The following is a 70,426-nucleotide window of genomic DNA, read 5'->3' as shown; positions in this document are numbered from 1 at the left end:
TCTGTCTCTCCCCGCCAAAGAGAAAGTGCACAAGGGCAGAGATTCCGTCTCTGTTGTTCACTGAGGAGTCCCCCCAAAGCCTAGAACAGTGCCTGGTGCACAGTGGACTGTCAATAAATATTTGTTTATTGATTGACCGATTGATTAAAAGGTTGTCTCTTAGGCAGGTCCACCGCACTCAGAATCAGATTCCACGGTTTAAGTTCTAATTCTCCCTTATGTCCTTTGTCAAATACTCCCTCTCTCAAAAAGCCTCAGTCTTCACATTTATAAAGTGGGTGTTATGTCAGCTGCTCGGTTCCCATAGCCAAAGGAGACTTTGAACACTTCTTTAATATAGTAAATTATTTTTATATTATTATTTAAATAATGTTATTAAATATGTAAAGGGGGAGCGAGGAGAGAAAGAGAGAGAGAGAGAGAAGGCAGTAGGAGACTAAGTTGGGGAGGGCTTCCTGGGAACTCCCGGAGGGCTGTCTGATTCATCTCTGAGGCCCCAGCGGCCACACCAGGGAGGTCCCTCACTGGGCCTGAGCCCGCTCTGAACACAGTACGCTCAAGCAGGCTTGAGTCATCTTCCTGGAGGGGCCCCTCCGTTTCCTGAAGGGGGGACTTCCTAGGGAGCTGGGAGAACCCAGACGCCACACCCACATGGCCCAGGTACCTTGAAGAAGAGGAGGGCCTCCAGGGAGTGGTCAGCATTCCGAATCCGGGACAGAGCTGTCAGCCCCCTGCACCAAGACAGTGACAGGGTTAAGCAGGAGCCTCTGCTCCAGATCTGCCCACTTGCCCTCACCATGCCTGACAAACACTCACTGATCTTTAAGACCTGGATCCAACCTCACCTCCTTTGAGAAGCCTTCCCCACCTCACTGCACCCTGGGTAGAACCGATCACTGCCTCATTTGCACCCACTGTGTCCTGTTCAGTCATTCATCCCCCCCACACACAAAATAATTTGTGGAAGTCCACTATGCACCAGGACATCCACTGCCCAAGGACTGGGGCTATGACAGCAGAGGGGACAGATGATGGCAATGGCCTGCCCTCACAGAGTTTATAAATGCTACCACAGTGTTCTCTCAGCCTTGTGGATTCATGTCTGCTCTCCCACCACACTGTGAGCTCATCAAGGCCAGAAGCCCTGCCCGACTCTTCTGTTGCTGTATAATAGACCAGGGGGCTCCTACATAACTGGTAGTGAATAGTGAGAGGTTTCTGAGCCCCCCTGAAAACCCCTGAGCCCCTTGCCTGCCCATACTCCTCCCTGAGACCCTCTGGACCTGCCTCCCTCCATCACGAAAGCGTGAAAGGCCAGTGCCATGGCTGGTGAGCTGCTGGTCGGAGGGCGCACTGTTTGTGGTGTGGCTTGGTGTTTTTACTGTCACTCAGTCCTGCACCTAGAACCACAGCGAGCGCAAAGCAAGTACTTGGTTGGTATTTGTTGAAAGAAGAAAGAAAAAGAGGAAGGAAGAAGAAAGGAATCAAGTCAGGCTCTCACATCATTCATCTGTTTGAGTTCCTGATTCTCATGACTCAAGTGTGGCCCATGGAAGTACAGCATCAGCATCGCCTGGGATCTTGTTAGAAATGCAGAATCCCAGGCCCACCCAGGCCTCCTGACTCAGGCTCTGCCATGTGACAAGGTCCCCAGGTGATCTATATGCGCATTCATGTTTGAGAAACAGTTCAAAGCTACAAGGAAGACAATGTGGGCCCTACCATCATCCCAGGAGAGTGAAGGGTGTCGAAGGGGATGACTAATGTGAAAATGTTTGGATTTTGGGGCCATGCTGGGAAATGAGAAGGACTGCTAGGATGAGTCCTGTGATTAATAATAGTCCTTGAAGAAAAGCCACTTTAGAGTTCTGTTCTTCAAACCTTAAATGCTGTTCAAATGTGCTATTAAAAGTTAGGTTCTAGTCCACTTAGTTTTGTAAACCCCAAGCCTTTTAAACAGAATGGAGTCTGGGCTCCAGGACAGGAACATAGGCCCTGCTTATGATGGTTGCCATGGGCATGACTGAATGCAAATTTCTTTCCCTCAGCACCGCGCCAACTGATTGATCCCGGGGAAGGAGGAGATGTTGGGAACCCAGTTCCTCAGAGAAAGGAAAAACTAAGTAGAGGCAGAGGGTGGAAAAAGACAACCATGGGGTTTCACGCTGGTTTGTGGGGTTGTACTGCATGCCTATAATCTTCTGCCTTTCAGCCTCTGCCAAACCACGTGGAAGGAAAAGCAGGGCCCTGGAGAGAAGGGAGCAGACTCGGGTGGAGAATTACCTCAGCCACAGGCCGGGGCAGTGGGCTGTGCAGAGCCACTGTTCCCCCAGGAGTGACCACAGCCACAGCTACGGGGGGCCGCCAGGGCTCTCGGTGCAAGACTGGCCCGAAGCCAAGGCCGGCCAACAGCCCCTGCAGCTTTTGGTCCCCAGATAAGGGGCAAGAGGGAGTTAGGAAGATGCATCTTGGAGTACCGTTTGGGCAAGGGGCAAGAGAAAGTAAGAACTGTAATGAGATTGGGTAGCAATGGGTCAGCGGTCAGGACCGGTGAGAAAAGCCATAAAGAGCAGGTGCGAGAGGAACGGGTCATCCCCCTGCCCCACCCCAGCCACCACCGTTACTTTGGCACATTCAGCCTAGGCTGGCCCCCCAGGGTTGGCCTCTGCAATGACCGACAGCAAATGAACACTCCAAAGTTGAGGAACTTGCCAGCTGGGTCTCGAGCCTATGGCTCAGCCAACGAACTCTGAACCTAGTTTTACAGTCTCTTCTGCTTCTCCCTCCTCTTTCCAGCTATACATGTCCCAGCCCTCTGCCTGCCTCACCCTGCCCCCTCCCTGCGTGACCTCTCAACCCTTCAAAACCACAGCACAGACTCCCTCAGTCGGTCAGTCAGTCATCAAGCACTCCCCAGCATTTTCACTGGACCAGGCCCCGGGCCAGGTGCCAGAGACATGGAGGTGAATTAGCCCTGGATGCCCCCCACGAGGCCTCTACAGGCTGCGGGGCCAATGGGGATAGGAGGGACGCTCCACCTCACCCGTAAGCAGGGACATGCGAATCAAAACTATGAGACACCATTTTCCACCCATCACACTGTCAGTGTAAAAGTTGAATAACACCAAATGCTGGCAAAGACTCAGGGGAACCTGAACGCTTGTGCCCTCCCGAGGTACAATCAGGCAGGACTAAGGGAAATTAAATCCAGATATGAGCCCTCCGGGCAATGCTCCTCCCGGATGTTCACCCCAAAGAAACTCCTGCCCTGTCCCTAAGGGAAAAGCTATGAGAATGTTCAGTGAGGCCTCTTGAGGGGCCAGGGGTCACGGGAGAGTGGGTCCAAAAACTGCAGCGCGGGCATACGGCACACACACGGTTAGAGGCCATGGACTGGACTCCAGAGGGACACACAGTGACATGGAGAGATCTTAAAAACATGTGTTAAGTGGAAAAAAATAAGAAACAGAAGGTGCTCTAAAGCAAAATACCATTTATATAAATTAAAAACATACACAAAGAAAACAACACCATATATTTTTTCAAAGAAACGTGCATTTCCAAGGTCATACAGCAAACACATTAGAGTGGGGACGTATAGTGAAGAGGGAAATGGGAGGAAGGATTTGCCACGAAGGGGTAGGAAAAGCAGCCGAACAACAAATAAGAGCCGGGCCTTGCAGGAAAGACGAGAACGATGTTCGACCCTGTGGAGAAGGGTGGTTAACTAAACTCACTGCCCCCACATGAGATTAAAAATGAAAAAGAACAAAAAAAGGAATTGGAGTCTCGGCAGAGGGAAGCAGAGGTGCAGAGACCCAGAGGGAGACAGACCTGTGGAAGAGCCACAAGGGAGCCTGCAGTCAGCGAGCAAGGAGAGAGGAGGCTGCTGGGCTCTGCCAGCCAGGGGGGAGCTTTAAACTGTGTCTTCTGTCAGCTGGGCATCCCTGGGGGCACAGAAGCTTGCTCAGATCTGGGTCTGAGAGCCTCTCATAGAACCACAGGTTTGTGGAATGTCATGGGCAGAAGGGCCTACAGAGACCACCTGCATGCCCTCCCTCCCCCTCACTCCCTCATCTCCAAGGACAGGAGGTCCTCAGGGCTTTCTTGTCCACAAAACCCTTCCACACTCATAACCCACCAACCTGCACCACACTCACAAGAGAGGCGAGGGAGATGCTAATGCTCCTCCCAACACGGGAGTGCATGGAGGCTTAGGAGAGTTAAGAGAATCTTCTCTCCTTACTTTGTAGACCTGCAGCCTTCTTTTCCAAGATCCAAAGATCCAAAAAAAAGTCTTGTCAAGTTGAACTGAATTAAAGTACATTGAGTCAAATATGATCATTAGGGTTAAATCCATTTGCATTATTCTCAGTTGAATCCATTCCTTTAAAAAATTGTTATTAAGTGCTTACTATGTGTCAGCATGGGCCAGAAGCAGAGAATGCGGCCATGTGCAAGACAGTCCCGACCCTCTCAAAGCTAACAGATTAGCAGGAGACCAACTTCAAACAAGTCTCTTGGCTCTCACACTGTTCTAGCCACACTGGCCTTCCTGTCCCATGAATATACCTAGTTTGTTCCTGCCTCAGGGCCTTTGCACTTGCTGTATCCTGTTGCTGAAAAACACTTGCCCCAGATAACCAAAGGTCTTGGTCCTTTGTTCAGTTCTCTGCTCACATATCATCTCCTAGAGAGGCTTTCTTTGACCACCACATTTCTTTTTTTTTTTTTTTTTTAAGATTTTATTTATTTATTTGACAGAGAGAGACACAGCGAGAGAGGGAACACAAGCAGGGGGAGTGGGAGAGGGAGAAGCAGGCCTCCCGCGGAGCAGGGAGCCCGATGCGGGGCTCGATCCCAGGACCCTGGGATCATGACCTGAGCCGAAGGCAGACGCTTAACGACTGAGCCACCCAGGCGCCCCGACCACCACATTTCTTAATGGCCACCAGCACCCTGCTGGATTTGTCATCACTACTTTTATGTATTTGGAATACATGGGTGACAAAAACACACAAAATCTCTGCCCTCATAGAGTTCATAGTCTAAGGAAAGTTAAATCAAACGTAGAAAACTTTAGTTGAGCCTAATTGAGTTAAACTGGGTTGACTCAAGATGGACTGACTTGTTTTGGACCAAGTTGGAGTAACCTGGGTTGCTCTTGGCCCAGGTAACTTGGACTGGGCTTAAAACTGAACCAAGCTGAGCTAAGGTAAACTGAGTTACGTTGGGCTGAGTTAGGTTGGGTTGGGTTGATTTAAATCAGGTTGAGCTGAGGGAGGATGGGGTGAGTTGAGTCAAGCTGAAAGCATAATGTGTGCTACAAAAACTGTTTTGTGCTGAACCAAATCAAGATGCTAGTTGAATAGATGTGGGGTAGGTTGAGCCAAGAGTTAGGTTTGGAGGTTGGGATGGATTGTTCAGAGTAACTTGGTTTAAACACGGGTCCACTGAGTTGGGTAGAAGGGAGTTTGTGCTGAGTGTCTGAGCCGTGTCAAGTTGGGTCATATTGAGTCAAGTTGCCTTGAGCAGAGCTGGGTGGAGTTCAGGTTAGAGGAGGTATGACAGCTTGGCTGAGCTGGGCTGAGCTGCTGAGTTGAATGGATCAGGGCTGAGGTGGGCTGCCCAGACCTGCAAGGTCCTAAAATAATGCCACCACCATCAGACCACGGACTCAGGCAGCCTGGGGGGAGAGTCATTCATCCTCTCCACAGTGGGCTCCAGAACTGGCCACAGCCCTTGGAGGGCTGCCTCCCACCAGGCTGGTAGTGGCCAAGTCCTCCAGCTCCTCAACCTCAAACCATTCTGACAACTTTTTCAGACATTCATTGTAGACAAGTCCCTTGGAGGTCCCCAAACCCAGATCTGTACACTATCCCCTACCCTGATCCTCTTTCCACAGACCTTGGCAGATAGTAACAGGCTGGGTGTGCACGGCCTCCTCTCTGCTCGCCAGCCTCCCCACGAGCTCCCTAACTGTTGTCTGCTTGCAGCCCCAAGCTCAGGGAGACTCAGCTGCAGAGTGCGCTCAGGCTTCTTGAGCACGTACACCACACAGTGAGGCTTCAGGCAGCAGCCCCCCAATCTCTCAAGGGCTGTCAGGGGCTGCTAGAGCAATCTGCCCCCGGCGTCTGGCTCTAGCACACACAAGCAGCAGCACCCAAGACGCCCTGCGCCCCTCCCAGCTGAGCCCTGAGCGAAATCACAGCCAAAGGGGGACTTCAAGGGGCGCCTGGGTGGGTCAGATGGTTAAGTGTCTGCCTTCGGCTTGGGTCATGATTCGGGGTCCTGGGATCGAGCCCCGCATCGGGCTCCCTGCTCAGCGGGGAGCCTGCTTCTCCCTCTCCTTCTGCCTCTGCCTGCCACTCCCCCCTGCTTGTACTCTCTCTGTCAAATAAAAAATAAAAAATCTTAAAAAAAAAAGGGGGGAGGTACTTCAAGGAGGGAAAGCCTCTTCTCACCCCCTTCTGCTGCCATCCACATGCTAGCCGCATAGCTGGGCGTTCCCACCCCCAGCCTCCAGACTGTGACCACCACTACCTAGACTTGTCACTACCTCTCAGCCTTTGCTGGGGTCCCCCCATCAACTCTCAAAACTGGATAAGATTTCCCTGGGACTTTGTGGAGGCCATGACTTCATGAAACACACACGCACACATACACAGACCCCTCATTTGGGTCACCTGCACTGAAAATGAGTCCATTTACACAGATAACAAAACAAGCAGACAAACAAAAAACTCTAGGCTTTTCTCCTCCCAACAGACATTGATAGGAAGCAGGGAGAAAGAGCCAAAGGAAGAAGAGAAAAAAAAAAAAAAGAAAGAAATAAGAAAATCCCAACTATCATCTGTCATTATGGGAGTGAAGAAATGCAAAAGGGAGCCCAAGATACAAGAAATGTTTTGGAGAGGCTTGAAGGTACCACTCTCCTTCTCCTGCTTCCTTTCTAGGCCCTCCACTCTTTGAAGCCACAGAAAACAGAGGAAAGGAAGGTGAGGGCTGAGCATCCTATCTACTGTGAGAGCCATTTCCTGTGAATCAAATAAGATGGAGAGGGTATGTGTCAAGCACTCTGGCAAAACTGAAACAGTCCTTGTAGACCATTTGTGCTCTTTCTGCCCCAGGACCTTTGTACATACTGTTTCCCCTACCTGGAGTTCTCGCCTACTTTTACCAACACATCCATTCCTTCCCTTTGCATAACCAACTCCCATAGATCCTCCAGGCCCCACATAGACGTCACTGCCTCAGGAATGGCCTCCCTGACTCTCCCCCACCACAATTGGTCACTCTTAGAGCACTCTGCACCTCTCCTGTGCGGCATTCATCACAGTTCTAGTTACAGTTGATCCTTGAACAACGTAGAGGGAAGGGGTGCTGACACCCCTGCCCCCTGTCTGTAGCCAAAAATCCCAATGTAAATTTGGACTCCCCCAGAATTTAACCAATAGCCTTCTGTTGACCAGAAGTCTCACCAATAACATAAATAGTCGATTAACACATTTTTTGTATGTTACATGTATTATGTACTGTATTCTTACAATAAAGTAAGCTAGAGAAAAAAATGTTATTAAGAAAATCATAAGGAAGATAAAATACATTTACATTACTGTACTGTGTTTATGGGAATAAATCCACATATAGGTGGACCCGGGCAGTTCACACCTGTGTTGTTTACCTGTACTTATTTGTCTATTTCTCCCATTAGAATGTCAGTTCTGGGGTGCCCAAGTGGCTCAGTCAGCTAAACGTCCAACTCTTGATTTTCGCTCAGGTCACGATCTCAAGGTCGTGAGATGGAGCCCCCCGCCGGGCTCTGCACTCACTGGAGAGTCTGCTTGAGATTCTCTCTCCCTCTGCACCCTCCCACCCCACCCCCCAAGATCTCTCTCTCTCTCTCAAATAAATAAATAAATCTTTAAAAAAAAAAAAAGAATGTAAGTTCTGTAAGGGCTAGGATCTTTTCTCTATTGTTCATCACTATTTCCAGCACCCAGTACATAGTAGGTGCTCAATTAATATTGATGAATGAATAAATGAATTCAACACACACACATATAGATGAGAGAAATATTCTGGGAGCCAGGCAGTGACACCCTGCTTCACACAGGGTTGGTGGTTGAGCCAGGACTAGAACTCAGACTCCTCCAACTGCTGAGCCACGGGACCAGTTCCTCTCCCACATCTGGACAAGCTGGTGTGGGTCTCCAAGCACAGGATGGGTAAGGTCCAAGGCAGAGGATGATGTGAATTAGGGTTCCCTGTCTCCCTGCTCCCTCCCTCAGCACTAACAGTCTCTCCTGCCAAAGTCACTGCCAAGGGCTGGGCCTGGAAACTCCCCCAGCCCTAATCCACTGCATCTACCATCAAAGCCCCGCTTGATTACCCACCACAGAATGACAGGCTTGGAAGGGAAAGCAATGAGCCTTCTGTGTATCAGAAACAACTGTTCTGACAGTAAGTTCCTCAACCTGCCAGAGGGCGGGGGGGGTGGGGTGGGGGGGGCCTCCACATCCCAACCCAAGGAACCCCTTCCTGCTCTCCTGGAGGCAACCACCTACTATGTGCCAGGCCTGCAAGGGCATTTCTACATTTCATCTTCACAAGGAATGCCCAGAGATAGATACTCATTATGATGCCCATTTTACAGATTAGGAAGCCAAGGCTTAAGAGGTTGAGTAACTTGCCCGGGACCACACAGCCAGAAGGCAACAGGGCAGGGATTGGAGACCAGATCTACGGGATTCCAAAGCCAATGTGCTTATATCACTTTCAATCCTTCTTCCCTGGGGCCTAGCACCAGGCTCAACACACAGTAAATCTCATGGATGTTTGTGGGATTCAGTTTCCTTGGATCGGTGGAACCCCAAAGGCTCTATGAAAATCTCCAGGGGATATTCTGGAGCAGAGAGGGAACCTGAGTGGCTGGAGCTTCAGAACTCAAGTCCAAGAACATAGTCGTGTATGTACACGAGAAGCACACCCGTATGCATACATGCATACACACATGCACACGCATGTGCACATACACACGCCTCTTCGGTAATAGCAGGACCAGTGTTCATTGCTTTTCCATGTGTCTGAACAGAAGGTTCTGCTGCTAAAACCTGTCTGAGGAACAAACCATCACTTCCTGAGCCTCTCGAAGGAAAAAGTCCCTGGTTCCCTCATCTTCCTAGTGGACAGGGCAGGGTGGCCCCTCCACTCCTCCCATGCCATTCCTTGGTGCCGGAGCAGAACTTCTTGCTGATCTGCTAGGTGGGGCTGGGATGGGGCTGGAGATGGGTGGAGAAGCACTGGCAGGATTTGGTGAGGTCAAGGGCAAAGGCTGGGGCAGCAATGTGGGTGGGATGATCCAGAAAGAGAGAGGCAGAGGCTGGGGGCACGGATGGGAGTACCCCTGCCAAAAATAGTTAATCTGATTCAAATCATGAGGAAACACTCAGACAAATCCAAAGCAGGGGACGTATCACTAAATAATTGATCTAGACTCCTCAAAAAATGTCAATGTCGTGAAAGATGACAAAAAAGAAGGCTGGGAAACTATTCTAGATTAAAGGAGGCTGAAGAGACATGACAACTACAATAAAATGTTCTAGAGGACATCATTTAGCAAATTGGGAAAATGTGAATGCGGGCTAAGTATTAGATAATAGTATAGTATCAAGGTTAAAATTCCAGGGCAACAATTATATTGCGGTCACGTAAGAGAATGTCCTTTTTTTAAGAGTTACATACTGAAGTCTGAGGGATGAGGGCTGGTATTTACTCACAGATGGTGGGGGAGAGGGGTGGGGGAAAGGGGGAAGGAGGGAGAGGAGGAGAGAGAATACCTTGATGGTGGTGGGTGAATCCACAGGAAGGGTAGAAGGAGGTTGGCTGATGATTCTTACAATTTCTCTGTTCTTCAAAATTTTTCAAAATAAAATAGGAGTAGGAGGTTGGGCTAGACTGAGAAAATAGGAGAAGGCATCCCAAAAGCAGAGGTGGGTGCCACAAGGATTGGCAAGGGAAATTAGGGGGGCAGTCCTTCGTTGAGGTAGGAGGGAAGTGAGTGGCAGTGGGTTTCCTGAGCCAGATGACACAAGGCCAGGAAGGAGGTTAGCCATGATCTGGGAGCTCTGAGCAAAGGAGAGGAGGGAGAGGAGGTCTAAGGGGACCTCCCAGGGCAGCAGGATGGGGAGCAGTGCTCCTGGGAGAGATAGTGAGACAGGGACAGAGACACAGACAGAGAGAGACATAGAGACAGAGAGAGGGGGGCTGGAAGCCAGGAGGAGCTGAGGACAAAAAGAGGCCTGCCCAAATGCCACAGGATGAGAGGGACCAAGCAGGGTCTGCCAGTTTGTGCACAGCTGAGTCCCGGCGACAGGTAGAGAGACCAGGTGGGGAGGGGTGTGGCAAAGGTTCATGGGCTTGGACACCAGCTCACCCCCCCACCCCACGGCCATGTTGTGGCCCACGAAAGCACTCCAGTCGGATGCAGTGTGGCAAGGTGGAGAGATGGACTTGGGGGCAGTACAGCCAGGACAGACCCTACTTCACCTGGTGCCTCAGTTTCTTCACCTATAAAAGAGGGACAGAACTGTGCCCACCTTACGCATGGTTGCTGCAAGCATTACTGAGCGAGCGGACGCTGGGTGCTCAGAGAGCACAGAATCGACATCAGCTATCACCCTAACAACCCCACGGACTCGCGCCTGCAAAGCGGGGACGCACGGGTTCCCTTGGGCACTACAAATAAAACAGACAGAAGGCCCTGCCCTCAGAAGAGACCGAGGACACACAAAAGAGGTGGTGAAAATGCATGGACAATGGGCTAGACGGGCTAGATGGCACGTAGGGGGCGCTATGGAGAAGGTAAAGTCGGGCAGGGAAATGGGGGACCTGGGGCTGTCCAGGAAAGGGCTCACTGAAAAGATGAAACCTTTGGGCAGAAACAACAAAGAGGTATGGGAGGAGGCCTGCCAGACCCTGAGGAAACTGTTCCAGGCAGAAGGAACAGTAGGTGCTAGGTTTCTTGGGCTGAGGCACAACCAGGAAGCCAGAGCGTCCAGTGAGTGAGGAGGAAGGGAGGTCAGGGTGGGAGGGCGAGGGACGGCGGACTTCTCAGCCCCATAAGCATCGTACTTTGTCTCTGAGTGGCTGGGAGGCCACTGCAGGGCTGGGGGCACAGGAAGGGCATGATCCCAGAGCCATTTTGATGGATCATTCTGGCTCCACCGTTGAGGCCAGAGTGAGGGAACAGGCGCAGGGGCAAAGAAACCAGTCTGGAGGGTCATTTAAGAATCAGGAGCAAGACGATGGTGTGTCGGACCCGGATGGTAGCAGTGGAGGCTGAGAAGTGAGGGGACTGTGAACACACTTTTGAAGGCAGAGTCTGCAGGGTTCCTGATGGAGGACCCCATTGCTCTCCTTCCGGTTGCTGTGAAGTCTGGAGAAAGGCGGATGCAGCGGTCCCTGTTTCTGCCACGCTGCCACAGGCCTGCCCCGCTATAGAGGATGTAGTAGACATTCGATAACCGGGACTGCTAGGATGGATGGGGGCACCCGACCCGCACCAGCATTCCACTAAAAGCCTCTCTCTGCAGCCAAGCAAGGAGGGGGTGTCCCTGGGGCCAGCGAGCCCCTCCCCACCAGTCCCTGCCCGGACAGGACCTCAGAGGCCACAGGTTACGGAGAGGGAGCTCACACCCCGGCAAAGATTGATGCCTTTTAAACAGACCCAGAGTGAGAAGGACAGAGAAAGTCAATATTTGTCCGAGCAAGCCAAACAGGCAGGCTCGCCCAGGAATGTGAGGGAGGGAGGCCCAGCACCCGGAGAACATTATTTCAACAGACAGATATTTGGAAACCGTCGCTGTCCTAGATGTGGGGGAGGGGGGGGTTCATCCAACCCTCGATTCTGCCCAGGGATGGATGGGACCAGGCCGAGCAGAGAGGGGGCAGGGGGCCTGGGGTCGAGGGGAGGGTGGGAGGGCGAAGGCAGACTCAGTCACAGCAGAAGAGCTGGCCCCCGGCTTCTCTTGCCTGGAAATTGAGGTTCAGAGAGGGGAGGGGGTTTGAGCCCGAACATCCAGGTAACCCCCACCCTCTCGCCCCCCTCTCACTCCAGCCAATCAGAGCAGTGTACGGCCCCCAAACCGACCGGTGCCCCGTTTATTTTCGCCCCGAAGCTCTTGCCCACACCATTCCTCTACCTGCCACACCTTTTAACTCCGATGCGTTCTTCAAAACCTGGTTCAAGTTTCACCACCACTGGGCAACTTCTTGTTTTGAGATAAGAGCTTGAGGTCTGACCCCAGGGAGCACTGGCTTTGCCAGTTACTGGCTGAATGATCGAGGCAAATCCCTTAACCTTCGTAAACCCAGGTTTTCTCATCTGTGACACCAGCCTGGTGGGCTGAAGAACGCCCCCCATGGAGACGTCTGTGTCCACATCCTAATCCCTGGAACCTGTGAATATATCACCTTATGTGGTAAAAGGGACTTTGCAGGTGTGATTAACTTCAGGATTTTTAGGTGGGGAGACAATCCTGGATCATCTGGGTGGGCCCAACGCGGTCCCAAGGATCCCTAGAAGAGGGAGGCCCGAGGCTCCGAGGGGGAGATGTGGTGGCAGAAGCAGAGACTGAAGTGAGGCCAGCACCAGGAGCAGCGAAATGCGGGCAGCCTCCCTCTATGAGCTCAAAAGGCAGGGAGCTGGATTCTGCCCTCATGGCCTCTAGCAAGCCCCAGCCCTGCCAACGCCTTGACCTCAGTCCAGCAAAACTGGTTTTGGACTTCTGACTCCAGAACTGTAAGATAATAATTTGGCGTTGTTTTAGGCCACTAAATTTGTGGATTACCAAACGAACCCGTTTGTTGTTACAGCAGCAACAGGAAATGAATTCAAATGAGTCTAACACTCACGCTTACCCGCAGGGCTCTTCTAAGGACCGAACAGCATTCCACACGGAGACCCCTTAGTGTGGCTTCTGACACAGAGAAAGGGCTCAGGGCTACCAGGTATCTGACCCTTTCATGATCCCTGCCACCTCCCTCTTTACTTTCCTGCTTACATCTCTGTCTGCCCCTGCAGACTGTGAGCAGTTCAAGGGCCGGCCCCCAGCATCAGTCAGGCTTGGGATCTCCAGCTCCAGCACAGAGCAGGTGCTCCGCACGTGGCGGGTGAATGAAGGAATGTCAGCACTTGTCTGTAGGCAAGGCGGCTTTAATCACACAGTAGAATCCTAGACAGAGGAAGACAAAATTCTCAAAGCCGTGGGACCAGGCCTCAGAATCCAAACGCCAGAAGAGATCTTTGGAACTGTTTGGGTTGTTCCTACAGGGCGGACAGCGAGATATCCGATCACCTAGCGGGTCCGGTCTCCACTATCAATTTCCAGGCAGCTTCTCCTCGCAGACAGTGTGAGAGGCAGTGCCCAGCGATGATTTCCTATCTGCAGAAGCAGTCTGCGCCTCTGGCTGCTGTCTCCAGGCCGGGGAGGGGGAGGTGTACCGGCAGCAGGTGCGGGGGGCAGCACGTGCAGCTGCGGGCTCGGATCATGGTGACTGTGAAGTAGACGGTCACCATGCAATGGCCTTTACCAAGCGCCAGACATGGTATAAAGTACCTACATCATTATTTTGTTTCATGCTCAAGTGTCTATTATTATTCCTATTTACCAAGGAAGAAATTGAAGTTTTGGCAGGCTACACAATTTGCCCTTGGTCACAGAGCGCACAAGTAGTTGGGCCAAGATTCTGACCCCCATCTGTTGGCCTTGAGAGCCCGTTCTTATAACCACCACCCTTCACCGCCGATCCAACTTCCATGTTCTCAGACTGTGTCAGCTCTTCTGTAGAAGTTCACAGGACCTCGGGACAGACAACTTGACGTACTTTTCTGTGTCCCCATCTAGAGCCACTCAACAAATATTATGTATTAAACCTCCTCTGGGTCAGGATTTGCTCCATACACTGGGTACAGAGAGGTGACCCAGCCCAGTGGGGACCACAAATCCTGAACAATCACCACAGGGTGGTAAGGACTGGGACAGTGGGACACAGGAGGCCACAGGGACCCAGGTGTGGGCATCAAAAACTGATGGGCATCAGAAATAAAGTTTCCGTGGTGACAGCCAAACACATGGTGGGGGGCAGGGTCCACCCTTTGGAAGGGGCAACTCTGAGCCAAGGAAACCAAACATGCAAAGGTCCAGAGGTAAGAGCATGATACCTTCAGGAAAACACAGGTCATCTGGGTGACCAAAGGAGAGTGGATGAGGGAGTGACAAAGAGAGAACAGGGGTCAGATGTAGAGCACAGCACAGAGGATGCTCTTGGGCCTGAAGGCAATGGGGCACTATGGAAGGAGTTTGAACAAGGGAAGGACTTGGAGAAATTGTATTATCTTTAAGAAATAAAAATAATATAATAAATATACAACAACAACATCTATCACTTATCCAGTACTTGTTATGTCTCAGCTGCTCTTCAAAGCACCTGACATGGATTAATTTACTTAATCCTTACTGCAATATCATTACTAACATATAACATCCCGAGTTTACAGATGAGGAAACTGTAGCACAGAGAGGTTGAGTCACTTGCCCAAGATCACACAGCAAGTAAGTGGAAGAAATCAGATTTGAACCCAGGCAATCTGGCTCCAGAGCCCAGATGCTCTTGTACTGACCTCTCCTCCTAGGAGAAGGTGGCACGAGGACCCCATCAGGGCAAAGCAAAGAGGAGGTGTTCAGGAATTCTGTGCTAGGCTGCTGGGCAAGCAGGCCTGGCTCAGAAAGCGGGATCCTGCTCTCCAAAGGGCTCCAGGCCCAAAGCAGCCAGTTAACGCATCTCCCTTAGACTCACTCTGCCCACCCCCCCACACAAACACACAGTGCTGCAAGTTCTCAGGGCAGCGCCTTACCTTCCCAGATTTTTCTAGGGCTTCTCCCAGCTCCGCTTTTCAGGAAGGTCTTTCCGCTTTGCTGCAGATCCTATCTTCCTGCATGTTTCCTATTAGCGAAGTGATTAGCACTCATCCATTTGCATAAGCACAGAGGCCCCCCAACGTGAAGTGAGCCTAACCTCTGCTTGGCTGGAAAGGGTCTCCCTCTGCAGAACGTGCCTGGTGCCTTGTCTCCAGGTGGTTCGGTTTCCTCATCTTTAAAAGTGAGGGTACTGAGGTCCCATACTTCACAACCTGCCCTCACGTGTGACGATAGACAGGTGATGATGGGTATGAACGGCGTGCCATCAATATGCTACCAGACATGGGGCTACGACTATTATTGCTGTGATTATCACCGCCATCCAGTCAGTGCAGTCAAAGAAAAATAGGTTGAGTGAAAATTCTATTTTGTCATGGCCGTTCTGAACAGCAAAAAGGAACAAAACCACATTATCCACCAAGAGGCTACGGCTTAGCAAGTGCTAAGCCAGGAACTTCCATATGTTCTCTCATCTAATTCCCACAGTTTCTCCATGAGATAAGATTTGTCCCCATTTTACGGATGGGAAAACTGAGGTGCAGAGATGTGAGGTCATTTAACCAAGGTCACATGCCTTATAAATGGCTTTGAACCCAGGTCTGCCTGGCTGCATAAGCCTGGACTTGCTCTGCTGGACCACGCTGCCCCCAGACCCAGGCCTCCTCTGAAATGCAGTGAAAGCCGTGAACTTTTGTGGAGCTGCCACTCACCCGAGCATAAGACACATAAGATCGACCACCAGGAAGTATTGTATAAAATAATGCAAATGAGAACGAGCATTTATTAGACCCTTACTAGATGCCAGCGTTCTCGTGAATTCAGTCCTCACAACAACCCTGTAAGGTAGGTCATCCCCATTTCACTGATGAGGAAACTGAGCCACAGAGAAGTGGAGTGCCTTGCCCAAGATTATGCAGCTAGGAAGTGGCAGAGCCAGGATTTGAAGCTGGGTAATCTAGCCCCAGATCTTACACCCTTAACCTTAATTCTACATACAATCCTGAAGAGGCTGAGAGGTGAGACTCGTCCCCCTATCACACACACACACACGGTATTCCCAACAATCAAGGCCACTAGGCCTGCTCTGACCCAGACCCACCTTCTACCGTACAGTCTGCAGGATGTCCCTGGACGAGAAAACCTGGGAGGAGGAACGTGCCAGGTGCCAAGGTGCCAGGTTCCCCAGGCTGTGGAAGGAGCCATCCCCAAGGCACGGGAGGTCAGGAAGCCTCAGGGCCCCACTTCCTGTCAGGCCCTGCTGCTACTCAAATCCCATGGGCCTCAGATTTTGCTCATGATATGGGGTCTTGTCGCTGCTTTCTGGAGCCCTCACCATAGTCCATCTGTTACCCTTTAGAAGGGACTCAGGTCTTGGCTTAGTTGCAGGAAAACAGATATGTGGAGCCAGAACCCTCCCTGCACCCAGCAGGCCTGTTTCCCCAGTGTTCACTTGTCATTGAGGAGTGAGAGTGAGGAGATTCAGCACTTTGAGGAGTGCTCCAGGCCCCCCAGTCTTCCCCTTTCCCCATGGATCCTGGGTGTCAGGGCCCTGCTCCTCTTTTCCAGGGACAATCCGGGAGCCAGCAGGCCCAGGAAATGCCCAGCCCTCCCTCCATCCAGTGCCCAGACCTCACAGCCATCCACTCAGCCTCGGCATCCCTCCCAGACTTGGGGGTCCCTGGGAACCCTAACATGGCAACTCCAACGCCAGTGGCCTTTGTGAATGACAAAGGCTTCCTAGGACTCTGCTTCCAGGGAGCAGAAAAACTCACAGTACTGAACCACAGACTGAGGCTCCATCCACACAAGCAGCCCAGTTTGGAAAAAGGAGAAAAAGAAACTCCTGCAGGTGTGACCACAACTGTGGGGAGGTGGCCTGCTACACACTGAGCCCAGAGGCCCAGGCCTGCCTCTTCTCATCACCTATTTGTTCCTCAAGATGGATGCCCACTGGACACAGAAGCCAGTGAACTAAACGCAAGCTCAGAATTCTAGCATCTGAGTTCCCATCACTGGCTTTCTATGTCACTTTAAGAAGAGCCTTTCCCAGGTGCCTGGGTAGCTCAGTCATTAAGTGTCTGCCTTCGGCTCAGGTCGTGGTCCCAGGGTCCTGGGATCGAGCCCCACATCGGGCTCCCCCCTCGGTGGGGAGCCTGCTTCTCCCTCTGCCTCTATCTGTGCTCACGCTCTCTCTCTGTCAAATAAATAAATAAATAATCTTTTTAAAAAAAATTTTAAAAAATGAGGAGAACCTTCCCTCCTGGGGCCCCTGTAAATTGAGGGCTTGGCCCCTGCACATTTCTAGAACTGAAGGATACAGATGTCAATGGCTCTGGTACAGCATGGCTCTGCTCTTGCCAGCCCCAGATTCGTAGAGAAATACTCCCTTGTGGTCAGACAAGATTGTATAAGGTGGTTCCTCCCCCATCTCTCGTTCCAGTTTGCCCACATCTTGTCCCTCCTGGTAAAAAAAGGAAAGAGGCCTCACTATGAGCCAGGCTGAGAAAAGACTTACAGGACATTGTGGATCTGCCAGGGGGGTGGACCTGTTGGCTGGAAACCCCAAGACCCTGAGCCAAAGCAATTGTCCCCTTAATTAAAGACATGCCCTGGATTATGGAGGGAGCCAGTGGGGACTGACTCATTTACACTCGGACCATGAGCCAGGCTGTGCCAAGGAGCCTGCTCTCCAGCTCAGGGGAGGAGGTGGACCTTTTTATGGAAATGGCTTGAGCTTTTCTCCCCTCAGGAAAAACAATCATTTTTTTTCTTTTCTTTTTCTTTTTGTGTGTGTGCACACGCGCGCTCACACACACGTGCATGTGGAATAAACAAAATGGGATTCTGCTATAAACTCCAAACCAAGAAGTTCAAGATTCATTCTGCTTCCTTCCCTGGGGATTTCCTCTTCTCTGGGAGTATGAGCTATGGGGACAGTGGGGGCATAAAGGAACAGGATTCCACAGATGAGGCTGCAGCTCCCATAACCAGAAGCCTCTGAGATGTTCCAGAAGACAGTGGGTCAAGATGAATAGGAATCATCCCATTCCCAAGGCCCACTCTGCCTCAGACACCCCCAATGCTTCAGTGCCATGCTGTCCTGCCCCCTTCTGAATCTCCCTCTCTAGTCTAGAGAGGCTCAGATGAGGCCCAGATGAGAGGCCTCCCCTCCAGATGTCCCACAACACCTCAAGCTCAGCACCATAGCACCGAACACATCATGTGCCTCCTCAGGGTTCCCTGCTGTCCTGCCAATCACCTCAGCTGGAAAGCGGCTTTCTCCCAGCTCCTCCCTCTGCCTTACACCACACACCCGGTGGGTCCCCAAGTCCTGTCAGTTCAAACTCCAGCAAGCTCACAGATCCACCCGTTCCCTACACAAACACACACACACACACACACACACACGCACACACATGCATGCACGCACACGCTGCCATCCCAGCCCAGGCAACTTGCCAGGGGCTCTGCAGGGGCTTCCAAAGGCACTCTCTCACATGGCCAGAGGCTGGGCTAAAACCCAAGTCTGACCAGATCTTCCCCCTGCCTGATGTGCCAGTGCCTCCCCCATAGCCTTGAAGAATGAGACAAGGCCACTTCCATGGCCTGACAGGAGCTGTGACCATCTCTGCACCTCCTCCGCTTCATGCCCTAATAACTCTCAGCTGTTTGGCGGCTTCCCCATTCCTCACTGCCACCTTTCTGCCTTTCCACTTGCTGTTCCCTTGGCCAGGAATGTCTTTCTCCATTCTCCTCACGTGGATAACCCCCATACACTTCTAGAGATGCAGCTCAGGGCCATCACCTCCTTCAGCAAATCACAACCCGATGCGCGGGTTGGGACAGAGTCCGCCCCCACCACCTGCCCCAGCAGAGCCCCGGGTGGCCTCTGTCTGAGCACACTGTCTGTCCCTTTTCTGATGGTGTGTCTTACCCTGGGTCTGGTCAGTGTCTCCCCAGCACTCAGTAGGAAAAGGTTGGCCAAACTGAGCTACACAATTTCAGAGCAAAATAAGGAAAATATGAAGTGAGTTCAGTGAGTTTATACGTTGAGTCAAGAAATGTCCCATGAGCTCTTTGTGCCATATGTATAGCAACTGGGCATTTTAATAGAATTACAGAGTAGAGTTAAGATTGATAAAGTGATATCTAGCACCTAGCAAATGCCAGACCCAGTATTCAGTAAGACCTTGAATGAATGAATGATGAGTGGAGGACTAGAGGTAAATTCCAGCTGCCCTCACCCCAGTGAACCACTGACCATCAAGGAGTGACCGATTTTTAATCTCTTTATTTAAAAGTCATGATTGGAGGGGCGCCTAGGGGGCTCAGTCGGTTGAGTGTCTGTCTTCGGCTCAGGTCATATCCCAGGTCCTGGGACCAAGCCCCCAGTCGGGCTCCCTGCTCAGTGGGGAGCCTGCTTCTCCCTCTCCTGCTCCCGCCCCCCTGCTTGTGCTCTCTGTCTTCTTCTCTCTATCTCTGTCAAATAAATAAGTAAAATTTAATAAAAAAGAAGTCATGGTTGGAAACTCCACTTCCCCTCCATTCTTCTTTACTGTATTATCCAAACCTTAAAAACATACCTCTGTGTCCTCTTGTTCTTTCTAGGGACAGGGACATCCCGCCCTGTCCAGCTCCCTGCACCTCACCTTCCTGCTTCACACAGCTAGCCCTGTTTTACCTCACTGAAAAGACGGAGATCCTTCCCTGCTGGCTAAGACAGCCATGGAGAAGGATCCCTTCCCATATGCATCCTCACAGGCCTTAGCTGCAAACCAGGAGATAAGCCAACCTCAGCATTCCTGCCCATGCTTTCCCTCAGGGAGCCCCCAGTCTGAGAAGGGAGGTGTGAGCCAGCCCAGCTCTAAGGAGAGGGTGATAGGAAACCCTAGCCTCACACACTCACCCCAGAAGCAGCATCTTTAGCTATAGTCACAGATAGAGGTGGCCTCGCAGGGCAGGGAGGGAAGGGTCCCTGCTCACCCTGTTCCCAGTGACCCAGGCAAAAGGCTTGCCAAGGGCCTCCTCCCACTGAAAGAAGCAATCAGGAAAACCACATGTATATTTGCATAATATTTGCATTCAATTTGCTTCTGATTTACATAAGTCCCTTAGCCTGGGCCTTCTCCGGGATAGTTCTCTAGGTCTGTCCTGTCCTAGAAGATACCAGCCTTGTCTCAGCCCCTCTGAAGTCTCCTCTCTTAGCCTGCCCAAGTCGCCTGGGGAATGGGTTGGGGACTGGCTTCCCGAGGATCAAGCATGCCAGGCTGTCCAGGGTGCTGTACGAAGACACAGGGCTACGACAGCGCCCAAGGCGGGGGGGGGGGGGGGATGATGGGGAGGTGCCGGCCAGTCTCCGCATGCCTCCTTTCCCCACACCCCTCTCCATCGCCCCTTCAGCAAATTAGACAAGGGAGTGGGAGTCCTGGCTGGGACAGCCAACTCAAGGAAGATTCCGTGAAGCAAGTACTTGAGCACAGTTTTGGATGTGATGTGAACAGGTAAGGGGAGACCGTGGTGAGGGACCGAGGCTGCCCGCTCACAGCAAGATTTAGTTTCTCATTCCACAAAGGAGGTAGATGGATAGACAGAAGATGCTGGTGGTGAAGACAGACACATAGATAGACCGGAGAGAGAGAGATGCTAAATGATTGCTAAGTAGATAATGACAGATAAGAGATACACAGATGACCAAGGATGGCCAGGCGGTGATAATGACAGGCAGACAGACAGATGCTTTGTGCCAGGAGCCAGGAATGCAGTGACGGGCTAAGCAAGCTCCCTCCAGGCAGCGAGACAGACAAGCAAGCAATTAATTAAAATTCAGAGTGGTGAGCGCTGTGTTAGGGAGACATACAAATTGTTGGAGGAGCACAGAGGAGGGGACTATTAATTCAGTGGGAAAGGTGATGTGGAAAGCCGTGGAAGAGACAGTGTCATGAAAGGGTGACATTGGAATTGAGTGTCCTGAAGGATACACAGAGGTCACCAGCAGCAGAGGGCGCAGGGAAGAACACTCCAGCCAGAGGAAATGATCTGAGACACGGCACGACGGTGTGGATAAAATACCAAAAGGCCACGCAGAGGGAGAATTCAAGAAACAAACAATAAGACTGAACCTCAGGAAAGCAAACCAGGCCAAGGGGGTGCCCAGTACAAGGACAACCTGCAGAGGCCAGAAAAAAACCCTCTGAGCTGGAAAAGGTTACAGATGCTTTGTAGACGCTACCTACAGTTTCAAAGGGACACTTCTAAATTGGAAGGCTATGGAGATTTGGGGTGGCTGAGGTGAAGAAATGATATGGAAAGGAACTGGTAAAGGATGAGTTGACGGGTGGATGGATGGATGATGGATGGACAGACGGATGGAAAGTTCGATCAATTATCTAACATATTATCTTTATAAATACTGACTGAATTAAATTGGTGAATGGCTGGTTGCTGGTGGAGAGATCAGCATAGATGGTGGAAGAAAGGAGGGAAGGAAGAAAGGGAGGAAAGCAGGTGGCCTGAGGAGCTGAAGGTGGGCGAATGGATGGCCTGGGTGCAGGAGAGGAGCCTACTCATCCATGAGGAGACCTAGGAAAAGTGAAGATTGGTAAGGAAGACAATTCCTCACCTTGAGGGAGATGTAGAGATCCTATGAATGGCAGTGGTGATAACAAAAGTTCATCTTTTTTTAATAAAGATTTTATTTATTTATGTGACAGAGAGCACAAGCAGGGGGAGCTGCAGAGGGAGAGGGAGAAGCAGGCTTCCCGCTGAGCAGGGAGCCCAATGCGGGGCTTGATCCCAGGACCTCAGGATCATGACCTGAGCAGAAGGCAGACGCTTAACGACTGAGCCACCCCGGCGCCCCATGAAAGTTCATCTTTGAAGATAACTCTTACATTTGCAAAGAATGCCTACCTCTTCGATTTGTTTCACTGGAATTTCTCAGAGATGGGAAGCTCAGGTTTGACACCTGTAACTGCCCCAGCTGGAGGCTGAAGAGCCATAGGGACAGGATTTCCTGAAGTGAAACCCAGTGCACTCGGCGAACTCCAGCTCTAGGGACAGTGTGACAACAGAACGGAATACCTGTCAGAGGTATTGTGCCGGAGAATCCGGGAGTGGCCGGCAGCATGGCGGGCAGCGTGGCTCAGTCCACAGCCAGCCAGCGACAGCACAGGTCTGACACACAGGCACCCTCTGGGTCAGGCAGAGGAGAGGACGAGGACAGAGTGAGTGAGTGATGAGGGTACATTAAAGGACAAGTGAGGGCGCGCACACACACCTTAGACAGAAGCCACACAGAGGTGCCAGTCCAGGTGAGTCTGATGCAACAGAGCTCGGCAGAGTGCACTGGGCTGGGGGGCTTCCTAGAGGAGGTTACACCTACACTTAGGTGAAGACTGGTGTCCTTTGCCGAGACAAGCACATCAGAGGAGGAGCAGTTTGGTGAGCGAGGTAGAGGAGGCTGAGGGCACATGGAGCTGGGACATTATAAATTCAGTTAGGGGCCCACTGATTCTGAGGTCACCCTGTCTGTACTTCCATTTGTGCCATTCTTGCCACCTGAGGGACCTGTCCCTGTCCCCTTCCTTCCATCTACTCCATCTACCTGAAAATCTTCCCATCCTGGGAACATCTCAGGGGTGAAGATGAGCCGGTAAGGGGTGACCAGGGACCATGCTCTGGAAAGGCACACCCACAGCTGGAGGGAGGAAGCTGCACCCACATGATGGCTCCCGCTGGAGGTCGCGTGTCCTTCTGCATGTCTTGGGCCAGCTTGGCCGCCTTCCCCTCTGCCTCTTCCCCAGGCTTCCCAGTCAGCGTGCCCTGCTGCCCACATTCCCCAGCTCTCCTGGCCTCATTGAGAGGGAAACAGGTCTCCTCCATCCACAAGAAATGAGGTTAGCTGTGTGACCTCAGTCAAGTCAGGAATCTCTCTGGGCCTTGATTTCTTTGCATATAAAACAAATTTAATAACCCCAGTCCTGCCTACCCCACGGTGCTATAATGAGAATGAAATGAAATGCAAATTGTCACCCGCTATACATCTGTTAAAGGTAAAGGTATATGACGTAATTACATTAAGCTGATTTTTCATTTTCTTCTCTTGGCTTGTGGTAGTTTTTAATGTTTTTACAGTGAAAAAGAATTACTTATTTAATAAGGTCAGAACACTGAAGTTTGAAGAAAAACTATTCTCAGGAATTGAGAGAAGTTTAGTATTTCAAAATTCGACAGGGGCATTTCCTGTTGTGCTAGTCTGTGTGAACCATCATTCCTGTCACCGTCATCATCCTGAGTGTGGATCCTCATCCTCGCCTCACAGGGGAGGAAAGGGAGACCCACGAACACTAGGTAACTGGGCCTGACACAGCTAGCCAGCTACCCGCCGAGCCAACACGTGGTGGTCTCCATGTTGCAGAACAAACACACTTTTGTGTGACATCTTCCTGGTGTGGACAGTGCTGACATTCCGTTTTTAGTTAGCATGTGTGTCCAACTGCCACGTATCTAAATAGATATACAGTGAAACCTCAGCCATCTCAGACCTTTGATGAACACACTCATCCAGACACCCAAGCTTCTGAATAGCTACAAATTCAAGGATCAACTTTTTAAACACTTTTAGATCATTCTTCGAAATTGTTCTCTAGAAAGAGGCCACTCCTCCCTGACCTCTTCATCAGAGTATACGGAAAGTGAGTTAGCCTTTCCTTAATGCCTAACAGCAGCCATTCTGATCCCAGCTGTACCTGAGTGTACGTAAGGAAGCTCATCACATCCCTTTCTTCTCCGACTTCCATTTATCTCAATAAGAGCAATCATTAAAAAATAAGAAGAAAAATCAAAAAAAGGACACTCATAATAACTAACATTTATTGAGCACTCACCACATGCACCGTTCTAGGTGTGAACTCGTGTCATTGTCCTACCTCTGGGCGGTAGATGTTGTCACTCCTGCTCTACAAAGAAAGGGAGGCACCAGAGTCCCAATAACTTGCTCAAGGTCAGAGGGCTGGCCGGCCGTGGGGTCAGAATGTGACTGTGTGGCTTCCAGCCCTGGCTCGCAGGGCCTCATCTTGCCAAGCCCCCAGAGGAGCTTGATGGACAGAGATGTCTACGGCCCGCCTAGCCACGGCCTTGGAGAGAGCACAGCGTCCTCCAGAAACTCCACACAGCCTTCCACAGGCCGCTGGACGCTTCATGGAAACTCTCTTTTCTTCCCAGCTCCCGGCTCTCGCCACAGCTTAGGAAACTTAAAGATCCTCATTCCTTCTCCTGTCGGCCCTCCGGCCCTGCCAGTTCTGAACTTTATACCTTCAGCCCATTTCTGGCTCTTGACAAATGGAAAACAAAATCATTCTTAGGATTGATGCGTGTGTGTGTACGCACACGTGTGTGTGTCTGTCTGTCTGCCCATAGAAAAAAGTGACGTTTTTGGCCCTTTCCTCAACTCCAGTTGCGTAGCACCAGAAGAGCCAAGGGGCTGGACAGAACTTCACGGAGGTGGCCACAGCCCCTGCCCACCCACCCCATTCTGCCGTGTGCCACACAGCAAACCCCTCTGCTGCCCCAGCCTTTCCCCTGCCCTTCTGCAGGGACTTACTGTCGCAGCCTCAACCCCGACCTGGAAAATGTAGCATTCCTGCCCACCTTCCAACCTCATCGCCCACAACTCCCTGGCACAAACCCTTTTTTCCAGACAAACCAGGCTCCTCATTGATCTCAACACATGCTTCATGCTTTCCTACCTCTGTGCCTTTGCCCACACGGCTTCGCCTCCAGGACGGCCCTCCCTTCTCCTCTCCCTGCATCCAGATCTCCCATCCTTCAAGGCCCTGCTGGAGACAAGTATTCGTCAAGCCTGACTACTACCTATACTATGTGCTGCAGGGCTGGGGATACCGTGATGAAGAAGGCAGGTGGGTTCGCTGCCCTCAAAAGAGTCATTACAAAGCAATGGCACAGGAGCGCCTGGGTGGCTCAGTCAGTTAAGCGTCCAACTCTTTTTTTTTTTTTTAAAGATTTTATTTATTTACTTGACAGAGAGAGACACAGCGAGAGAGGGAACACAAGCAGGGGGAGTGGGAGAGGGAGAAGCAGGCTTCCTGCTGAGCAGGGAGCCCGATGTGGGGCTCGATCCCAGGACCCTGAGATCATGACCTGAGCCGAAGGCAGATGCTTAACGACTGAGCCACCCAGGCGCCCAAGCGTCTGACTCTTGATCTCAGCTCAGGTCATGATCTCAGGGTTATGAGATCGAGCCCTGTATGGGGCTCTGTGCTCAGTGTGGAGTCTGCTTGAGATAGTCTTTCCTTCTCCCTCTGCCCCTCCTCCCACCTGCACTTGCTCGCTCGCGCACGCACGCTCTCTCTCTCTAATAAATAAATAAAATCTTTTTTTAAAAAAAGCAATTGCACAATTACGAATGATGAGAACCTCCCTGTTCCACCTCTGCTCACACCCCCTCTGCCAAGGGGGCCACTACCATTGCCTGGCGGCTCTCAATAATAATGTCAGTCTCTCCCTTCCACCACCATCTCCATTTATGAGATTCTCGCAGATCTTTAAGGTTTTCAGCCAATGCCCACCTCCTCTGGGGAATCTTCCAGAATCCCCTATCAGATGCAATTACTCCCTCTGAACTTACCCCCCCTCCCCCACGCTGGTTTAGGTGGACCCTCTCCATGGGCAGCCCTGTTCTGAATCTCATCACTGCACTTACACAGTGGATGTAATCCCTGATCCCCACAGCCCTGGGGCCTCTGACCACAGTCTCTTTCCACTTAGTCCCGTGTGCCATATAGAGACCATGATGTTCTGTGCGTTCCATGTCTTAGCAAGTTTTGGAAGCACACCAGTGAAGCCATGATGCTTATAGGGCCCATCTGATGATGCAATGTGCTGCTGGTCAAGCCTTAAATGTCTCAATGTTAACTGCACAGATCTAGAAGTCTGTACTGAGCAGGGTCATTCTTATGGTTAAATCAGATCATTTTCAATATTTTAAATTTTTCTCAGAATTATCATCTTAGTTTTTTTTTTTTTTTTAAAGATTTTATTTATTTATTTGAGACAGAGAGAATGAGAGAGAGAGCACATGAGAGGGAGGAGGGTCAGAGGGAGAAGCAGACTCCCCGCCGAGCAGGGAGCCCGATGCGGGACTCGATCCCGGGACTCCAGGATCATGACCTGAGCCGAAGGCAGTCGCTTAACCAACTGAGCCACCCAGGCGCCCCTATCATCTTAGTTTTTTGATATCTTTTTAATAATGTGTACGTGGGTCGCTTAACAGACAAAAAAACATTGTGTGGTGAACAGACCCAGCTTCAGCCAGCAAAAATCATCCTGCCATTTCCTGCCGCCAAAAGGGTTCCGGAATTGGAACAATGAAAATGTTTTCATTCATGAGTCTTGTTCAAAGATAATTTGGTAGGACAAGGTAAATTCAGTGAGGAAAAGGCCACATCAGGGTAAGGCAGTGTTCGTTCTGGAGTAAAAGGAGGAGAAAGCTAAATCCAATTCTGTAATTATGACAAGCCAAGGAGGGGACGGTATCTCACAAAGATAATGAAAATTGAGTCCAAGATGCAATCCTCACGCCTCAAAATTCTTGAAGAAGCTGTTCGATTGTCCTGGGGCGTTAGCGCCTCAGGGGAGGCTCCCCCCACCCCCCCACCCCCCGCCTCCGCCCCCGCCGCCCTGGCCCTGTCGGAAACAGAACTGAAGGGCATGTGAGCTGGTGGGACAGAGAGAAGCCTTTGCTGCTGAGAGAAGGGGCGGCGTAGTGTTGCTGCTAGCCCACCCTTCTCTCCTACGACAATCCCACGAGATGACCACCCTGGCAGTGGCGGGGAGGTGTGCCCGGGCAGCCCTCTGCCACGCCCAGGATCAGTTGCTCTACTCAGCTCCTTGCTTTAGGAGCCACTGTCCCAGGTGGCAGGGCACTGGGTTCTCACATCAGAAGGGCAGGTCTCGCGGTCCGAGGACCCACCTCCCTCAGTAGCCTTGTGTTGGAAACCCTCCACACCCATATCTACAGGCAGAGAGCGCTCAAGAATCATCCAGCAGACCTGTGACCAAATGTCACGGAGGAGTGGGACACAGCTGGAAGCCCCAGCTTCCTCTAAGATGGAAGGACCTCCCTCCTGCTGCTGTCAGCTGGGCACCCGCCCAGGGCACTGTTGCCCGCCCCGCCCCCGTCACCACCAGCAGGACTTCTCATGGGCGAATCAAAATACAAAAGCCAATAATTGAAAGAGAAATAGGACCACTCACAGAGCATTCAGAAAGAGGTCCTTCTGGAGAATGGGAAGCTCTAGAAGGTCACAATCATTATTATTAATTGTTATCATGATTATTGACTTGAGGAGAAGGAACAGAGAGATTCACTGCATCTGCACAAACGAAAGCAAACAGTCTGGTGACCAGCCAATGTCTTGAGCCATGAAGAATGGGCTGCCGGGGAACTTGGTCCCTTCCATCTCGCGGGGAACCTCCTTCCTCCAGTGGGTTAACCAGGAAATGCTGAACATGGTGCAGGAGGACACCACAATAAAAGCAATGCAATTGCAAGACCTAGAAGGATCTTGTGATAACTTCCCATAGAAATGCAGGAAAATTACAGTACATGATAATATGCCCAGTTCTTCTGAATAAAAACAAACACCTGCAAGGGTATATATAGTTCAGTGGGTGATCAGAATACCAGTGCAGATAATGCATCAATCCCTCCCTCCCAAAATTAAAACAGGATCTCAAAAACAGTAGAGGCTAGATGAAGTCAAGTCTTGATAGCTATTAAATCTGAAGGTGAGTGTAGATGGGGGTTGATTGTACTGTTCTCTCTACTTCTGCATACGTTTGAAAATGTTCATAAGAAAAAGCTCTTAGCAAGTGTTCCCCCAGATTCAGAGGTTTGTTACAGCTACTGCTTCTACTTTTTAAATACTGTTGAAGTCTTTGTGGTTTAGGACTGCTGATTACATCAGGCTTAGAACTACCCTCTTTGTAGTATATGCAAAATAAAGCTCTTGTGTGGCTGCAGAAAAAAGAGGGAAGGGAGGGAGGGACGGAGAAGGGAAGGGGAGAAGGGGGAAGGGGAGGGCACGCGCAGAAGGCGCATGAGCCGGGTTCCCATCCCAGCATCTCCACGCTCTAGCTGTGTGACTCTGGGTACGTGTGTGATACTCTCTGTGCATAGATTTCTTCTTTTGGAAAATTAGGATATTGTCCCCCCACAGGCTTCTTGTAAAGCTATAATTAAATAATAGATGTTGAGTACTCGGCACATAGTAGGCACTCATGAAATCCTGACTATGACTACTTTATAAAGATAAGTACTTCACAAAAGAGACACATTCAGGAAATTCTGTGCTTTACAAAAGAATTCACCACAGGGTCCCTTTAAGCCCCCAGCCCTGCTAGTGCATTTTAAACGGGATTGAGTTTGCAGAAACCCATTTACACATGACTTTTCAAGGCACTAATGAAGGCCGCAGATCTACGGAGAGAGCTCCCTGGGCAGACTCTCTCAGATCCTGTCCAGCAGGATTCTCTGAAAGACTGGAGACTAAAAACATCTTCTCTGAAAACCCACAAAGACCCACTGGCTGCCCTCTGGGAAGCCTTTTTTCCATGCATATTTGGAAGGGTTGTGGTATCTCCAGCTATGGGTCTAGGCTTACGAAGACAATAGCAATAGGCTAACAACATTCGCTAACATTTATTGAGGGCTTCCTACGTGAGAGGCACTGTGTTAATTCCCGCGCATTATCCTACACAAGGCAATAAAAGCTAATGTCTGTATAACCCCAACAAGGGCTTCCAGGTGAAAGAAGAAGGGCTTCCTATAATTCTCACAAAGATCTTACAGGGTATTATGATCTCTCTCGGTTGGTTGTTTTTTTTCAGATAGAGAAACTGAGGCACAGAGTAGGTAAGTCATTATGCCCGAGGTTACCCAGCTGTAAATGATGGATTATGAGAACCAGCCTCGCTCAGAAGCCCACCCCATCACAGAGCCCCTGCTGCATGCCCCACGCCCCCTCCCCACCGGCACTCCATCCAGCAGAGACAGGACTGCGGGGCAGAGGGTCCCCTCGGGAGGCACTGCCCCTCCTTCTGCCCCCTCCCCATCTCACTTAGCCCTCCACAAGCTGTTGTCAATTGCAGTGAAGTATTTACAGCAACCAGCGACCGCTGCCACCTCTGGCCACGTGGGCTATAATTCGATGCTCAAGCTGTTAACCAGCCGCTTTTGAGCACTGAGCTCTTCATACATGAGTGTCTCTCCCAAGAGCCAGGCTGGCTGCCTCTCGGCTGCTCCTGACGCTTGCACACCTCTCCTGCTGGCCCCAGGCATGCACACATGTGCACACATGCCAAATACGCCATCACACACAGACAACTCCTCACGTGCAATTTTCGCCACGAAATGATCCGAGTTCACTGTTCAGAATACAGCCCCCCCAACACACATGATGTGCAGAGGACTCCCAGCCCACCCCATGCACACACCTCCTGCCATCCACACCCAAGACACTACAAAGATAACAGCTGAGGATATTCCGTGTAAAGCAGAAGGCACACGGGACCAGCCGCTCGTCATGCCTAGCCCATATATATTCCCACAAAATATGTTCCCCCTGCATAATTATTTATGGGGAAACTATCCACACACTCAGCTCTGCATGACTGTAACCGGAAAAATACTGAATATGTATCTTCACCTACTTGTGCTAAATGCAACTGTCACCAGGATGTACGTGTATCTGATCATTGTTTTACCTAAGTGGTGGGTATATAGGGAAATTCATTGTTCTCTCTACTTCTGCGCATGTTTGAAAATTCATCCTGGGCCAAGTACCTGAATCCTTGACCCTATGCCTGTGGGCTGGTGCCTGTGTGTGCCGGGGAGCAGGGTAGGAGTTGAGTCACACACTAGCACGTCTGCCTCTATGTGTCTGTTTGTACAAAGCAGACCTGGCACTTTGGCTCTGTTGCTGGCCCTCTCCCCAGGGAGCCTTTGCAGTATGGGGCTGCCCTCCGCTTAACTAGCCAAGAGCAAACACATCATGGAAACCAGATCCCCACACCACCCTCCGTGAATGTAGCCACGGAGAGGGGGCGGTTCTGAACGCAGCAAGGGAGCAAGGGATAAGGCAGGAAAATGAGAGGGAATGAGGGCTCTGAGGGCAGAGGAAGAAATGGGACCCATCAGCCCAAGGGAGAATACATTCGGGAACGTGGGCTCATCCGTAATCAGCAAGGAGATGGCCCAGAGCAGCGGAAGCTTACCGATCAAGGGTCTGAGGAGGACACAGGTCTCTAGCCCCTCTGATGCCCTCCGGGTCCTCTTATCTGTGAGGACAGGGATCAGCCTTAGCCCTCTCCAGGGAGGTTCTGAGGTAGGGGCGCCTAGGAGACCCCATGGGTGTAGACGCCAGAGTGAGCCTGAGCTGATTTCAGACTGGGCACAGAGATAGGCCAAAAGGCTCAACGAGGAAGGAAAGACAGGGAAGAATGAGGGAGGGTAGAAAGGATGTCTGAGTCCTCGGGATGAGAAAACTGAGCCCACAGGAGCCCTAAGCTGTGCTGAGAGCTTCAGGGACAGGAACTCTTGCAGCAGGAGCCAGGTAAGGACCCAGGGCCAGGGTCACTCCCACAGCTTTCACAAGCCACTGAGGAAAAGCAGGTCCTGCCCAATGTGCCTCTAAGCTGCTGCCAGTCCTCAAGGACACCTACCCCGGAGGCCTCTGGGCTCTGCAGGGCAGGGGGACAGGTGAGCGTACCTCCCTCAGCTGACCCTGCAGCAGGACCCAGCTGCAGACCCAGTGAGAAGCGGGAAGCCGGTGGGAGAGAAGGAAAAGCAAACCTGAGTGGGGGCAAGGGAGCAGGCAGCCCCACGGTGCCAGAAGATCGGAGTTCAAGTCCTCCTGCTATGTACAGGGCAGACCTGCAACAGCCATGAGACTTCTCTGAGTCTCCTCTGGAAAACAGAGGCTGCAAATGCCTGTGAGGACTAAATAAGACTGTGGGGATGGAAAGGCTTTCTAGGGAGGTCTCTGAGCCTCCTCATTTTTCAAGATTGCCAGAAGGGGAGAAGTCATAGGGCCCAGGATGGAGATGACAGTGAGCGGTTATCTGCCAACATGGAGATTTTATTATTAATACTTACATATGCCTCTGTGTCCTGCTTCATCCCACAGAGGATGTGAGGTGGCTGAGAGGGAAAAATCCCTGACAGACCGACTGCAGGACAGACAGGTGGATAGAGGAATGAAGACAGAAGCAGGAAGAGGGCAAGAGAACTCTAGGGAAAGAAAAGTCCTCCATTCAGCTGCTCAACTCATTTACTTACTAAGCATCTGCTGCGTTTAGTTTCAGGTGACCTTACCCAGGGATAGAAGTATGGCAAATGTGAGTTTATCCTTTTCCCTATTCCTTTCCTCCTGCACATACAGCTAGAGACTATTTCCCAGTGTCCCTTACAGTTGGGTGGAGCCATATGGTTGGGTTCTGGCCAAGGAAATTGGTCAGAAGTGATATCTGCCACCTGTAGACCTGGCCCTCTAAAAAAAATCTCCCCCAGAATTTTCTGATCGCTCTCCTCCTCTGCATTTAGAAGATCTATGGAGGATGCCAAGGACCTAGGACCGGGGTCCACAACCCACAAGGGCTCAATGGTAGAATCTGGTATGTGGAAGTTCCATAAATTTAGCTGGGAAAAATTTTATCTTTATTTTGACGTAGCTCTGAACTGAAATTCAGCATTTTATTCAATTATGAAGGGAGGCCAAAAACCACAGCAGTTTTCCCCGTACCTGTAATTTTGCCGCCCACACAAATTGCAGGTATTTTTCTACACCGTGTTAAGTTGTTGCAGAAATATCAAAAGGTCACTTATACTAAGAACATTTTGAAATTGTACTGTTAACCCCAGTGCTATTATTTTATTTAACTTGTTATGTTATTATTATGTCAAAAATGTATTCTATTGTTTTACCACACATACTATTATATCACAAAACTTAAAAATATTTTGATACTTGAACTTCAATATAATTGGTTTCTTTTGTAGTCTTGTGAACTGGATTTTACGCATTGACAAATCCTTAATCTTAGGGGTTCGTAGGCTTCACTAGTCTGCCCAAGGGGATCCATGGCACAAAAGAGATGGGAACTCCTCCCTAGAAAATGATGGCACCCCAAGAGAGAAGGCCCCGGGTCTCTGAATGAATGTATGGAACAAAGTATCCCCCACCCACTCCCACCACCAACATTTGGATTATGAGAGGGATTTAAAAATCTTTGTTAAACTAAAACTACTAAGACTTTGAGAACACCTATAATAAAGAGGGGAGTCCTTGTGACTACAGTAGGAATACAGGATAGACCTCTCAGCCTAAGTTCACTGTTCACAAAGGATGGAATTCCCAGGACGCCCTTCCCTCACACCCAACCTTCTCCTGTAGCAATTCTCCCAAACCTTTAAGGCCCAGCTCAAATGCCACTTCCTCCAGGAAGTCTCCTGGGCCTCCTTTCACCTCACAGAACTTATTGGACCTGACCGGAAGCACCAAGCACCAGCAACATCAGACTGTGAGCTTCTCCAAGGGTAGGCGGTTGCATAAATTCCCTCTCTGTTCCCCAACCTACACCCCACTCCTACAGTGAGCCCAGTCCAGGGATGCCCAGCCACAGCAGGGCCAGTAAATACTTGCTGCATGGGAGGCAGGTGGGTGGTCAGAGAACGGTGTGTCTAATTCACCTCTATTCCCTCAGCCTGGTCCAGGTGCACACAGAGTCAGCATGTTCAAGGAAAATATATGATGGGGGGCGGTGAGTGCTTTCCCACATTGAGGCTGTGAGTGCCCTTCTCAGAGACTTTTTCTGCCCAATCTGCATTTTACACCAAAATATCTCATCCTCTAGGTCTCTGCTGTTTGGGTAGCCAGGTGAGACTAGAAGTCAGGAAGGAGTTAAAAACAAGATGTGTCCTCTGGACCCCACTGGAAGATTTCTCTGGTGGGTCCCAGCTGAGTCAGCTCTTTGTCCACACCCTTGAAAGCCATGCCCTCCACCCATCCCCCTTCCTCTCCCAGCTTGTCCCACCCCCAGTAAGCATTTGGAGCCTCTGCCCTTGGGCTGGGAGCACTCATCTCTGTGCACCTCTGGAAGCTCAGCCCTGCTTCCTGGACAGATGCTGCTCTGTGGGAGAGTGGGGATGGCGGGAGAGGGTGCTGAACAGCCCAAGATCCTTTTGGAATGGGGATGAACTGACCTTGAGTAAAGGCCCGTCCTCCCTTCAGGATATCTTACTACACTGGGGCTCAGGGCCCCCAGATCCTGCCCTGGGTACTACTGTGCCCACTCCCTCTCCCTGCCACCCTGGGCACCAGAGACCATTACTGTTCTATTAAGGATCAGACTTCTGAATAATATTAACTCTGCTTGTCTCTGGGAATGTGACACACTTTAGGAACACTTCCAGACCCATGGTTGATTCATTTACTCATGTGCCAGGCCTTGTGCTGTGTGCTGGGAACAGTGGGATGCATTAGATTCATCTCCTGCCCTCAAGGAGCTCCCAGTCTGGTGAGGGAGGTGGAACAGTAAGCAGAAAGTAATATGCCATGATAAGTTCTTTAAAAGCTCCAGGGGTGGTAGGAGCCCAGAGGACAGGATCTAAGCCCAGGCTTGGGGAATAGGGCGCAGGGGAGAGGGAAGGCTTCCTGAAGGAGGTGACACCTGAGTTGGGAGTGAACCAAATAGAAAGGGGGTAAAGGGACAAGCAGATGCATGAAACAGAGAATCATTGGCTCTTGAGCTTATCAAAGGTAGACTCATAGACTCCTAGAATCATTCTTTTAATGAACAGCTATTTATTGTGCCAGAAGCCATGCTAGGTAAAGAGATCTCAGAATGGAAGGGATCTCATATCCCAAAGCCAGCCTGGCTTCCATACCCTACTCTTAAGAGGCAGACTGCCTCTTCCAACTCCAAGGGCCTGGGGAGAAGAAAAGAAGTCTAAAGATGCCCAGGATGTCAGAATATAGGGTGAACCCCACCTGGCGGTGTTCAAGGAGCTCTCTGGGATGGACGATGGCCGTGAACTCTGGCTCCCTGAGCTGCCGTGACCAGCAATCCCAATAGTCAGAGCTCTGTTGCCTGGAGTCTGAGTTGAACAGGATGGAGTTTGAGGTGATGGCTACTGTCCCAACAGGTTCCAGGCTAGCAGAAGTTGAGGAGCGTTTCACCTCCAAATTACATTCTTCAGCTCTTCTCAATCAAAGCCCTCACTATTCTTCCCTCAGAGCCCATATCACCCTTTTAATTAGATACGCATCTGTGTGTCTCTTCCTCTCCTCTTCTAGATCACCACCACCCTGAGGCCAGGAACAACGTCTGTTTTATTCAGAACAGTATCCTCAGTGCAGGGCAGAGACCAGGCACAAAGCAGTCATAAAAGGCTCCTGAAAGGAATTGAGACTGACAGGTGGGTGTGGAAGGACATTCCAGCAGATGAGGGCAGCCTGGTGATGAGCTCATGTCATTTCCCCGACAGGGACACTGGGCCCAAGAGAGGGTGGAGTTGCCGCAAGACAGAGCTGCCAGTGTATATGGAGGGGGGCGGGGTGCAGCCAGGCTTGTTGCCTCCCTGGGAACACAGACACAGAGAGGCATGGCCCTGGTCCCCAGGATGCCCCAGTCTCCTCAGAATCAGTTCCCTTTACGAACCCTCCTTCCCCACCCTCAGCCACCTTCTCGGACTTGTAAGCTCCTTGTCCCAGGGCTGCCAAACACTCGCAGGTTTCTCTTCAAACCGAAGTCCCAGAACTGGCCTCAAGGGCCAGGGGGTAGGAGCGATGGAGCGGGGACCAGTGCGGGGTGGGGGCGGGGAGCCCTGCTTTGGCTCCAGATCTAGGGAACCTCCAACAAGGACTGGACAGTCTTGGCATCTAACCTCTGCCGGTAAGCCCTAAGAGCGAGAGCACAGAGCCAGCCGGGTTAGCCCAAGCGCATCCGCTCCAGGAGGTAGCACGAGATGGACCGGCAGTTTAGGATCACGCCGGGAGCGCAGAGTCAGGCCGGCTCAGAGCTGAGCCGCCCCGGTGAGCGTGGGGTCATCCCTTTTAGCCAGAGGCCGGCCGGCTCTGGAGCTAGAGCGTCCTGGTTTGCAGAACCAGCCTCTAAGGGAGGGTCAGACCGGGGCGGGGCGGGGTCACCGCGGTTAGCGCCCCGGACGCTCCGGGTACTTTGGGGCCAGCGGCGCCCCCAGGTGGCAGGGCCCCGCTGGCGCTCGGGATCCGGGTCGGGCAGGGTTTCTGGAACCTCGCTCCGCTCGCCCTCGGTCAGGGAACCTCGCGGACTTGGTCTCCGGCTTCGCCTTTCAGGAGTTTCTTCTGCTTCTGAATATTCTTTGCAATATTCTTTGGACAGAATGCAAGTGGGTGCGCGAGCGCATCTGAGAGCAAGAATCCTAGATGCAAGCGCAGAGGTGACAAGTCCTGCCCCAGCTCCAGAGGAAGCGACAACAGAGCCTGGCCCCTCCCCTCCAGCCCTCCCCTCTGGCCCTGCCCATTCTTCTAAGTCTGTCTGCCGACACCCACTCTTCGGATGTGTCTCTGGGAGCAGCCATCCGACCCCCCAGACACCTCCCAGGCTTTTGGGTGCTTCTACTACAATGCCACAAAATCTGCAGTTCTCCAGTTTGAACCTTGGGCAGAGACACTGGGGAGGGGGTTCTCCACAGTCCCTTCCCCACTCAGGCTTTAGGAATGTTCTCCCTACACCACCACCTGCACACGTTCCAGTTCTCCAGCTCCTGTGCAGTGCCCTGCCTCTCTTGCCTCCCCCTAAACACTCAAACATTCCCCCAGAGGTTCCCAGGAAAAGGGGGGCCAGGATGAACAGGGACAAGAACCTTCTACTCCATGCCACCCTATCCCTGTGCCAGACACACATCGGACAGGGCTGAGAGCTCAGTGGGCTGCCGGGTGGGAAGTCACCTTCACATTCACCCACACTCCCTATCTTCCACAAAGGAGACAGTTTCATGCAGAACAGAGGAACTGAGGCATCCACGGACCCTTGGCCACCTGTCTCTGGCCCTGCCAGAGGAGGAGAAATCCCAGGGTCTTGGGTGGAAGCCCCTGGGGTCGAGAAAGGAGGGAGCCAAGTCTTTCCCCTGCCCCTTGTAGCGGAAGCCCCGAGGAGGCAGCCACCTGGTCTGTGGCTCTGGAGTCCCCGCATAACCTGTGGTGGGCTAGTACTGTCCCATCCTGTACCCTTGCTGCACAGAGAGCCAAGGAGGAGTGAGAACTCCAGCAAACTAGAGGGAGGAGCTGGGCGGAGCTACTGACCCCGGACTCAGAAGGTGGGTCCAGACTAATATATTCCAGCTCCATTTCTCAGACAGAGAAACTGAGGTTCGGTGAGGGTGAGAACTACTGGCCCAATATCACAAAAGAGTCAGCACCCGGGCTGGAATCACAACTCCTCTCTCCTCCCCTTCTCAGCTGCCAGTATTAGATAATTAATCATCTTCAGGGCAGGTACTAAAATGAAGACTAAGGAGGGGGAAAGAGGCACCAGATCTCTGGTACCTTCCAGGCTAAGTATAACTCAGAATCCTTATTGCTGCATGCCTCTTGCGCACACACTCTCTAACACTCTCCCCCCCACCTCCCCCCCCACACACACACAGGCCAACACTCCCCCAGATCTCTACCTCTCAAAGCCCAGAAGCTCAACCAACACCTCCTGACCAGGAAGGAATGGCTCCAGCCAGGGCTGCCTCAGGCCCAGATGGCCCCCATTTTCTTGATTTTCTTCATTTATTCACCACTGCCTAAAAAGTTTAGAGTCCGATGGGGCACGGGAAGCAAGGCTTGGAATAGCCAGGTGGGCCGACTGATTCACCAACAACAGACTCACAGAAGTAGGGAATGAGGGATGCCACTGCCTGGGGAAACTGAAGGGAAAGAGGTGATTGACTGGAAAACTCTGACCCCCCTCCAACTCCTTCCTCGAAGCCAAGCTGGTGCCCAACCTTCTGCACAGCCTGAGGCTGGGGAAGGACTGGGCTGCCTTCCCCGGCCCAGGAACCGATGCGGCTGAGCGCACAATGCCACTGCTCACCCACACTCCCCACACTCCCCCTCACTGCTGCCACCACCTCGTTCACTTTAGGGCAACCGATTTCATGCCCTGATTTATCTGGATAATTGACTGTTCTCCCACACCTGGATCTCAGCTAGGCTCACATCCTGCCTCTGGGAAGGAAGGAAGATTCAAAAGCAATCCATAGCCCAGACAACACTTGAGGTTTCCCTAGAGTATAAGGGGAGATTTTTAGTTTCCTCAAAATATCTAGCCTAATGCTTCAGTTACCAATGCTGGTGCGGAGAGGCGGCAGGCTCCAACTTTACACCAGCATCCTGCTGAGCAACCTTGGGCAAATCCCTCCCTTACCCCTCCTCCAGACCTGTTTGCCCATCAGCTCAATGTTAGACTTGAAAACCTTGCAAACTCCGGTGTTCCTGGCTCCACAGACTGCACCCACCCCCTGGCTGCAGAAGGATAGTTTCCTGGGAATGAAGGGGAGGCTCCAAAGTTCCCCAGGACCACAGACCTAGTCCCTAGGTGCAGGCTGCAGGGAAGGAGGCCCACAGCACCTGGCATGAAAGCAGGTCGGAGGCCAGACAATGGAGCCTCTTGGCTACTCTAGAACAACCTGGAGCCATCCTGAACCGAAGGCAGGCTAAGAGGGCTAGACACCAGCAGGAAAGGGAGGAAGCAGGAGCGTCAGGAGGAGACCAGCCTGCTCCACTGTTGGTCAAGTCACTGTGCCTCTCAGCACCCTCACTGGGTGCTCCACATTCCCAGCCTTGTCAGCAGTGGGGAAGGAAGTCGGGAGAAGATGGATGGCCCCTGCCTTTGCTCGAAGAATAGGAAAAGAGGCTTAAAACTGAGGCCTCCTTCTCTACACTCTGCAGAGACCCATTCCTAGCCCTTTCACCCCAGTCCTCCACACCCACCCCCCTCCAGCCTCTGCTTCAGCCACCCAAGAAGGGGGGACCACACGCTTGGACTCAAACTGATACAGTCACAAATATGTATGTTAGCACACACAGTCACTCACAAATATTCCTCCCCAAGCACAGTCACCCATGCACACTGATATGTTCAGGTCCTCTCTCATACACAAACATACACACAGTCACAGACCCCAAATATCCAAAAAGCACATACACACCCTGGGCTGTGATACCTGGTACCCTCATCATAAAGTAGAACTACCATCCTTAACTCTTAAAACACCGAACATTTTTTTACCTCAAATATGGTGATAATCATTTGTTTTGCCTGTCTTTTGCTTCTCAACTACCTAAGTTAGTTTGAGTGTAATGATGCTAGGCAGATGTTCCTTGTTTGTATCTCTGGCACGATGCCCAGCACACAGTAGGTGCTCAATAAATATCTGTGGGAAAAAGGAGGAAGCCAGAGAGGAAAGCGATCTCCAGGACTGAAGGCAAATTAACTTGCCCCAGTTTGATCCTTACCAGGTAACTCCTCAGGCAGGAAAACTGTTCTTGGACACAGACTAAGCCCTGACGCTGGCTTCACAATCTTCAGGTGATCGACAGAGGAACGGAGGGACGGAGGTGTAGGGTATGCAGATCAGAAGCCAGAGCTGCTGCCCGCAGTGGATCAGAACCCGGAAGCGGCCTAGCAGTCCATCTGCCCTCGCATTGCTATATCGAAGACCCACGGGTTTGCAAAAGGACACTCAGAATGGTCCCCGATCCTCCCGCTTGCCTGGGGCTCCACAAAGCGTGACTGGCCAGAGCGGCCAGGACGTTGAGAACTGGGCGAAAAGCCAGCCCTCCGAGCCCTGGGATCCGACTCCTCGTACAGGGAGTCTAGGTCTTTGGGTCCACTCCGAGACTCCGCAACTGATCCGCGGTGCGATCGCGGCCTGGTCCCTTCCGCTCCAGCGCAGAAAGTGGCTCCTGCCTTCTGGCTCTGAGGCTAATTTAAGCAATAACCTCACCAGCGGCCCTCTTTGACTGGGGTGACTCTTGGGGAAGCCAGAACTGGCCCATAAAGATGGAAACATTTGCATAGAACTCTGCACCTCGAGATGTGAACCCACAGGGCCCAGGAGAAGAGGCGACCCCACGGGCAGGGAAGGACCAAAGTGGGCTGCAGGGGGTGGGGGATCTCCCCACACCAGCAGGGTCCCGACACATCTGCATCCGAATGGGATGGGGCATCTAAGTCAAGGAGTCCTAGGAGCACCGACACCTGCCGGGGTAAAGGAGCGCAAAGCGAGGGCACTCTGTAAGCGGCAAGAATTAACGTGGACAATAAGGCCCACTCCTATACCCTCAGCGCCCCCCACCCCTCCACACACACACTATTTGGCAGTGTCTACACAGATCATTTGAAATATGCTTTTCAAGGCAGTGTGATTTTTAGGAAGGGACAGAATCAAAGGGACGGATTTAAATATAGTTTCCCCCAATAATTTGTCTTTTCCAGTCCTAAAATCCGTCCAACCGCAATTCCAACAATACTTCTCCCTGCGTAGACAGAAATGCCCCGGAAGTGAGACCAGTCTAAGGAGATTTTCCAGCATCGGGGAAACAGCTCAGACCTACAGGGCCCCAGCTTCCTAAGGCGAAACGCGCGAGACCCCTGTAGCGGCAACTATTCGCATCTCCGCAGCCGCTCCCGCGGGGTCCGCTGCGTACCCCTCGTCAGCCGCGCATCTCCCAATAGCTGGAGGGCGGGGGTGAAGACCGGGACCCTGTCGACCCCCTCCAGGAGTACGAAATTGCGGCGAGGAGGCTGTCCGTGGCCGGCAGGAGGGCACCCGGCGTAGACCCCCGCGGCAAGGAGCAACGCGAGGACGCAGACAGCGAGCGACTTCCGTTCGGAGTCCGTGTGGAGCGAAAAGAGAGCGCTTGGCGGAGACCGGGGACTCCGAGGTAGGAACCCCGCGCGGGTGGGAAACAATCCCAAGGATGTCGGCGCCCAGGGCAACCCGGGGACGCAGGCACCGGAGGAAACCGCCTGGCTTCGCAGCGGTCCGAAGCGTCTTGGCCTCCGGCGCGGCCGCAGCGTCCGGCCCGCACCGCTCAGTCGGCTAGGAAAGGAGGCGGTGCCCGCTCCGCCCCGCGCTGCGCCGCGCCCACCAGCTCGCGGAAAAATTGGTTGCGGAAACTTGAGCTAGGAACCTCTGTCCTCCCTACAGCTTTCTACGTTGGGACGGGTCTATCCGACCTTAAAGAACAGAATCATCACGCTCCGAAACTCCAGTTAACGTTTGTTTTGCTCTCAAATACCCTGATAAACGCAAAGCTTAGGAGGCTGAATTATCCTGTACGACCTCTGTCCACCTCAAGGTCTCTTTCACCGTTTCTCCATAAATCTCAGAGCGCCAGCCCCGAGGACAAATGTGAGCTGGGTCTCATCATCCCGGTTGGTCCTCCTGGACACATCGCTAGTCCTTAGCCTAGACAACCTTTGGAACCACGTATCGTAATAATTTACGCACAAACCCAAACTCGCCTCTCTTCTCTTTGGCGGTACGCGCGGGGTATGAATTAAATTCCGAATCCGGTCCATAAAAACCCTACGCGAGCTGCCTGCTCCAACCGCTCGAAATCCTACGAGGCACGCTCCACACTCAAAATCTTTTCTCCCTTTCTCTTGCAAGGTCCCTCGTTTAAACAGCGTCGGCGCCTTTATTCGCCTGACCCTCTGCGAAGGAAAACCCGCCTGATCGGTCATTGTCTGGTCCGCGACCGCCCCCACCCCCGCCCCAATCAGTGTCACAAAAACGCCCCTTTCAGCGGATTCCAAACCCTCTTCACCCGGGCTCACCGAGCCTTCAACTTCATTAAGTGCGCGCTACGGCGGCTCTGGAGGAGGCGAAGTTTAAATAAACCCGAGCGGACAGGGAGGAGGGGTGGGCCTGGGGAGGGTTGCTAGTTGAAGGGGAGAGAGAGAAGTGTTTTTGAAAAGGGGAAAAAAGTCATCAGGGGAAAAGCGCTTTGTAACCACGAAGACGCGCCCGCTGTGGCGAGAACAAATTGGATATGGAGGGGAAGTGTCCGCCCCCACCTCAACTCCGGCTCCTGGGTGGTCCGGGGAGCCCCAGGAGAAAAGAAAGATGGGGAGGAATCGGCGGTGAAAAGAATTAACCACTTTAATTGGGCTGCAAGAGAGAAGTAGGGAGAGGTTCACCGATGTGCTTCGATCACCCAAACCAAATGCCCTTCAATAAAATAAAATCCCTGCCCCTAGCCGTGGCTGAAAGACGTATGTCAAAGTTTGAGAATCAAGGCTGTTCTCAGCCATAGAAAGTAAATCTGCAAGATGGGGTAAATTCTGTCCGGAAAGACCCCTCCCCCTCCTTGTGGCCTCGGGCCTCCCGGCGCCGGATGAAAAGGAATGAAATTGAACGAAATTGAACGAAATGAAGTGAAATTGACCAGTGAAATTCGCCAATTTTCTTCCCCTTTAAACTGCCCGCTCTCGACAGCACTTTCTGAACCCCAGGCCGATTTCTTAGCATTTTTTTTTTTCTCACCTCTAGAGATGAAGGTGTGCCCTGGATATTTTCTTATTGTCACCGATTGTGGGGCCTGTGGGGGTAGCGGCTCAGCTGTCTCCACCCAGAGAGGAAGGGAACCCACAGAAGCTGCTCCTGATGAGATGGCTATTTCTCCCCCCAGTGAGCTGGTCTCCTAAGTAAGCCAGCTTACACTGAACACCCACCCTTTGCACCCACAGGGCGGGAAGGAACCACTTAGAGTCCTTCTGGTCTGGGGGTGTTGGGGGTGGGGACAGAGGGCTCTACCATACAAATCTGCAATCCTCTCATCCTTCTTGCTCTTCCCTACAGTCCAGGTCCCAGGTGGGTCCTTGCCAGTTCCTAATTTACGGGTTCTGGGCCCACACAACCTAAAGGAGTCTCAAATTCTAAAGACCCTCCCTTCTCCCCTGCCTTCAGTAGTGAGGATCTCTCAGCATTTTTTTTTTTTTTCTGTATTTTTCAAGGCCAGTTGGGCAACTGTGGCTTCTTTGTGGCTCCCAGTCCTCAGCCATAATCTGAGCCAGATCTGGCCTTCTTGACCCATAGGGAAACTGGGATCTGAGTCACGGGTCTGGGGCCTCAAGCTTCTTAGAAGCCCCTGGAAGGGTGTATCTCACTCTTGCCCGATCCTCCTATTTCTACCTCTTCCTGATAGGAAAGACACACATATACATACAAGCAACATGCTCAGATGAATTTACACACACACATTTACTTCACAAACACACACTGAGGAGTCCAGAAGGATCTGCTGCTTCTCCTGGAAATAGCGACTGAGGCAGTATCTCATCTGCCTATCCACCATCAGATATGAATTCTGGCTGACTTAATTTTCTCTCCTCTAAAGAGGAAAAACCAACTGATAAATCTTTTACTTGAAGCTCCAACCTAATATCTGGGAGTGACATATTCATGGTAAATGAGATCATGTAAGCTACAAAATGCTTTATTGAGGGCAAACACACACACAGTCATGTTCAACCTTCCTCAAATGAAAAGAAATGAAATCAGCAGGCATTTCCCTTTCTACCACTAACTCTAACCTTTCTTCTCGTGGACTGTTTGATAAAATCATGGGAAGGTGGCCCACTGCATTCGACCTCCCCACCCTCCTACAGTCTCTCAAGGAGATGGAGGAGAGAGCACCTCGCCTCTGGCAAAGGGGCTACATTTACTACCTGCGCCTCCAGCCTTGTCTCTCCTCTGTTGGGGAATCAGCTGACTTAGGAGTTGCAATCACTGTTCCTCAGCCCTGGTGCATTCTCCCTATCCTGATCCTGATTCTGACCCTCCTCCCTTAGGGCACTCAGTCCTCTACCTCCTCCTCCTTTCCTGCTGTTGCTAATGCCTGGGAATCTAGCTAAAGAGGCCTGTGGGGCTTCTCCCTGACTGCCCCTCTCAAGTTCTCCAAAGCTGGTTCCCTGACCCTGTCTTCCTCCTCCTCGCTCTCTGTCACTCTAGCCCAACACTCGCCCTCAGCATGTGTCTGTTTTCCCGCAATGGCTAAAATGCCTCGTTCTGTACCTCCACATTTCTCCTTCTCTCCTATGTCCTCCGTTGAATGAACAGAGCTGAGTAACCATCTTTGTTCCACCCAAAGCGTCCCCTCCTGCCCAACATGCTCTTGAGTCCGGCCAGCTGGAGTCCCAGGCACAGGCAGCAAGCTGGGAGACTCACTGGGCTTATGGAAGGCTCCAGCCATAACTCCCGATGGTTTTGCACTCCGGCAGTAGATTCTGGCTGTGAGCATGGCTCAAGGGTTGGGAAGGTTTGGCTTAACAGAGTAGGACCGCACTGCCTCTCTCCTTTGGCTCATAGTGCACTTCTAACCCTCTCAGGCCAGAGGAAAGAAGAGTTTCACAGTCCCCCCCCCCCCATTCAATCTTTTCATTCAGACCTGTCCACAACAACAGGAGGGAGGGGGGTCCAAAAAAGGCTCTACAGTGGCTAAAGAGAGGTCTCTCTCTTCTTAAGGACCCAGAAAAAGACAGTGACAGAGAATCACAAACATAGAGCACACATTCATGAACACACAAATAAATAAAAATGCAGATATCCTAAAATACAACTCACTCCCCACCCCAAAGGAGGACAAAAAGCAAGGATACACGATGACCCTCAGAAACACAAACAGGAACCATAAGCTCCATGAAAGCCTCCGCACGCAGAGGCATACAGAATATGCATCAAGACACACAATTCACTCAAACTGTACTTAGTGGATACAGTGTCCATGAGCACTGGGCACCCAGATAAGCCCCTGCCACGCTGAAGTCTAAACCAGAAGATAAGAATCCCCAGGTGCATTTGAAACAAAACCTCTGTGTAAAATCCCAGGCAGACATTTAGGACCAGAGCGAAAATGAAAGTGCTACAGGGGTCACAGGCTTCCCAGAGTCCTGGCCCCATCAACAGCCAAAGGCCGAGGCCACAATATTCCCTGTATCCAATAAGCCCAAGCCCTCCTTTACCTGTCTGGGCTGCCCAGGGCCCTTCCCCACTCCCTCTCTACCCGGGAGCTGGGTGTCTGGGAGAGCCCCGACTGGGAAAGGGAAGTGCAGGCAAGCAGACAGAGCTGGTGACTGCTGGAGTTCACATACATTTATTCAACTGACACCAATCGGAATGGGGGGGAAGACAGATTTTTTTCTTCCACACAAACCATCAGACGATTTCACAGAGAAGTCTAAATCAATGCACACCCAGTGGACAGAGAACGCAGATAGCGGCCCGCTGTACAGATATTTACACATAATTACAGGACCCCCTGCCATAGGATGTGCCCTCGCCCACCCCATCCCCACCTCTCCAGTCCTTGACCCAGACCCTCCTCTCCCACCCCAACCTCATTGCCTTTAGCTACAATAAATATCCCAGGGCCTGGGACAGAGCAGAGCACTGAGAGGGCCGCTGGCCCTGGATGGCTGGACCCAGCCGGCCATGGGAAAGGGGAAAAGTTCCTTCAAAAGCACCCCAACACTAAAGAGGGAGGATGTTCCTCAGTGTGGTGGGATCCGGGGTTTCTGCAGGGATTGTGGAGACCCCTCGCTCAACCTCTCCGTTCAACTTCGCTTGTGTAGACACTGCTTTAGGCTTCAGAGAAAACTAACTTCCTTGGAGAACAGCAAGAAAAAAAAGTTGAAAATTTCTTTTAAGCACAAAGCGGATAATAGGTATCTTTAAATTATAATATTGGGCAAGCAGTGCCTCAAAGTTGGGGAAGGAGTGAGGGAGAGGCAGAAAGGGAGACCTCTCTGCGCAGTTGGGTGTTTCTGGCGGAATCTGCAGGGCCTGGGCAGACATCTCTCCGGGAAAGCATTCCTCCCGGGCCTCTGAGAGGCGCAGAGGCTGGGAAAAAGTGAAGGTTCCCCCCCGCCCCTTTTACTGCTCATTTTGGAGTGGGATCATGGCTTGCGACTTCATCGCATAGACCTGGGCCTCTCCCTGAGCGATGGAGCCCGCTTCGTCCCAACTATCGGCAAAATTCTGAGCGTGGAGCCTGAAGTGCCAAGTCACGAGCGCCGGCCCAAGGTCTGGAGACTCTTCATAAATAGACTCCCTGAGTTCCGCTGGGACCGCAGGAGCTCCCGGGAGAGGCTGAGTGCGGGCCTTACCGGCCCTGAGCTCGACGTGGTCAGAAGTGGCAGCCACTGAGGCCGGCGACTTTGCTGGCAAACGGGGGCCCTGAGGACAGGAGCGCGTCCCCGGGGTGCGAGAGGCGGATGTGGCCGGCCACTGGAGCCAGGGCTGGGGCAGTCAGCATGGCCAAGACCTGGGCTTGACCCCCAGGACCCGCCGCCGCCGCGAAAGGCGATCCCGGGGAGCCCTCGCCTCCGTCCGGGGGTGCTGCCCCGCCGCCACCGTGGCCCATGATGTGGTCTATAGAGAAGGAAGGCCTCTGCCCGGCCCCGGTGCCCCCGGCGCCCGCACCACCGCCCGCGTCCGTCTTGAGGCCCTGGCGCAGGAGTGCGGTAGACAGACCAGCCGCGGTGCCGGCTGCGGGAGGGCTCAGCGACGCCGGGTAGAAGGCTTTGGCGCAGCCCAGCTCGGCGCCCAGGAAGGCGGGCAGGCCTGCGGGGCCGGGGCCCGACCCTGTGCCCGGGGCAGGCGCAGGGGCCGGAGCCGAGGCTGCGCCCGCGAACACCGAGGCCGTCGGAGGTCCGGGTGGAGGAGCAGCGGCGCGGCCTGGGGGTACCGACAGCTGGCAAGGCGCGGCGGCGGCGGCGAAAGCGAAGGCGTGCGGGTGTGGATGCGGGTGCGGAGCCGGGCCCGGTGGGGGTGCGCCGTAGGCCGGGAGCGCCAAGCCGTAGCCGTAACCGTAGGCGCCATAAGCGGCGAAGCCCGGCAGGAAGGCGCCGGGGTCCCCCGCCGCCGCAGCCCCGCCACGCAACAGCAGCTCCGGATGAGGGTGCGTGTGTGGATGCGGCGGCGGTAGCGGCTGCCGCTTGAAGCGCTTGCGGCGCCGCAGGAAGCTGCCGTTGTCGAACATGTCGGCCGACTCCGGGTCCAGCGTCCAGTAGTTGCCCTTGCCCGGGTTGCCCGGCTCGCGGGGAATCTTGACGAAGCAGTCGTTGAGCGAGAGGTTGTGGCGGATGCTGTTCTGCCAAGCAGGGAACTTCTCCCGATAGTAGGGGAAGCGGCCGCTGATGAACTCGCAGATCTCGCTCAGCGTCAGGCGCTTCTTGGGGCTCTGCAGGATGGCCATGGTGATGAGCGCGATGTACGAGTAGGGCGGCTTCACCAGCGGGCTCCGCGTCGCCGCGCCCCCCGACGGCGGTCCCGGCCCGGGCCCCGCCGCGCCCCGAGCCGCCGAAGCGCCTGGCCCGGGGCTTCCCGCGGCGGCCGCCGCCCCCCGGGGCGCTAGAGCGCGGGGCTCGCCGTCCGAGCAGCCGCCGGACTCCTCCTCGTCCTCGGCTGCGTCCGCCTCGGTTTCCTCCGGAGGAGGCTCAGGGCCGTGGGGGAGCACGTCCCGGGGGGCGCGGGGCCCGGAGCGGGCAGGGAGCTCCCCCCCACCGCTGCCGCCGCCGCCGCCCACCACGTCTATGTCTGCGTCGGCCTCGGACAGCGCGGCCGGGGAGCTCTCGGAGGACATGATCTCGCAGCAGCAGCTGCCCAGGGTCATGGTGCCGCCGCCGCCACCGCCGTTCTCCGGCTCCGCTCCGGCCGCGGCTCCGGCTCCGCCGCGCTGCCTCTGGGGCGAGTGTGTTTTGCGCGCGGGCGGGGAGGGGGCGGGGGACTGAAGCGGGGAGGGAGGGGTGTCCCCCCAGCTCCGCAGCGACCCCTTGTGGCCCAACTCGCCGCTCTCACCTCTCGGTGAGCACCCGACTGGCTGCTGTATCCGCCGCCCCGGGAGCCGGAGCCTGGCGCCTGCACCCGGGGCGTGGGCGGAAGGAGCTGAGGCTGCCCCTGACCCTGGCCGGTGTCGGCCCCCAGTGCCCCCGGGATGGGGGGTAGGGGAATTAGTCCCTCCCGCCTCGCGGCTGCCTAAGGCGGAAGAGCGCGAACCCGGGGCGGAGCTCCCCGAGCGGGGTGGGGCGGGGCGGGAGGGGGCGGGCGGACTGCCTCGGCGGAGGGGCCCGGCGGGAACAAACAGCCGCCGCGGCGGGAGCTGGCTCGGGTGGCTGGAGGCGGGTCCTCCAATGCCCGCAGATCCCGCAAACGCTCCGCTCCCCGGAGCCGCCGCCTGGAGCCAGTGCGCTCAGCCCCTGGATGTTAAGGTCCACGCGGGTGCCAAATGGAGCCGGGAGAAGTAGCGACAGCCCCCACCCTTCATCTACCCAAGGCAGCGCCCTGGGCCACCAAGGCCGAAGCGCAGTTGGAGCTCGAGCGGGAGCCTGAGACGGCCCGACCTAAGCCGCCCGAGCTGGGCCCGCCGGATCCCAAGCGGCTTCCGGCCCAAGGGGAGACGCACTTGAGTGACCGCGAGGAGCAAACTTGGCGCTCTCAGCCTCGGGCCTCGGAGAGGTGAGAGATTCCGGCTGCGCCCCTCTCCTCCCTTCCAAAGCCGAGACCCCGCCACACATCCTTTTGCCGCGGCGCGGGACCCCGGACGCAGAAGTGTGTGCGGGGAGACCCGGGGAGCGCGTCGCCTGTCCGTCGCCCTCTCCCCGAAGCTTCTGTGCGGCGCTTCGGCCGCATTCCGGGAGCGCGGACCAACCCATCGCTCTGAGTTTGCCTGCACCCTGCCCTTTTCGGTCCGGGTATCCGTTTGTCTTGGGCTCTGTGACTCTGTGTCTCTCGCCTTCGGTGAATCTCTGCCTTGTTTCCTGTGGAAACCCTGCATTTGTCTGGGTGTCTCTTCGTGGGTCCGAGAATCCCTCGCTCCATTTCCCCACCCCCAGTCGCACTGCAGGGCTGCTCCCCCCTTTCTGGCCGGACTTGTAGGCTCTACGGACCGGCCACAGGACCCCGACAGACACCTTCCTCAGTGAACCCTGACCTCAGCCCCAGGCCCGCGTTGTCTCGTCTCTCAGGAGCCCGTGCACACAAGGTTGGTCCTGTGCCCTTCTTCTTACGAGCCGGGTTTCTGCCCAGCCCATTAGCCTCCTTTCTCCCCTGGCCAGGAACCTAGCCACCAGTAGACTGGGCCCATCTCAACCCTGAGCGGTGACAGGGGTGGTAGGCGCTGGTGGTGGGCAAGAACTGAGCTGATAGACGGGCTGCTGCCCCGCCAGCGCCGCGCAGTGGTCAGATCTCCGGCAGGCGAGGAGGCGAGGCCGGAGACCCAGCTGCCCTCAGCTGTCGCAAGGCTGTATGACAGTCAGCAAGGTACTTTCCCTACCCAGCCTCAGTTTCCTGCTTTGCCTAGTAGTTAAGAGCAGGAACCCTGAAATTAGGCTGCTGGGATTCTGGTCCTGGCTTGCTTATTTACGAGCTCTGTCATCTTGGATACATTTCTTAAACTTTTTGCTTCTGTTTCTTCCTCTGTAAAAATGAGATTTAAAAGCGCACCTACCTCATGACTAATACCTAAAAGTAACTATATCACTCTAGGCTACTTATGAAGAGGATATTGAGAGCACTTTGCAGACTCTTGGGGAGAGAGAAAGCAGGTGGGGGTGTAGTCTCCCACCTGGATCTCAAGCTATGGTCTAGCCCTCCACTGGGTTACCCGTACTGGGGTAACTGGGTTATCTAACCCTCTCTGGTCACTATGCTGAATCAGATCCCCTATAGATAAGTGCTGGAAGCAGGGTGTGAGGGATCGCCAGGCCCCTGCAAGCTGTAGTTCAGCAGGATTGTTGTGAGGGTGGATACATTCTTTCATCTAACAGTTTCCAGCCTATGGAATAATCTAGTGTAAATCTAAATTTCCCATTCCACAACCAGAGGCCCAGAGGGGGGTGGGGTGGGGCAACCAGAGGCCCAGAGAGGGGAAGAGACTCACCTAGGCTCCTATAAGATAGAGCAGGGCCAGGTGCTTGTCACTTAATCTTCATGATGGAGGTCTCCATCCTCTCAAGCCATCTGGCTAAGAGCAGAGGAGAGTGGAAGCAAGTCTGACTGCCCCTGTCCTGGGGGAGAAAGTCCTCTGTTCCCCCTACACACACTCCTCAGACCAAGGGGATCCACCTGGTATGCAGGGTCTGCATAAATCCACCTGGTATGCAGGGTCTGCATAAATCCACCTGGTATGCAGTCTGCACAGTTTATGCAGACTGTGGCCGGTCCATAGAGCCTACAAGTCCTGCCAGAAAGGGGGAGCAGCCCTTTCGCTACCTCCTTCGCTACCTCCTTCCTGTCCTCAGGAAGATGAGAAGAGGTCCAGTCCTCAAACCATGGACAAGCAATTGGGCAGGGGTAGTGGCCCTTTTCTAGGTGATAAGGCCCTCCAGAGAAAAAGGTGGGGGGCGAGGGTTGGAAAGAAGTTTTTTGCATGAGTCCAAATAAACTCACATATCTAAGGTTGCTAGATTTAGCAGATTTATTTTATCTGGCAACCCTACACCTACCCCAAGCTTGTGTATTACTTCGTGGAGCTCTCTCTGGTACTCACAGGTAGCCCACACTGTCTACGGCATATCAGCTCCAGCCCGGCTCTGCCCTGCTAGTATCTAAGAAAATGGAGAGGAAAATCAACATTGGCCTCAGCTTACTACACCTCACCTTCTGAATGTCTTCATTTCTAAAATGGCAGGCATTCGCCAGTCCCTTCCCCCCTTGCCAGCACTTTCTGGCTCCCCAGGCTCCGGCCTCCTGCCCAGCTTCAGGGTCAGGCTGGCTGAGACATTTGCTGCCCACATCTCCTGGGTTCTGAAGGTCCAGGCAAGACTCTACAGAGCCGCTGTGGCTGTGGGCTCTTGCCTCTGCCTGGTTCTGCTGCACACTCGCTGCTTGCTGAGGCCCAGGTTGGGGGGAAGGGATACAGGCCCTTAGTCCCTGTTCTGCAGTGTGGGGGTGGGACATGATCTTAAGGAATCCTTGGACCCTTCAAACACACACTTTTACAGGAGTGCAAACAGGCTCTGGAAATCATGTGACTTGGCCAGGCTCTTGAAGCCCCCCACGCTACTCCCAGGGTTGGGTTGGACCCAGGTGTCAAGACTCAGAGGCCAGAACTCCTTTACTTATCCAAATAACTCTGCTTAGCCCCTCACCAAGCTCGGGAGAGGTGTTTCTAGGAACCTCTCATCCCTCCCAAGGTTTTAGTGTAAATCTAGAAGGGCCAGTTTGTCTTGAACAATGCCAGGAGTAGGTGAACTGGGGGCTGGGAGAAGGTCGAGGGGGACCTTGGGAATTTATTTCGTTTTCTGCACTTCTCCGCTGGCACCAGCCTTTCCCACCTGTGGGCTCAGCCTCTTCCAAACCTTCCGGTCACATTTGCTATCTGGGTGACTCTGTCACTTCCCTCCAAGGAAAATCTATGCTTCAGCGCCCATGCCCGAAGCTTCCAAGAAGCAGAAGGCAACAGGCTCTGGGGGCCTTGGCTACAGTGTCCCTAGTAGGGTCTGGCCTTCTCCTTCCTCTGCCTTACTATTTCGCTACCTCCTTCGCATAGCCAAGAAACAACTGGAAGGAGGCTTTTGGGGGCGCCTGTTGGGAGGGGGGTCCACCCCAAAATGCCCGGACAGCCAGGGAGTTGTTGCATGTTTATTGTGATGTGTTGCTGACTATCAGTGGTGTCCCTCCCTTTATGGCTCCTCCCTTGGCTTCTTATGGTCGCAGTAGACGTGCTGTTCTCGACTTAGGGAAAACGACAGCTATCAGATGGTTTTGAGAATATAATGAAGTCAATGGCGAAGAGCGGCGCTGAGCGAGCAGGAGGTGGGACGCGGAGCGGACCGACCTCACGCGCGACCTCCCCGCCGGATGAATTCTGCGAGCACAGTACGGCCTCAGCCGGGCAGGGGGACACCACGCCCGCACACTTCTCTGATTTTATTCACAAACCTTGCCAGTCTCGGGGAAAGCTGCGAGACCCGCGCAGCCGCCCCCTCTTCCCGTTCCTCCATCGGCTGCAGCTCGGGTGTAGGGGATGGGGGAGACAGTTGTTTGGCGGAAGCCGGGGCATCTCCGGACCCTTTTCTTCACCCAGATCTCCGCCTGTTCCAGAGCGATCGGCTCCCTTGGCCCGGGCGGGAGGCGGGAGATTCCAGATCGGGAGACCTGAGGGGAAGAACCTCAGGCGGCGGGGCTCCCCACACACAGGAGCAGGGCCCCGGGTCAGAGTTCAGAGAGAGGCCGGACCCACAGCAAGCAAGAGAAATGACAGGGCTCCCCGCCTGTGCGCCTTCGCCCCAGCCCACCACCCGCCCTCCCCCAAGCGCCTCTGAACTGCTCCCCACACCTCCACGTACCCCCCACTTCTCAGAAGAAATGTCTTTCTCTTCTTTCACCATGCCTGGCCACAGCCGCCTCCCGGCACCCCTATCCTGGGACTACGTAGTGGGGGGGCTCCCTTGAGCCCCAGCACCGAGCAGCGGTTGAGACCCGGACGAGCTGCGGAGCCTGTCTACTCTGGTTCGCGGGAAGAGGGTTGCGGGCCCAGGCAAGGGTGAAAACAGCGCGGCTCCGCAGCCGCCCAACCTGGGGCTCTGGCTTCGCAGCGACCGCGGTGCTACAGGCTCCCCTCGCTGGGGAGACGCACAGCTGGGGGCAAGGGAGAGGGGACGCTTCCAGGTGTGTCGGAGCGTCAGCCTCAGGTCTGAGTGCCCCTACTGTCTAAGTGCGTCCCGGGTTTTTGCGAACGAGGGTCTGTTTCTCCTCCCTCCGCGTGCGTGTGCCCCTCCGGACGCCGGTGGCTCTATGTGTCCGACCCGCGCCTGTCCCGAGTGCTCCCCTGCCAAACGCACGATAGGTGCGGGGACTGCCCTGGAAGCCTCGCCGGCCAAACCCACCGCTCTGCCCCAGCGCCGGAAGCGGCGCGACGTGGCTGGGACTGCGAACCCACTCCAGGCCCGCAGCGTGACCCTGGCGGGGAAGGAGGATGTGTGAGGGTGCAAGCCTGGGTGTGGGTTTGGGACGAGAGCGGGGAGAGAGAGGAGAGCGCACGGGCACGGCGCGGCGGAGAGCCGGGAAGAGTGTAGCGGCGGCCTCCTGCCCACCAACTGGAGGCCACCCGCTGGAGCAGCAAGACCTCGGGACCCGGACGCCCTTTCGCAGCCCTGAAGTGGGGCAAGGCGGGAGGGAAGGGAGGAGGGGCCCAGCCGTCCGAACCCGGTAACCGGCGCAACACGCACATGCGCGCGCCGTCGCGTTTAGCCTTTCGGAGCCCCAGGCAGGGTTGCTGGTGAAACCGTAAGCCCCTGCGTGGTTGGGGAAATGATGCCGGGTGCCTGACCCCTCTGGGATGCGGAGCCGCGTAAGCCCCACCGAAGCAGAGCGAGGGGACCAGAGGGCGTCTCGGCCTTGCCATGTAGACCCGGTGACCCATTCCTGGGGAACAGCGACCTCTGGAGGAGCGGCGCGTCCACGCAGAGAGTCAGGAACTGGACGACCAGGTCTAGGACCAGAGGGCCCTTTCTCCACCCCACCCCTTTGGCAAACTCATCCAGAGACTCATAACCTCCGGACTCTTCGCGCATGCTTGCTTCCTTTCCCAACCTGTACTAATGCTTGAAATCCTTGCAGAGATCCCGCCTCCTCCAGAAAGAAGGCTTCTCAGGGGCCCAAAGCATCTTGCCCTCTTCCTGCTCTGAGCTCCTCCTAACTGAAAGCCTGAACCCTTGACAACAGCGCTTGCATCCTGCTCTGCACAGCCGACCTGCTTCCTGCCTCGCCGTTCTCCAAAAGACCATTAATCCATACACTCCACCCACCCTTTGCATTGTATGCTGGGTGTGCTGTTTTTCTTTCCCTCCAGTAAATAAAAGACTTAAGTCATTTATCCCAAAATTGAACTGTAGGTCTTAAAAGTCCGTTTACCAGAGAGGGAAACCCAGAGGGAAGGCTGACTTGCCCAAGGTCACACAGCAAATTGGTAGCAAAGGCGGAACTAGATCCCTAACCTCTCATTTCCCAAGCCCAGAGCCCTCTCCATTTCACCTGGATGTGGGGAAGGGCTCATTTTGAGGGGTGAGGCCTGGTTGGGGGAGTTGACATAAGGAGAGGGGAAATACAGGAGAGAATGGGGTAGAGGGGGTCACCGCTCCAGGGTGGGGCAGGAAGGAAGAAAGAGGGGGCAAAGCTGCCCTGGAAAGTCAGACTCTTCCTTTCCTCAACCCCAGCCCAGATCAAGCTACTTTGAAGGACTCTAAATGTCAGGGGTTGGCTAAGTGTCTTGCCTCAGGAGGTGGGTGGGCTGGATACAGCCTCAATTCAGGCAAATATCGCCCTGCCCTCTGCCCTGGGAAGGGGGAGAGAGGCTAAGAAACCTCTGCTAATACACACCCAAGGGGTGCTGCTGAGACCTCAGAGCAGCAGGAAGAGGCCTCCTGGTGCTTGCAATTATAAAGTTAAAGGAGAAGTTAGGAGGATGATTCTCATGCAATTTGCATGAGCCCCCAGTGATAGCTGCCCCCAGCTGCTTTGCTTTCAGGGAATCCTGTGTTTGTCTGCACAGATAACCAGGCAGCCTGGCCCCTGCCTCTGTGTCCAGCCACACCTCCAACCCCTGCACTCCACTCAAAACTGCTTTCTCTCGCTCTAGACCATTACCTGCAGCTCACTCCTGCCTGGCTCAGTCCTCCTAATCCTCTGCTCATTTCAAATATCAAACTTCATGAGACACTTTCCGCAACAACACCTCCCATTGGCCAGGCTATGAGGGGCTCCTGCCTGTGTGCCCCCAAAACACTAAACTCCCTCTATTGTCATCATTTATCTTCCAGTCTGTCGCCCTCTGTAGACTGTTCCTTGAGAACACTCATTATGTTGCCTTCATCCTCATTTTTCCTCCTCTGCAGGGTGGAGATAATAATTGTACCTACCTCACTGAGTTCTCGTGAGGATTAAATGAGCTAATGTGTATAAAGCCCTCAGCCCAGTGCCTGAAACTGTGAAAAAGCTCATCAAACATTTCTCATCATTATCAGTCACTCTGCCTCCTGCCAGCCACAAAACTCAACACAGGGTAGGTATTCAGTGAATGTTAGACATGTGGATACAGGAACCAATGAGTGAATGAATGAACAGTGTGATGTATTTCTCCCTCTTGTCTGGGACTCCCCAGACAGATAGCTTCCATCACCAGCGGAAATAGGTGTTCTTTGAAAACAGACATTGCTTCTCCCCCATCAGTCCCCATCCGCGAAGGGAGGAGAACACGTCCCCCTATGAAAGAGAGTCTTTCCATGGTCCCCGACCCCAGCATTCATTGGATTTCTCTCTTGTGTTCTCTGTCTCAGTTTCCTTCTTTTAAAATGTTGTGACCAATCAAACCAGCCAAATCCTGACAAAATCTTCCAGGGGCTCCCCATTGCTTATAAGACAAAATTCACTCTCCTTAGCATGATGAATTGAACATGTTTACAGTTTTGGGGTATCCCATTTCTCTGTTGGATTAGACTTCCCCTCCCATAGTCCACATGGTCCTGATGGGACTGTCCAATCTCTGTGTCCTTCACACTTACTTCCAAGAGTAGACAGGCAACCCAGCAAGATCAACCATAGCAACCATTGCAAACCCAAGTCCCAGTGATTGGTCTAGTCAGGAGTAAGGGACCTAAGCCAAGCCAATCACTCCTTCTACAAGACTTGATATATGGACTCTGGGACTTCAGGAGGAGTGCTTCTCCTTTTGGATCAGAAGATCAGGTGGAGAATGTGGTTTGACACTGAAGCCCATACACAGAGGAGAAACAGGCTAAAGAGAGAGACAGTTTAACAACAGTGCTGCGTCCACCAGCTCTGCCCAAAACTCGAATCCTTAGACTTCCCAGACATTCTAAAGATATTCTCCCTTTTCTTAAACTAGGTGTAATGACGTTCTGCGAGTTCGAGTTGAATTTCACAAACAGCAGAGCCATAAGAGAGGAGGATCCTGGGTCCCTGAAACCTTTGAGGTGCCATACCGCCCTGAACTGCCTCAAGACTTACGGGGAAAGGAAATACATTTCAATATTGGTTAAGCCACTGTTGTGGAATTTTCTTTGGTGGGGGGGTGGTGGTGGTAGTGGAGTCTGTTACTCACAACTGAACTTAACCCTAATTAATACAGGAGGGGATGGAAAGATGCCCTATAGACACAAAGGACCAGTCTAGGGTCATTAGCCTGGAGAATAAAGGGCTCAGCGTTGACACAGCCCCCATCTTCAAATCTCTACAGGACTGACCTGGAGCACAGAGACCATGGCAAAAGGGAGCCTGAAGGCTGTCAGGAGACTCAATATCTGTGACTCCATGGAAGGAGAGCCTTCCAATAGGGCTGTCACTCAGAGAGGTGATAGGTGACATTGATAGGAGTGAGCGCCCCATCACTGGAAATGTGTGAGCTATGGCTAGGTGATCACTGGATAGGAATCTAGGCACAACAGACAGACTATAAGTCTTAGAGATGGGTTCAGCTTATGCCTCCACCATGTATTAGTCTCAAACAAATAACTTTTCTAAGCCCCAGTGTCCTTGTTTGTGAAGGATCCAGATAGCTGGGTTGGAGACAGAAACCAAGGAAATTTCCTAGCTGTCACTTCATAGAGACTCCTGATGCCTAGAACAAGCCAACTATGAGTCAGGATGCCTCAGAGAGGATCCTTGCTGGCCTCCCAACCTTGACATTTTTGAGGATACCTGCTCCAACCTGCCTGCTGAATGCACCTCCCCCTGGTTTGTTCCTGCAACTGGAGAAGAGCAGTGGAGCCTGAGTCTAGGGGCCTGAGATCTCCTCTCATCCCTGCCTGTGCCCCTCCCAGGTCTTCTGCTTCCTTATCTGACATGTAAGAAGTGCATCCCCTGTTTTGAACTCAAGAATCTGGCTCAAGAATCAGGGCTCTTAACTACTGTGCCCTACCTACAATTCCAAAGGTGAGTGATTGCCATTCAAAGCAATAATAATAACCATGTTTGCATGGTCTTGACCTGCCCAGGCTCCTGCTCATCCTGTCTCAGTCAGCCAGAATGGTGCCATCTGCTACATGAGCTGACACCACAGGTCTGGTCCAACCCAGACATTCCCAGGCTACTGAGGGCCTTGTTTTACGAAGTGGATTTGGCTCCCCCTTAGTCACATGCATGCCTCTCACAGGGGGCCTGCTGCTGGATCTTCCTTCATCCACTTCCTCCCATGAAGCAGGGCCACTCCCAATGAAATGGGAAATCCAAGGCCAGAGAGGAGCAGATCTTAGAACATGACCCGATGATCAGAAGGAAGTCACAATTGGGGATGAGGGATGGCAGAGAAGGGGAGATGGCAGCATTTGGCAGGAGGCCTGGAGGCCTGAACAGTGGAGGTCTGAAGAGCGAGCTTCCTACACCTGCCTCTGATGCCCAGGGTTGGGAGACTGAAAGGGAGAAGGAGCCATCACTCTGGACAGATTGATGGCCAGGGCACAGACCCCACTCAGGTTAGAGATGGCAAGTGCCCAGGCTTCCCAGATCCAGAGGCCAAACCATCTGGTGAGGGGCCCCAGTGGGAAGTTCTGATGGGAAGGTCACAGGGGAGAGGGCAGTGAGGTTTGAGAAAGTGGAATTCTGACCATGGTCACCAAGGGTCCCTTTGAGAAATAAAAGTGGACAGCTGCCAAAAGAGCCAGTGTGGTCCCAGGGAGCTTAGTGTGCTGACAGGGACTGCGTGGAAATGCACTTCCGGGAACTTCCCCTGCAGATATATCTGCACACATGGGACACGTACGGGCTCTCACTGCAGCTGGGTCTGGAAGGCCGAAAGGTGGGAGACAGTATTAAGTGTCCACTGACAGGGGGTTGATTAAGCAAACAATGGCACATCTCACAAGGAAATAGTATGCTGTGTAAATAAAGAAGTTCTTTATCCATTGATCTGGAAAGAGCCCGAGATGTATCATTGAGTGAAAAAATTAAAGATACTTAACAGTGTAAAAACATTATGCTTCCAATTGTGTTTTTCTAAAGGAGAAAATATATTTGTTTTGGTTTGCATATGCAACAAAAATATCTAGGAGAATGAATAAAAAACTAATAAACATTTGTTGGGGCAAATAAATGGGGAACAAAAATGGAAGAGAGACCTTTCACTCAATACTCTTTTATAATTTTAAAGCCAAGTAAATATATAGCCAATACAACAATTGAATAGATACTTTAAAGCAAACAATGGAATCATCTGAATGAATAAGGCTGAGTATGTAGAACATATGAGTAATAAAAACTGTAACTATGTGGTAAACACTCTCTATGGACTCCAACCTGAAAATATGGCTGGTGGCTAATGTGGAAGGCAGGGACATTTAAGCCCAATCTAGTGGGTGCCTATGGGCACTGGCCTGTAGCCCATCAGGCAGGGAAGTAGGCGAGTCTGCTAGCTAAGACCCCAAACTTTCTACCTTACCCTTTTGCTCTTTTCTGCCCATCTTTCTCTGTCTCTGCCTCTTGTCTTGGTCCCATCTAAATTGCTTTGGAAGTAGTGGACTTTTTTAGCCTGCCAGGCTAGACAGGGATTAGGATGGAGGAAATGGTGTTTCATAGAAACTGGAATAGCTGGCTTCTCCTTTCCTTCAAAACCCCAAACCAGAGCTCACCTCCTCCGGGAAGCCTTCCTTGTGAAGCCCAGCAAGCCCCGGTCCCTACACAATTCAGGAAGCCAGTCTGATGCTTAAGGTGGGGCCTGCGTACCCCTCAAGCAGGGTCCGGACCTCTTGTCTCTAATTCTCCTCCAGCCCCGAAACCTCAAGCCCAGTGTCCAGACAAGGGGTATCTCAGGCCAAAGTCCAGTGTGCCCAGCCCTAGCGAGACTGCCCAGTGAGGGAAACAGGGTAGAATATCCTCACCCACCATCACAATGGCTTCAGTAGTTACAAAAGCCATATCATCCTGGCAGAGAGGGCAAGGCACATCCTCCCTCTTTCAGAAGAGCCTGAGCCTGAGCTCAAGGCAGAGGCTCCAACTGGTGAGTGACCAAGGTGACCACACACCCCCTCATCTTGTCAGCACTCTGCATACTATATTGTCACCCACCTATATTTGCCTCCTCTGAGCAGGACAGTGTCTGATTCATCTGAGTCCTCCGCTGGGGAGGAACACACAGTCACAGAGCTTGGAGAGTGTTGCAAATGGCTGTAAAAGACAGAGAAAGGACAGGAGTTGCCTAAGTGCTTGACCAGACCTCAGATTTTCTGACCTCAGCCCAGCATGCTTTCCTCTATTTCCCTCTCACAGAGTAGATCAATTCTTGGCAGCTGGGACTGCCTATCCCATCCAAGCCCCCCTACAATGGGGCAGCTACCAAGGGCTGCCAAGAAGAATGGAGGAGGAAGGGCGATCTGGGAGCGCCTCCCAGGCGAGGTGGTAACTGCAGCCAGTTTTCCTCTTCCACACCAAGCAACTGGGTTCCTCACTGGAGTAAGTGACTTTCAGCAGCAGAAGCCACTCCCAGCCCCAAGTAGCATCCAAATGGATCCTGGTCAAGCGCATACAAGGTGGCCAATAGGTGGCGCTTTCGTCTCCACAAAATTGATGAGAGAGGGAGGGAGGGAGGAGGGGAGCACACGGAAAGGGGTCTGAGTGGGGGAGCCCAGAAGGGGAGGAAGTAGAAAACTGAAAGAAAAAGGAACCCAAAACTTGTCACTTGGCTTGGAAAGTACCTCTCAAGATCAGGACGGGGGTGGGGTGGAGGGGGCAGATATTGGGGTGAATAGAGGAATTTGGGGGCACTTTGTAGCCAAGTTTCCATTTCCACTTGCCTCTTCCTCAGAGGCAGAGAATGACTTTGGACTTTGGAGTCACGTGTACCTAGAGTCGAGTTCTTTTTTTTTTTTTAGATTTTTATTTATTCATTTGACACAGAGAGAGAGAGTACAAGCACGGGGAGCAGCAGAGAGGGAGAAGCAGGCTCCCAGCTGAGCAAGGAGCATGAGCCACCCAGGGGCCCCTAGAGTCAAGTTCTGAGTCAGTAACTTTGCAGCTTGACCTGGGTGAGTCACTTAACCTTTATGAGCCCCAATTTCATATCCTGTAAATCGGAGCTGATAATTCTAATAATGCCACCCTGCATTCCAGGAATAAACTGTACTTGATCATGCATTTTTTTTTTTTTGGTAATACACTACTAGATTCAATTTGCTGATATTTCATCGAGGAACTTTGAATCTGCTTTCATATGTGAGAATGGCTATATTTTGCATTCTCACCCCTTCTTTATCAGGCTTTGAAAATTTCATGAAATAGATAGAGTTGGAATGACTTCCATTTCTTCAGTGTTCTAGAACAATTTATATAACTAGAAAAATAGGTTCCTTGATAGTTTGACAGACTTCATGGGCAAAACCAACTAGCCTAGGTTGGCGCAATGGAGGGACAGTTTCTGACAGTGTTTTCTGTTTCTTCTGTACTAATGGGTCTACTGAGATTAATCACTCCTTAAATCAGTCAAGCCAGACCAGGTTGTCTACCAGTCAAATGACCACCCCAAGCTTTCAGGGTCAGCATGAGGCTATGATTATATGGGAAAGTTTGTAACCTCTGTGGAATAGGAAGATTTTAGCCAATGATTGATTTTTTTCTATACCTTTGTGGTTTTTTTTAAGATTCTATTTATTTATTTGACAGAGAGAGAGCACATGTAGGGGAGTGACAGGCAGAGAGAGAGGGAGAAGCAGGCTCCCCACTGAGTAGGGAGCCCAATCCCAGGACCCTGGGATCATGACCCAAGCCCAAGGGCAGATGCTTAACCGACTAAGCCACTCAGGCACCCCTTTTCTATACTTTTGTATACCTATTTTCTTTTCTTTTCTTTTTTAAGATTTTATTTATTTATTTATTTGACAGAGAGAGAGAGCGAGAGCAGGAACACAAGCAGGGGGAGTGGGAGAAGGAGAAGAAGGCTTCCCGCGGATCAGGGAGCCCAATACGGGGCTCGATCCCAGGACCCTGGGACCATGACCTGAGCTGAAGGCAGATGCTTAACGACTGAGACACCCAGGTGCCCCTTGTATACCTATTTTCCTCCATCACCACTGCTACCTCCACTAAGCTACCATCCTTCTCTGCCTGGATACTACAGTAGCCTTTTCATTGGTCTCCCCACCTCACCCCATCCAGGATCCCTTCTAATAGCATATTTAGGGCTATGAAATTTCCTCTGAGCACAGATTTGACTACATCCTATGGATTTTTTTTTTAAGATTTTATTTATTTATTTGAGAGAGAGAGAGTGTGTGTGTGCATGAGCAAGGGGAGGGGCAAAGGGAGAAGCAGGCTCCCCACTGAGCAGGGCAGCCTGACTGGGGGGGGTGGGATCATGACCTGAGCCAAAGGCAGCCACTTAACCAACTGAGCCACCCAGGTGCCCCTATCCTACAGATTTTAATATGTACTATTCTCACCTTTATTAATTTATGGGCAGTCTGTAGTTTCAATTTTCCTCTAACCTGAGGGTTATTTAGATAAGCAGTTTTAAATTTTCAAGGGCTTCATTCAAAATGTGGTCCAAGAACATATTCTTATACATGTAGGAACTTATGAACATTTTTGAATGTTGTGTTTTCATTTCAATAGTGATCTTAAACACATTCATATAAGCATATAATGAACCACTTACATGAACTCCTGATATAAATATCAGAGACCTGATATTTAGAGTCTTCATTTACATTTATTATCAAGTAGTACTCCTTTAATCTTGAGATAAGGCAAAAAACAATGTAGACCTTATAAGTAAATGCTGCATTTGGGCCAGTTGGTGGCATGGCCTGCCATATGAAGGAATGCTTGCACTTCATTCAAAAGAAAACAATGGGAGGGGCGCCTGGGTGATTCAGTCAGTTAAGCATCTGACTCTTGATCTCAGCTCAGGTCTTGATCTCAGGGTCTTGAGTTCGAGCCCTGTGTTGGGAAAAAAAGCAAGCAAGCAAGCAAGCAAGCAAGAAAGAAAGAAAGAAAGAAAAGAGGAAGGGAGGATGGAAAAGAGAAAGAAAGAAAGAAACAAAGAAAAGAAAAGAAAGAAAGAAAGAAAAGAAATAAGGAAAAGAAAACAGTGGTGGTTGAATTTAGTCATCATGGCTTAAGGCACACCAAACCCAAAAGAGCTGTGATGGAGAGCAGTCAAGGCCACATTTATGGTGCAAGTGATTTATTTAGTTTTAGCAAAATGGTATCTTCTTTTACATTTGATTAATGTTATGAATGTCAATTTTTATTTTGTAGCTGTTTGAATTTAATTTATGAATAAATTTTTGTTTTCCAGTTGCATAAGAGACACAAGTCTAAGGATGTGATACCTGCACATACTAAATGACATTATATTAAAAAGTTAAGGTCAATACTGGGGGTCCACAGAATTTTTTTGTTTAAAAGAAGACCACTGGGGCGCCTGGGTGGCTAAGTCGTTGGGCGTCTGCCTTCGGCTCAGGTCATGATCCCAGGGTCCTGGGATCGAGCCCCGCATCGGGCTCCCCGTTCGGCGGGAAGCCTGCTTCTCCCTCTCCCACTCCCCCTACTTGTGTTCCCTCTCTCCCTGTCTCTCTCTCTGTGTCAAATAAATAAATAAAATCTTTTAAATAAATAAATAAATAAATAAATAAATAAATAAATAAATAAATAAATAAAAGAAGACCACTGTAGCCTCCTGTATCTTGCAAAATCCTCTCCAACCTCATCTCCCAGAGAGATACTTCACATGGGCTTAAAACCAACCCAGTCACTAATAGCAGAGGGTTTTCCATGTTGTGCATTTTTCCCCTCTGCCTTCCCAAGTGAAGCCCACAGGCATGAAAAATTGTGCAAAGGAGGCTCTCTGTTGATCTACTTACCTATATCCCTTCCAAGGAGGTCACTTTCCTAGGTACTCAATTTTCCCTGTGCCCAGGTGATGTTGGCCACTTTCTTGAACTGGTTCCAACAGACCTTCTAACCAGCTCAGCACCATCCTGGGCCCAAAACCATCCTTCCAGTGTCCCAAGTCCCCCTAAGTTGGGAGGCAGCCCTCTCAGCTCACCTATATATTCCTGCAAGGAACTCAGAACTGCCGCCTGCCTTAATCCTCCTACCAAAACATGCACCCCTCATTTCCATAACACTGAGCCACCTTCCCAGCTTCCCCATACATAGCATATACTGAATCCATATAACAACCTCCCATTCCCCTCTTCCTCAACCCCCCAAAATAAGTCTACAAAGATACAGCTTTGACCCAACCATTTCATTGTCAAAGTGCACACTTAGCTTCTCATAGTACAATAATCACCTTAATTTCAGATGTGCAAAATTTCCCCCCAAATTTGCCTCAACTGAAATAAAGAAATAAACCAAGAAAAAGGAAGATGTGGGATCCAGGAAGCAGAGGATCCAATACCGGATAGACATGGAGGGAATTCCAAGGAATCCCAAGGATAACAGTGAAGGGAAACTCAGGTCCACATCTGTGCAGCAGACATGGAGAGCAATCAGCCCAGACTGGATCTGGAGGAGAGAGAACTCTGGGAGAGATGCCCCCAGGAATGGAAAAATACAACCACCAAAAGCCATGACAGATTTCCTGATAAGTTTGACATTGTGAAAAAGTCAAACACAATGCTTTTGGAAGACACCGGAAGATTTAGCCATAGGCACAAAGAAAGCTAAGCAAATGAAAAAAATAAGGCATTGACTCCAGGAAAAATTAAAAGTTGCACCAAAAAAAAAAAGGCATGGTACATTATTAGCAGTTTATCAGAGATCAGTATTTACATGCTAATAAGATGTAAATGCTAAAATCCGGTAGTTTGGCAGGGATGGAAAAAAATAACAATTTTAGAGGTAAATGATTATTATAATAGGAAGCTAATCATCACTGTTTCGAGAGAGGAGTATAAGCATGGAAATGTGGGGGCGCCTGGGTGGCTCAGATGGTTAAGTATCTGCCTTTGGCTCAGGTCATGATCGCAGGGTTCTGGGATGGAGCTCCACATCAGGCTCTCTTCTCAGTGGGGAGCCTGCTTCTCCCTCCCTCCGTCTGCCCCTCTCTCTCTCTGTCAAATAAATAAAATCTTTAAAAAAAAAAATAAGCATGGAAATGTGGAAGTATATTCCAAAGGAGACAAACAGGAATTGAAAGTAGATGCTTCTAGGGAACAAATCAGGGATCCTGAGAGTGGGTAAGGCACTATCATAGGACTTTGCTATTTGATTACATTCTTGTTTCAATTTAATAAAAACAAAAATTAAGTGTCAAAAATGTGTCTTCAGATTAAAAATGACTTCTAGTTTTCTACAAGAATGAAGGGGGAAGTATTAACTGAAGGTGTCTGAAGGCTTGGGTGCCTGGGTGGTTCAGTCGGTTAAGCATCTGCCTTTGGCTCAGGTCATGATCCCTTCCCCCCCTGCTCGTGATCACTTATGCTCTCTCTCTCAAATAAATAAAATCTTAAAAAAAAAAAAAAGGTGTCTGAAGGCTCTATTCAGATTATTTTCTCCAAAAAGGGAGCAGGGAGAATAATTTTGAAATCTTACTTGTAGATAAGTGATTGGTGCTATTGATTTTCTTTTAAGATTTTATTTATTTATTTGAGAGAGAGAGAGAGAGAGAACACACACAAGTAGGGGGAGGGGCAGAGGGAGAGGGAGAAGCAGACTCTCACTGAGCAGGGAGCCCAATGTGGGGCTCGATCCCAGGACCCCAAATCATGACCCGAGTGAGCCCAAGGCAGATGCTTAAACAACTGAGCCAGCCAGGGGCCCCTGATTGGTATTTTAAAGACAGAGGTGGATTAGGGCTTTTGTTTTTGTTTGTTCAACATCTACCAAAATGTCAAAATTCTTAGCGCACTCTACGACTAATAGCATATTCTGTAAGGGCATAAACAGTCTCAAATCTGATTCTGTATTGGCCTAGGAGCCTAGCATAGGGCCCAGCCACACAAAGCAAGTGCTTGATGCAGTTGAACAAAGAAAGATTAAAGAGGCATTAAAAAAAATAAAATTTCTCTGATTTTCCAGTTCAGCAGTGACCTTTCTAGTATTTCTGTACAGACATTTCCCACCTAGTCCTCAGAGTTCCAAGATCCTGGGGACAGAGATCCGCAGGGCAGTGGCAAGAATGGAAATCAGAGCTCACAAGGCACTTCCTGGCTTCAGTAGACTGAGAAGGGTTCTCCCCTTCCCTGGACCGTTCTTGGATTTGGAGGATTTTATCAAGAGGTTCTCTGAGGCAGGAGGAGGGGCTGTAACACCATTTGGAACAGAAGAAAGTTTTACATTTTGATGTTTGTGGAGCTCTACTCCATAGAGAACAGGCAGGCTGGATATTTGCTGCCTGTTGGGCTCCAGAGAGGGGCAATTCTCATCCGACAGATGGGGAGATAGCCTCCACCTCTTTTGCCTCTTTTGCAGGTCATTGCAAGGACTGCAAGTGGGAATGGATAAGAAGGTGCCAAAGTACTGTCAACCCAGTCATTATTCAGGAAGTCAGGCACAACATTAGATACTAGGGAGTCCGTCAATCCACTTATTAAGTGAAGGGCTGCTATGCTTCGGGCAAATTAGCTCTGACTCACGTTCAAAGGGGTTAATAGCTGAAGGAGGGTGTCTATTCAGCGCATTTCATACCACACAGTCTGCACCCAGTGTCCTACCACCAAAGAGGGCCTTCCCTGCCTTCTCAGATTTCCTGCCCTTTCTCCCCTAGAAGCCGCTGCGTCTCCACCCTCACCCTCCAACACCACTAGATAACTTTAAATTCTTGTAACTAAGAGAGGTGCACCAGGCATGTCCAACATCCAACATGCAAATCACATTCACCCTGGACTCAAGACACATCATCCCACTCCCCGACGCCCAATCCAGGCCCCACTAGACTGGCAGTGCTGGGGCAGGAGAGCTTGGAAAATCCTGATGCTTAGCATTTGGGTCAGCACTAGGGAGCAGGACAGGGTCAAAGGCCAACTCCCTCAAACCGCAACCCTGAGTCTCTCCTTGGTGCTGCCCTGTCCGTGGTGCTGGGGACAGTCTGTAACCGGCTCAGGTTCCCGCTGCCTCAGCTCAAACCTAGCAAGGTAGGTAGAACAAGAGGCATAGATGCTGAGGCAGAGTCCAGCGCCAGAAGTTCAGCGGCAGAACATGTGGTTCATGGCCCCTTTTTCTTAAAGTAGGGAGCTTCAGCCTTTTAAATCGAGCCCCCAGCCTTGATCCAGTGCCTTTCCTTCAGAATACTCTGCATACCAATCACCTGGGAATTTTGTTAAAATGCAGAATCTGATGATTCATGGGTCTGAGGCGGAGCCTGAGATTCTGCACTTCTAACAAGCTCCTGGGTAATGCTGAAGGTCTGTGGACCACAGTTTGAGTGCAAGGCTCTAGAGCACTTATCTCATATCTCTGGGGACTGATTGGTAATATCTCTTCCCCACAGATCCATAAGCCCCATAAGGCAGGGATCTTGCCCATTTGCTTAGTGATGTATTTCCAGTGCCTAAACAGTGCTTGGCACATTCAATAAGTACTTGTTAGAGGAGTGGCCAATGCTCCCTTATCCGTGGGAGCTGGGAATAATCTCACACAGCGGACAAACCCCCTAGCCAAATACAATCATGTGCACATCCCATCTCATCTCTACCAGTCTCTGGGATGCAGCAGGTGGTAGCATTTTACTAGGCCCACTATGTGCACAGCTATGGCTTAATCACATCCTAATCCTACTTCATGAAACTTTGCCTGATAAGTGACAAGGGGCTCACCCCATGGCAACCCAAGATCCCGCACGAAGCTCACCCCCTATATTCCCAGATCACCCCCCAAGTCACCAGCCAGCACACCGAGCCCAGAGGAAGATTTCTTCTTTCTTTTTAATCAAACCAGCTTTAATTTAAAAAAAAAAATAACCCAATAAGTCCTACGTGTTCCAGATGGTGGGGCAGCCCACTAGCCCCCCTTTCAGTCAGGAGCCCCTGGTCCTGCTCGTCTCAGAGATCTTGAAGAACTGTCCGCCGGGACGGGAACAGCGCAGCCAGGTGTGTCTGTGTGGAAGGGGCGCTCCCTCCCAGTAAGACAGGTGCGGACAGACAGGTAAGTGGGGCTGGGGGCAAACTTGTGGGGAAATGGAGGGAAGACAGCAAAGGAGTCAGGAACCCAGGAGTCTGACCTCTAATGTGTTGTGAAAACACGAGGGAAGGCGGAAGAAGTTTGGAGCCAGTCGAGGAGGCGGCTTGAGAGCGAAGGTCTGGCTTCCGAAGGCTCGGGGCTCACCAAGAAGCTGGGGAGGGAAGCTCACTGGTGGCGATCCAGCTCCGGGACTCGGGACCCCATATGGCGCTGGCGGGAGCGCCCCGAGGGGGGCTCACAGGTGAGGGGGGGCAGGGGGCGGTCCTGTGGAGAGACGGCGGGAGTGTGCCCGGGATGGGGGCAGCCAGGTGTCACAGGTGCGCTCGCTCCACGAGCCGAGCCGAGCCGAGCCGAGCCGAGCCGAGCGGGGCCGAGACGGGGCGCGCGGGGCGGGCCGCTGCGGCGGCTCACAGGTAGCGCTCGAGCCCCGGCGCGTAGCCCGGCTGCCTCAGGTAGGCCTCCCCGGGGCCGAGCGGGCCGAGCGCGGCGGCGGGCCCGGCCAGCGCCAGCAGGGGCTCGGCGGGGAGCGGGCCGGGGTGCGGCGCGGGCAGCCCCAGGCGCTCGGGGCCGGGCGAGTAGAGCGGCGGGGAGGCGGCGGCGGCCGGGCAGGGCGGGAAGGCGGCGCCGGCGTCGGGCGCGGCGCAGCAGGGCGGCTCGGGGGCGCCCAGCCCCGCCAGCTCGGGCTGCAGGCTCACCAGGCTGTCGACGCTGAAGAGGCGCGCGGGCGGCGAGGGCCCGGGCGCGGCGGGGGGCGGCGGCGCGAGCAGCGCGGGGCCGGGCGCGTAGGGCGCGTAGGGGAAGGGCGGCGAGCCGGCGGCGGGCAGCGCGGGCAGCTCGGCGCGCTTGAAGCGCTTGCGGCGCCGGAGGAAGCTGCCGTTGTCGAACATGTCGGCGGCCGCGGGGTCGAGCGTCCAGTAGTTGCCCTTGCCCGGGTTGCCCGGCTCGCGCGGCACCTTGACGAAGCAGTCGTTGAGCGTCAGGTTGTGGCGGATGCTGTTCTGCCACTTGCGCGGGCTGTCGCGGTAGAAGGCGAAGCGCTCGGTGATGAAGCGGTAGATGGCGGCCAGCGTGAGGCGGCGGCCCGGGGCGTGCGCCAGCGCCATGGCGATGAGCGCGATGTACGAGTAGGGCGGCTTCCCGCGCTGCAGGGGCCGCCGGCGCCGCCGCCCCGGGCCCGGCGCGGGGGCGGGCTCCGGTTCCCCGCGGCCCGCGGCCGCCTCCTCGGGCTCCGGCCCCGGCTTGGCCCCGGCCTGCGGCGACGGCGGCGGCCCCGACGGCGCGACCGAGGGCAGGGCCGGGAAGCCCGAGAAAGCGGCGGGCGGCTCCATGTCGCTGCGCCCGGTCATTGGGATGCGGCTGCCCCTGCCCGCGCAGCTCGGAGAGAGCAGGGGCCGCCGACCCGCCTTATATGGACACGGGCCCCCCTCCCCCGTCCCCCCCAGCCAGGGGAGAGGGCTCGGATCTTCCCCCGCCGGCCAGCGCCTCCTCCCTGATTTGCTTCCCCAATCCCCTTACTAGGCTCACAGTCCCCCGCCACCTACATGTCGCCCCTCCCTTGGTTTCTTCCCTTCGGGTCAGTCCTTCCAGACCCAACCTCAATCCCTTCCCCATCTCAGTCCGGTCGGTCCGGTCCCGGCCCCATCCGCCTTTCCGCCTCTCTCTCAACCCCCTCCTCTTTGGATCAATGCTAATCACAAATCCTCTCAGTGTACTCTTTGGGGCCCCCTCCCCATTATGCTCCTCCCGGTCCTGTCCCCTCCATCATTCTCTCGTAGCCTCCTCCAGGTCCTTCCTACCCAAGCTGGGGTAGAGATGAGAGCCACCCAGGACCACCTTACCAGCCTTTGGCATCCTGACACCATGCTGGTCTTGGCCATTAAAAGGGTAGGGTAGGGGGAATGGCAGAGTGAGAAGGCCAGCTTTGTCTCAGGAAAGTATGTTTGGTGGTTCCAGGGTCACCATCTCCTCTCTCTGCTACCTCCCGCACAATCCTGTCCTGTCCAAGCCATTTGTAAACATCCTTTGAAAAAACAAAATCCTGAAAAGTGATCAACTAGCATATTTGGGGACCAGGGGACTGAATGCTTTAAAATCAAGAGCCCCCAGAAAGTCCATAAGTTGGAGTTGCCTTTGTGGCTGCCTCTTCTCCCTGCCCCTTCTGTTTTAGAGAAAGGGCTCCCTTTCTCTCTCTCTCACACACACACACACACACACACACAGCGTACACACTGTGGAGATGCACAAAATAGAGGCCTACACAACCCAAAGTTCCAAGGACCAGTTGCTGGGTCAGAGAGAGACCCCCAAGTGCTTCCACTGCCTGGAGATCTGAGAAAACTGCTTACTGACCCAGAAATGCCACACTCACATCTCATGGGGAGGGAGGGGTATCTCAGCGGTTTTTATTAAAAACTCACTCTGGGGGGCGCCTGGGTGGCTCAGTCGTTAAGCGTCTGCCTTCGGCTCAGGTCATGGTCCCAGGGTCCTGGGATGGAGCCCCTCATCGGGCTCCCTGCTCCGCGGGAAGCCTGCTTCTCCCTCTCCCACTTCCGCTGCTTGTGTTCCCTCTCTTGCTGTATCTCTCTCTGTCAAATAAATGAAATCTTTAAAAAAAAAAAAAAAACTCACTCTGGGAAACACCACCTACTACCACCATCCAGAGGTGATGTCTCCCTGAGCTTATTTTAGGAAATCTCTTCAAAGTGACAGGAGAGCCAGACCTAGCTTGAAGGGCACCAAAGAGTGAAGAAGGCTTGCCTTAAAGAGGCTTGTCTTGGGGGACAGGCAAGATCAAGGGAGCAGGGCTGGGGGTAGGTGAGGCAAGTGAAGGGCCCAAGGCCAAAATTTAAGGGGGCACTGACTCTCAGGGTGGTGTGAGTGCAGGACTGGCACTTGAGAGCCAGGGCCTCCTTAAATTGGGGGCCCTAGATGCCTCATCCCAGTTCTGGCTCTGATGTGGAGAGCCCTGGGGTACAAATGACCAAAGCTAGCTACTGCAGGCCTGTGGCTGAGGGCTTCCAAAGCCGAACTGGAAGCTCAAGGCCCCCACTCTCCAGCTGCATAATGTAGCAGCCACCATTACTGAGTATTTCATTGGCGGCAAAGTCGTCACATGCATTACCTCGCTTCAGTGCAAACACCTTGTGAGGTCAGTGCTGTTACAATCTCTGTTTTGCAGAGAAGGAAAACAAGGCTTGGAGAGGTTAAGAGACCTTCCTAACTTCACACAGCTAGTAGGTAGCAGAGCCGGAATTAACCCCCGAATTCAGAGCACCAGCTCCATGACTCTCCTAAGAACACCGTATTTTAAAGGTGCGACTGTAGAAATGACTTCGTCTAGAGTTCTTCCAGCTCTCAACAACTTTGGCTGCAGAGCTGATGCCTAGCCTCTCTCCTGACCTCCAGGTCAGCATATCCAGTGTACACTGGACATCAGCCTCAACCCTGTGCACCCCCAACCCCATTGCAGCAAATGGGCCCTTGCCCCTTACCACCCAGAACAGAAATAATCAACATCATCTTGGGCTCCTCCTCTTCCCCCGTCACTCCCTCCATCCCAGCAATCTGCAAGTCCTGTCAGTGCCACATGGACCCCAAATCCACCCCTCCTCCGGGTATCCTGGCCTCAGTTTAGCCCATATCACTCACTGAGCACTTCCATGCCAGGCCCTTGGCCAGCACTCAGGGAAGACCGGGATGACGAGATTCTTGATCTGGTGGGGAGATGGACACAGATAATTACTGCTATGGGAGAGGTGGGCAGAGAGGGCTGTAGAAGCAGAGGGGAAGGAGGAGGTGACACTCCGCGACTGAGAGCCAACCCCCCAACCCTACAATCGTGAGGATCGGCCTGGTTTGTAGGCACACAGTCTCCGCCCCTGTGACCTCTCCACATTGCGTTGTGGGGAACTCCTGCCTGAGCACAGGCCTTACAGAACACAAGACACGGGCGGGTGGGCACCGTGAACAGCTCACAGAAGATAAGACAAGCAAATGCAGCCGCAGGGAATCCAGCTGCAAGAGCCACGTGACCTGGGGCCAGTTGTTCATTGGAGCCTCAGTTTCCTTACCTGCCAAATGGGGGCAATAATGAGCCCTGTCCACATTGTTATGAGATTCAGATGAGATCACGTATGAAAGGTGCTTGGCCCACAATGGCACTTGGTAACAGGAGATTTTTTTCCTGCATTTCCAGTATTAAAGCAGGAAGGGAAGGAGAGAGGCAGTCCAAGAAGTGATTTCAGAGCCTGCATAC

At 52.6% G+C, this 70,426-nt stretch overlaps 2 protein-coding genes and 1 long non-coding RNA gene across 5 annotated transcripts; 1 reads left to right on the top strand and 2 right to left on the bottom strand.

Moving 5' to 3' along the window:
- Window positions 1-44,172: 44,172 nt before the first annotated feature.
- On the bottom strand, window positions 44,173-47,073 carry FOXD2 (forkhead box D2). The gene has a single exon (XM_081818402.1). The coding sequence runs from the start codon at window positions 46,709-46,711 to the stop codon at window positions 45,224-45,226; it is 1,488 nt and encodes a 495-aa protein (XP_081674528.1). The 5' UTR covers window positions 46,712-47,073; the 3' UTR covers window positions 44,173-45,223.
- A 73-nt stretch (window positions 47,074-47,146) lies between these two features.
- Window positions 47,147-55,097, top strand: LOC115942399 (uncharacterized). Of its 3 annotated transcripts, XR_014144860.1 has the most exons (4): window positions 47,147-48,079; window positions 50,758-52,529; window positions 53,934-54,100; window positions 54,944-55,097. It is a non-coding gene; the product is annotated as an uncharacterized LOC115942399 (long non-coding RNA). The 3 variants fall into 3 exon arrangements; XR_014144859.1 differs by lacking the exon at window positions 50,758-52,529 and having other exon boundaries at window positions 47,147-47,553; XR_014144858.1 differs by lacking the exon at window positions 50,758-52,529.
- An 11,481-nt stretch (window positions 55,098-66,578) lies between these two features.
- On the bottom strand, window positions 66,579-67,517 carry FOXE3 (forkhead box E3). The gene has a single exon (XM_081817181.1). The coding sequence runs from the start codon at window positions 67,515-67,517 to the stop codon at window positions 66,579-66,581; it is 939 nt and encodes a 312-aa protein (XP_081673307.1).
- Window positions 67,518-70,426: the final 2,909 nt, after the last annotated feature.

Source organism: Leptonychotes weddellii, chromosome 4 (assembly GCF_054177405.1).
Source record: "Leptonychotes weddellii isolate Sample4059 chromosome 4, ASM5417740v2, whole genome shotgun sequence".
In the NCBI taxonomy this organism is placed as follows: Eukaryota; Metazoa; Chordata; class Mammalia; order Carnivora; family Phocidae; genus Leptonychotes; species Leptonychotes weddellii.
This window is presented reverse-complemented; position numbering and strand designations above follow the sequence as displayed.

Bases quoted from the DNA above. Each gene is read 5' to 3' on its own strand.
- FOXD2 (XM_081818402.1), bottom strand. From the start codon at position 46,711: ATGACCCTGGGCAGCTGCTGCTGCGAGATCATGTCCTCCGAGAGCTCC.
- FOXE3 (XM_081817181.1), bottom strand. From the start codon at position 67,517: ATGACCGGGCGCAGCGACATGGAGCCGCCCGCCGCTTTCTCGGGCTTC.